Here is a 72089-nt window from a genome sequence, read left to right on the forward strand (position 1 = left end):
AAAAATATATTAATTCTGAGAGAGTAAAGGGGTATAGTTGCAAAAGCAAAGAATTGGGCCTCCAATTATGTTTTAGAAACTTTGGACACTATTATATTTAAGTGCATGGTTTCTTAGGGCAGCACATAGTCTGTCATAATAAACTTGCTAGGAAGATACTATCTGCAAAAGAGGCTCAGAAAATGGGATAAATACATTCAAAATATCTTGTGGGAATACAAGATCAAGAAAACTTAGAAAATGAGGTGTTTTGGGGCACCTGAGTGGCTCAGTTGGTGAAGCATCTCCCTTCAGCTGAGATCATGATCTCAGGGCCCTGGGATCAAGTCCCACAACAGGCTCTCTGCCCAGCTAGAATCCTCCTTCTCCCTCTTCCTCAGCCTGTTGTTCCTCCTGCTTGTGCATTTGCTCACTCTCTCTGACTCTCTCTGTGTTAAATAAATAAATAAATAAATACTTAAAAAAGGGAAAAGAAAATGAGGTGTTCAAATGGAAACATGAATGTGAACTCCCATCCTTTTAAAAGTATATAATTTCTAACTTTGCCTCTGATGTAGAGAAAGGTATTAGCCACTACTTATGCTCAAGAAAAGCCATCTGATATTTGTTTCCTCTGAAAGAAAGCTATAGCTTTCTAGGAAGGACTTTTGGCATTTTAACATAGAACATCAAGTGGAGACTGGACATCTTCTTATAGCCAGGATTAAGAGTGGCTTGAAGGACACCCAGTGTCACGCTGGAATGGCAAAGGAGCTTCTTAACTGCTCCTGTTAGCTCAGACCATGTAAGCAATACAGGGAAAACTGTCACGCCATGAAAATCACCAGCTCATCATGAGATTTTAAAAGATTAACATTTAGGACGCCTGGGTGGCTCAGTGGTTCAGAATCTTTTCAGCTCAGGGTGTGATCCTGGGGTCCTGGGATCAAGTCCTGCAGCAGGCTCCCTGCGGGGACCCTGCTTCTCCCTCTGCCTGTGACTCTGCCTCTCTATATCTCTCATGAATAAATAAATTTTAAAAATCTTAAAAAAAATCATCAGTTATCAAACACCCTAAAGAGCAGGTCCACAGAATTTCTAATTTACAGAAATACTGCACATTGATCAGCTCAAGCCATGTGTGCATTGCATTAAGTTTTTGGCCAATGCCTAGACTCATCAATGCAAACCAAGCACCCAGGGCCTAGATGAGCCCTGTCCAGAGAGTGTGTGTTAGTTGCAGGAGGCTCTCCCACAGTAAGAGAGAGTCCCCCAGCTGTCCGTGGGTTAAGATAAACTACAAGAGGCATATTTCTTTCCCACATAGCAGTGAAGCAGTTTTCAGGGACACAGGGAGGCTCTCTCCTCGAGGGTCATGCACAGAGCCAGCCCGCCCTCTGTATGGCTACATGCTGTGACCTTCCCCTTCAGCCACAGAGAAGGGAGCTGGACGTGCATACGTCAGTTCTGCACACGTCCAGGGTGGGCAGGTCTTCCCATGGCCACACCTGGCTGCAAGAGGATGAACGTCGGAAGGTGGGCTTTTGTGCAGCGAGAGCACAGGAAGCAGTTTCGGAGACCAGGCGGCCGGCCTCTGCTGCAGTGCATGCAGACAGCATCATCTTCATCAGGAAACAAAGTTAAAAAGATGTGATGATAAGACGTTTGTAAGTGCTTTCAGAAAAAATAAAGGGAAAAAAATGGAAGAAGACGGTGTGTGATGTTGTAAGAAAATACGTCAGTCTGAAACATCCCATTACAAGTAAGAAGTAAAGCAACAAAAGCCAGTTAAAGATAAATAAGTCTGGATTTTTTTCCCTCACAAGTCTCAGGGGCTGATCCTCCGCTCCAGTTGATGAACTAAATGTGTTCCCTTTGCCGGGCCTGGGCGAGTGGAATCTGTGAGCGTGGACACAGAAGCAGGGGCCTCCATCTCGCTGCAGGTAACGCGATCTACAGGGACGGCGACAGCTCATTAGTCACCACGCTCCTTTTGTGTTGCTTTGTCTTTATGACGTTCAGAGCAGTTCGTTATATTTACAAGTGTAATTTCTTAGCATTGTAAGAGCTGATTAAGAAAGGTTTTTTTTTAAAAAAATATTTTATTTATTCATGAAAGACAGAGCCAGAGAGAGATAAAGACAGAGGGAGAAGCAGGCTCCATGCAGGGAGCCTGATGTGGGATTCAATCCTGGGACACCAGGGTCATGACCTGAGCCAAAGGCAAGTGCTCAACCACTGAGCCACTTGGGCATCCCAAGGTTTTGTTTGTTAGATGTGTAAGTCGAGGTAGGTGATTTAGGTCTCAGAGGTGTTAACTTTGATTTGGTTTGACTCTTGTTTATGCTGCAGAGAAGTGAAAATTTCAACAGTGGGAGTTTTCTCCTGGATTATAAAACAGTTTGTTGAAGATTAATGTTATTTTGAACATTAAAAAGTTCTTTCCCCAATATTTAACAAATTTGGTGTTAGCTAAAACACTACTAGCAATAATCGTAATTTTCGTGAGATCAAAGTTTTCCTTAGACACGAAAAACTCTAGTTGGGATAAAATCCAAGACCGATCCCAAAGGTTCAACTTCTTCCCAAGTGTTCTCTCCGATGACCAATGTCCTCCACTCAGGAAGCCCACCGTGAAAACGCACAACCGATAATAGGGAAGGTAACATTGGTGAATATTCTGATCACAGAGTTCTAGAGTCATCTGTGAGTGCCAGAGGACAGGGTCGTGACAGCAGGTGTGCAGGATCCACACACTTCAAGTCAGGATGGAAGGAGGCAGAGCCGGCTGTGGTCAGTCTCACACTGGTTTTGCCCTAGGACCTCCTCCTTATTCACGGAAACAGGACATGCACCGGACCCTGAGACCCGGCTAGTGGTGGTCAGGGGAGAGCCGGGGATTTTTCCCTCCCTCAGTGCTGAGAGACCTTGAACAGAGATCAGGGATCACTCAGCTGCATCGTGTGTCTCGCATCAAGTAAGAAAATCCAAGTCCCGCTCTAGGCTGTGCTCCGTGCGCTCCCCCTGGACACGGGAGTGCGGCTGGTGGGCACCACGACATCCTGTGGCTGGGCGTGGGTGGAGGCGGCCCCAGCTGGGGAGGAGGTCTTGCCCACTTCACGACCCCCGAGGCCTTGGCTCCGATCTCGGAGGATGGCCGTGTCCTCGCCTGTGCTCGTAGATAATGTTGGCACTGATCCCCCAAAAGCATTTGCTGCTGATGCACCTCCAACACGGTGGATCACAATCCTGAGCACCTCCATGCCATTTAGTTGTTAAAAACATGGCACACTGGTTCACACTTGGCCTTAGGAAATACCGAAAATTAGGGAAATGTGCCAAACAGATGGGCACTTGGCTGACTCCTGCCCTGTCCTTATTATTCCAACATTCACCCCAGGACCGCTTTGATTGCTTCCCCATTCTGTTCCCGCGTCAGCTTCTTGTGGCGCCTTTGTTCCTATTTTGTTCCACTGACTGCTGACAATGGCATTTGATGTGTGAAGAGACTCAGCGGAGGGTGATAGGGACGTACCTGGGCAGAAAGTTAGTTCTGCTCTAACCTGGGTCCCAGCTAGCAGCCCCCAATGCAGGGCATCCACCTCTCCTCTAAAACGTGTGTGTATGCTGCTTTTACTTAGGAAGAGAAAGAGTTTACAGTCTCACTTTGTACTTTAAAAAATTTCTATAACATTTAGCTTGTGATTCAGAAATTATAAATAAAGCTGTTTTATCTTCCAAAAAAATAAAAATAAAATGTGTGTGAAGATACAGAAGAAATTAAGATTTACAACACTGGCAAATAAGCTGGGGGGTGGGCGCCGGCTGGGACCAAGCACGTCCATGAACTAAAATGTCAGTATTTCTCCACCCGGGGAGACAAACTGGAGTCTCACCGAGAGATGAAGGGGGCTCTTGGGAATGGTTGGGGTCTCTTGGAAGAGGTTGTCGTCTGCAGCCAACTGAGATGCACAGACCAAAATGGGTGGCCGTGAGGTGAGGATGACAAACACAGGCTGTGGTTGACGTGGAAATGAAAAATCAGAGAGGGAGACAAACCATGAGAGTCTCCTAACTCTGGGAAACAAATAGAGGGTTACAGAAGGGGAGGTGGGAGGGGGGATGGGGTGACTGGGTGATGGGCACTGACCAGGGCACTTGATAGCATATATGCTGGCAAATTGAATTTAAATTTTAAAAATATAAAAAAAAGAAAAGGAAAGGAAAGAAAAGAAAGAAAAGAAAAAAAGAAAAGAAAAAAGAAAACAAAAGAAAAGAAAAGAAAAAAGAAAAGAAAAGAAAAGAAGAAAAGAAAAAAGAAAAGAAAAGAAAAAAAGAAAAAAGAAAGAAAAGAAAAGAAAAAAGAAAAGAAAAGAAAAGAAAAGAAAGAAAAGAAAAGAAAAGAAAGAAAAGAAAACCTCACATCACCAGCCCCAACCAAGGCACTGTGGGGGCTCCTCCTCCTCGGAGGGAAGCCTGGAGGGTGGTACAGGAATGTGAGTTCCCCATCTCCACACCCACTCTCTCAGGAAGCTGAACTGCTGTTGGCCCAAAGCCACGATCCAACTGCTCCCACCAAACTCTCTCTAGTCATGGAATCTGCACCACGCAGAACCAAGGGGAGGTACAGAATCCCTGGTGGTGATTATGCCCTAGAAACAGCAGGTGCCACCAAGGAGCTCCCTAGAGACAGAACCAGGAGCACAGGAGGCTTGAGCGAGGCACACAGGGTACTGCCTGTGATCTCAAGATCAGAGCATCAGGAGCAGCCCAGCTAGTACCAAATTCCTACATTTTTTCCCCCAAAAAGTATCTGTAAATGGACACCTCCCAGACCCCAGAGAGTGGGCTGGAATGTACACCAGGCCCAAGGTATGCAGTGGAGGTGAAGAAACATGGGGGCCGACCTTACCAGGTGACACTAACAAAATGACAGCATCTGTCTGAAATGACAGCATCTCTTTTGATAAAAAAAAAAAAAAGCAGAAGTTGAGGCACATGAAGAGATGGAGAATTATTAGCTATAGAAGTTGGAAGACACTTAAGAAATATGATTAATGTATTCAAGAAAGCAGTATCTAAAATGCTGGAACAGGGGCACCTGGGTGGCTCAATGACTGAGCATCTGCCTTTGGCTCAGGGTGTGATCCTGGAGTCCCAGGATCGAGTCCCACATTGGGCTCCTTGCAGGGAGCCTGCTTCTCCCTTTGCTTGTGTCTCTGCCTCTCTCTCTGTGTGTCTCTCATGAATAAATAAATAAAATCTTTTAAAAAAAGATTCTTGCCATTATGATGAAGAAGAAAGTTTTATCTATTTTAATTTTCATTTTGCTAATTACAGATGAGTTAAAATGTATTTTCAACTGCCTTAGACGTTTGCTGTTACTCTTCTGAGAATTGTCTATTTATATTCTTTACTCACTTTTCTATCAGAAAATTAGCATTTTGTCCTTGCAGTGGCATATCTTTTCTCTTTTTATAAAACTTATTTTAAAAATAATCATAATGATTTTAAAAAATTACACACAGAACAAGAAATTTTAAAAGTACAACTATAGAAAGAATTCAGAAAGCTTCTTGTGAAAGGAAGAAAGGAAAAGGAAAAAAATAGAAAATTCAGGTTGACATCAGAATTCTAAACAGCAATATGCTATATGATTTATTATATAATTTATTATCTAGTTAAGCTACCAGCTAAATGCAGGCATAGAATAAAACATTTTCAGTTATGGAGACTGAAAGATACAGGAACCTGTGTTTGAAACTGTCATTGGAAACATCTTTGAAGGGAAATATTTCAGGAAAAGATGAATATGTTCTCAAACAATGAGATAGGAATCACATAATTAAGAAAATGATACATAAGTAACCTAGGAAGTTGACTGGGCTTTGCAAAGTGAACTGTATGCATCCTAAGGTGGCAGGAAAGAAGCCACTGAGTTTAGAAAGAAAAACATTTAATTCATAGTTATAATCTGATTTTAGTTCCACTATTTTGCAGATTTTTTTCTATACAGTGTGTATATAAAAAGCATTAACATATTCTATAAATTAATGAATGTGATTTTTAATTAATAGTTATTTATAATCAAACAGATTTGTAGGTGACTGTTCTAAAATGGCAAGATCACCTTACAACAAAAAAATACACCTAGAACTAAAATATTGAAAAATAGCAATTTCATAGTCTGGTGAGTAGTAGGAGAGAAAAGAGAGAGGTAGGAGCTTAATGAAGGAATCCTTTCATTCAGGGTGAAACTTTAGATATTTATAAGCTCTTGAAGTTATTGGAAAAATAACAAGGCACCTGTTAGAGGGAATGCATAAGGTAGAGAAATTAATCAGAAGAAAAGCTTTCCTAAATGTAGAAAATGAAATATACACAGTGTAATTTTAAAAAGAATATAAATTTATCAGAATTCATAAAATAATATAGCAAAACCAAGTCTCATTAGGAGCAGTCATAAGAAATAAAAAGGAATATAAACATTAATCAAATAAAACAGTGTAGGTTGACATCAGCAAGATGGCCGGGTAGGAAGACCCCAGCCCTCATTCTTCTGTAAAGATAGCAGCTTAAAGGCAATATATGGACTGAATGTCCTTTGTGAGAGCTTCAGGCAAGCGGCCGAGCACCCCAGGTGAGCACAAAGCAATGAATTAGGTGAGAAAGTCCATTTATTGAACTGCCCTGGTCTCTCCTTCTTCCCAGGATCATGCAGCCTGGTTGGGAGAAAGCTCTCAACGCCTGGCTCTCTCTCCGGATGAAGATAGAAAAAATTGTGCATCAGTGTTTGGGATATCTGGGCCCTGGCACAGGAACTGGTCTCCATCTCCCTGAACTTGCGGTGCCAGAGGGAACAGAGGTGTCATTCAAATGCCAGGTGGGGCATCTCTGAGGACAAAGCACCAAGGACTCTGCAGTATCACAGACAGACACCAGGTGGAGCAAGAGATAATGGGATCTTGAGGACCAGGAGAACCGCTTTCCCTGAGCTTCTGTGCCTTAACCAAGATAGGACCCCACCCCAGAACACCTTACAGAGCCCATGCTGATTGGTGGGGATCTCCCCACTGTATGGAGCCAGTCTGTAAGGACAGGGAGAGGTGGCTGTTTTTCTCAAATGCCCAAATCTCAACAGAAGATCATAAGGCATACAAACAAACACAAAAAATATGGTCCAAATAAAGGAAAAAAATAGTCTCCAGAAACTGGTTTTTAAGGAAATGGAGATATGACAATTACTTGATAAAAAAATTCAACAAATGGGGATCCCTGGGTGGCTCAGCAGTTTAGCGCCTGCCTTTGGCCCAGGGCGTGATCCCAGGGTTCCGGGATCGAGTCTCACATTGGGCTCCCAGCATGGAGCCTGCTTCTCCCTCTGTGTCTCTGCCTCTCTCTCTCTCTCTCAAATAAATAAATAAAATATTTTTAAAAAATCAGCATATGTATCTTAAGGAAGATCAATGAGCTAAGATTAAACACAGACAATAAATGCAATCAGGCAAATGATTCGTGAACCAAGTGAAGATTCCAACAAAAAGATACAGACTATTAAAAAGAACCACATAGAAACTCAAGAACTGAGAATACAGTAATTGAATTGGAAAATTCACCAGAGAGATTCATCAGCAAACTTAATCAGAAGGAAGAATCAGGGGCCCCTGTTTGGCTCAGTTGGTGAAGCATCTGCCTTCAGCTCAAGTCATGATCCCAGGGTCCTGGGATCGAGCCCCACATTGGGCTCCCTGCTCAGCAAGGAGTCTGGTTTTCCCTCTGCCCCTGCCCCTCCCCCGGCTCATGGTCTCTCTCTCTCTCTCTCTCACTCTCTCTCAAACAAATAAAATCTTTAAAAGAAGAAGAAGGAGAAGAAGAAGAAGAAGAAGAAGAAGAAGAAGAAGAAGAAGAAGAAGAAGAAAAAGAAGAAGAAGAAGAAGAAGAAGAAGAAGAAGAAGAAGAAGAAGAAGAAGAAGAAGACTTGAACACAGGTTATTTGAAATAATAAAATCTAAGGAATAAAAAATTGAATGAAGAGAGGAGACTTATGGAGCCTTCCCAAAAGGACCAGAGTGTCCATTATGGGAGTCCCAAAAGGAGAAGAGAAAGGGAAAAGATGAAGAAAGTCTGTCTGAAGAAATAATGGCCAATAGTTTCTGAAATTCAAGGAATGAAATGCACAGACAAACCAAGAAATTTGACAAACCTTAACTAAAATAAACTCAGGCCAGCATTACCGTGTACCAAAGCCAGAAAAAGACACCAAAAGAAAAAAGAACTACAGACCAATTTCCCTGATAGATTAAAATGCACAAATCCTCAACAAAATATAGCAAATTGAATTCAACAACAGATAAAAGGAATGACAGACTAGGATCAATAGGGTCTATTCCTATGATGCAAAGATGGTCCAAAATATAAAAACCAATCAATGTTATACACCAGATCAACAGAATGGAAGACAAAAACCGTAGGATCAACTGATATAGGGAAAAGCACTAGAAATATCTCAACATCCTTTCATCAAAAAACACTCAAGGAGGGATCCCTGGGTGGCGCAGCGGTTTCGCACCTGCCTTTGGCCCAGGGCGCGATCCTGGGGACCCGGGATCGAATCCCACATCGGGCTCCCGGTGCATGGAGCCTGCTTCTCCCTCTGCCTGTGTCTCTGCCTCTCTCTCTCTCTCTGTGACTATCATGAATAAATAAATAAAATCTTTTAAAAAAAAACACTCAAGGACTAGGAATAGAAACCACACATTAAAAAAGCCATATATGAAAAGCCCACAGCTATCATCTCACTCAATGGTGAAAGCCTGAGAGCTTTCCTCTAAGATCAGGAATAAGTCAAGATGCTCCCTCTCACCGCTTCAATTCAACACAGTATTAGAAGTCCTAGCCACAGCAGTTAATCAAGAAAAAGAAATAAAAAGCATCCAAGTTGGAAAGTAAGAAGCAAAATTATCCCCATTTATTGGTGACAGTCTCGTATTTGGAAAATTCTAAAATTTCAAAAGAAAAAATCTGGTAGAACCAACAAACGGATTCAGCAACATTAAAATGAAAGCAAACATCCTACCATTTATAAAGAATCTCAAGGGATCGTGAATAGCCAAACAATCTTGAAAAAGAAGAACCATATTGGAAACCTCATAGTTCTTGAATCCGGAACATACTACCAATCGGCAGTGATCAGGATAGTGTGGTTCTGGCATGAAGAATGACATGGAAATCAACAGAGCAAAAGAGAGAGTTCAAAAATAAACTCTTGTTTATACAGTAAATTATAACATCTTCCAGAAGTATAGTACAATAATATCAAATCAGATTATTGGCCTTGATATGGTCAAGATATAGAATGTTTCCATCACCACAAGGACTCTCCATGTTGCCATTTTATAGCCAAACCCACTTGCCTCCGGCCGTTGGCAACCACTAATCTGTTCTCCATTTCTGTATTTTTCTCATTTCAGAGTGTTCTACAACATTCTAGAATCACACAATATGTAACCTTTGGGGTTGGCTTTTTCCACTTAGGTAACTTACTGATGACTCACCCAGGTTGTTGTGTCTATCAGTAATCCTTTCCTTCTGGGGCACCTGGGTGGCTCAGTGGTTAAGTGTCTGCCTTTGGCTCAAGGAGTCATCCTGGAATCCCAGGATTGAGTCCCACATGGGACTCCCCACAGGGAGCCTCCTTCTCTCTCTGCTTATGTCTCTGCCTCTTTCTCTGTGTCTCTCATGAATAAATAAATAAAGTCCTTATAAAAATAATAATAATCCTTTCCTTCTGATTGCCTATTAATATTCTGTGACATGCATATATCACAGGTGCACTTCTCACCCACTAAAAGACATCCAGATTATTTCAACTTTTAGTTATTACAAATAAGGTTGGTGGGATCATGGACATCCAAGTAGAAAATACAATGGATCAACAATCAAGCTTCCAGAACTGATAACTTATTTTAGCAAGGTTGTAGGACCCCAGATCAAGATACAGAAAAAAAATTTATTTCTATAAACTGATAAGGAACAATTGGAAACTTAAATGTGTAAAAAATAACAAAAAGATACAATCACCAACAGTGGCATAAAAAATAAAATACCAAAATAACTGGGGATAAATTTGACAAAAGGAAAAAGCCTTCATCACACTATAGATGACAAATGTTTGGTGAAGGACATGATGACATGAATGAATGAGGAGATACACATGCTCACAGGTGAGAAGAGCCAATATTGTTCATGTGTTCATTCTCTCCTATTATAATCCTATATCCAACACCATCCCTAGTAAGAGCCCAGGGAGCTTTCTAGAGAAATTGGCCTCCTGGTTCTAAAATCCAGAGGAAAATGGAAAAGGCAGAGAATAAACAAAACAATTTTTGCAAAAAAATAAAGTTAGAGGGCTAACATTACCAATTTCCACATAAAGGAATCTCAGGACGTGCAGAGGGAAGGCAGTCACCAAAACAATTGGACATGGCACATGGCTCCATGTACAGGAGATCCCAGTGAATGCACGAGAGGTGAGGTGAGGTGACAACGGCCTGTGACTGGTGGCCAGAGGTTGGGTGGGGGGATTATGAAGAAGCAGCAGCAGGGAACTTTGGGGGGGGATGCATGTCTTTGTTATCTTGATTGTGATAATGTTTTCCCAGGTGCATACATATGTCAAAGCTCATCAAATTAAGCTCTTCCAACACACACACCCTATTGCATGCCAATTGTACGCCAGCGTAGCTGTTAAATAAAGTATTAGCAAATGTGATTTGTGCAGAACTCATAATGAAAGTCCCCTTTCCCAGTCCCAACCCTGGGGGGATGAGCTCGAATTAGGAAGCGAAACTTCCTGTTCATGAACCTGAGGTACAGCGAACCCATCAGATTTTACTAATTCTGAAGTGAGAAAATAGAGTAAAAATACCCAAAGTGGCAAAATCTGTCTCCTAAAGTGGCCTTGGGTTAACATACAAGGGCTCTCTGCAAATTAACTTTGTAAAATGAACTTTTCCTACTTTGAATGATGCCTGTAACTTCTTTAAGAGAAATCGGTGACTGTTGAGTGTGAGAAGTTAATAAGAACACTGATTATACTAAATATCTGAAATTGATGTAATTAGACAATACTTTTTTTTTTTCAGATTTAAAGCAGGACTGAATTATTTACAGATGTTAAATGTGTATTTCAGGGTTTTGTTTTGTTTTTAAGTAAAAGTGGTTGATAATCAGTAGCAATTTAAATTCTAAGCTCCTAACAAAAAAACACAGATCTAAGAAAGAAAGAGAAAGAAAGAAAGAAAGAAAGAAAGAAAGAAAGAAAGAAAGAAAGAAAGAAAGAAAGAAAGAAAGAAAGAAAGAAAGAAAGAAAGAAAGAAAGAAAGAAAGAAAGAAGAAAGAAAGAAAGAAAGAAAGAAAGAAAGAAAGAAAGAAAGAAAGAAAGAAAGAAAGAAAGAAAGAAAGAAAGAAAGAAAGAAAAAAGGAATCTTTTTACTAGATTTCCACTGTCTGACTATTCCATCCTTACAGCACACTCCTAAAATTCTTGGGAAAGAATTTTATGAAAAGAATGCTTCATTCTTTTCATAAACAGAGAATATTCTTCTATTCCAAAAGTAAAATAAAATAAAATAAAAACAAAGAGCTGGCAATATTGCATTGAATTTGACATGTTGTTTGCCCTTGATGTACCCCTCAGAGGTAGGGTTCATAGATGTACAGGCAGGTGTAAAGTGGTAGGAGACTGGAGAGAAATCCAGGAGATAGAAACAGGACCATGAACCAGCTACAAGGAATTAGATCAATGTCTCCAATGGAAAGAGGTGTCCATGACTATGGGGTAAGTGTGAGAGCTCGCAGCCCCTGGCGGAGAATGTGCACAGGCCGTTGGGCACCAGCAGGGAGCCCGAAATGGCTCCAGCCCAGGGCATCTGGAGGAAGAAGTTTGGGGATGAATTGCCTTGAAGGAGGAGTAGCAAGAACAGGTTGCCTGGTGGTAAATGGAGCACGGGGCCCCCCTGCTGGATCAGCATCGCCTGACACCACAGAGAGCTGTGCAAGCAACCCAGCACTCCATGCGTGCGTGTGCACCCTTGGAAAACAGCTAACCCTTGAACGTAGGCATTGGGCCTTCTGACCGGACCACACCCCTTGTGCATTAAAGAGCAAGATGTTTGAACAAAAAGGGAGGCGACAAAGGACAAGACCAGGCAGAGAGGAAGCAGGTGCAGAGAGAAGAGAAAGCAGACCTCTGATCCCTCAAACCCGAGCAGCACGGGGCCTGGGGTCTGTAATAATTTCAGGGACCCAGGAATATGTTTCCATTTTAATTCCTCCAAACATATGAAGAAGATGAAGATAAGGGTAAACATAGAATAAACATAACCAGAGAATCTCTGCCTTTATACTGACAGAGTCATGATTCTCTAATGTGTTTTCTATCCTTGTTTTTCACGGGGGAGGAGGCTTCAAAGGCAGCCGTGCCTTGGGCTCCCCGAAGTCGTGATGCAGCCCTGCACAGAGGAAGCGGCCAGCGAGGCTGCCTGTCTTAATAAATATTAGGACAGATGCCAGTGCAGGGTCAGGGGTGACCTGACTTCGGGCTTATTGCTTGGAAGGCAGTGCAGACAGTGATGTGATTTCCTGGACCAGGAAGCAGGTGCCGGGTGAGGAGTCGGGTACAGATGTTTGCTGTGAAGTCCTCAGAAGCTGCCCGGTGGAGAGGAGCCAGTGAGACTGGGCAGGATCTGCTCCCCGGTGGCCCGCAGCGTCTTTCTGACCAGGACCCACCTGCTAGAAACACATGGAAATCTCTTCGACAGCAAGATACACTTATTAGAGGGGCCATGAGAGGACTTTTATTATCTAACTCCATCTGGCCTTTCCTTCCTCATCTCCAAGGGAAAATGTTAAAGGGGAATTTTAGATATATTAGTAAAATGATACACAGCCCAAGGAAATTCTGATCAACACATACTGTTTGGGGACATCTGGGGGGCTCAGTGGTTGAGCTTCTGCCTTTGACTCAGGTTGTGACCTCCAGGTCCTGGGATCAAGTCCCACGTCGGGCTCCCTGCAGGGAGCCTGCTTCTCCCTCTGCCTGTGTCTCTGCCTCTCTGTGTCTCTCATGAAGAAATAAATAATGTCTTAAAAAAAAAAAGACACACTGTCTACCTTCAGAAGATTGCCACACACATCATAAAATAGTAATATCCCCCAACAATATTCTGATAAACAGCTTGAAGTCTTCCAGGACTTGTGATGCTAAACCATGGTGCTCGTGGCATGTTCAAACTCCCCCAGGTTTTCGTTGATGGGATTGTGTCTGTCGGGTGTGAGCATGGAGGGCAGGGTGGCTATACAAGAGCCCATTGGCTTTTGCAGAAAAAGTAAGTGATCTAAAAAGTAAGGCAAAGAAAAGCAAAGCTTGGTCTGGTAGAAGGAAAGTCCCTGTACTTCAGGGGTTCAGAGAAGCTCCAGGAAGTGATGCTCGGTGCCAGTGCCACCGTGGCAGCTGTCCCCGTTCCCAGCAGGTGGGCAAGGAGGAGGGGAGCCTGGAGGAAGCTCAGCCCTCACCTGTCTGCATCCCTGGCCCAGGACCCAGGTGGCTCTGCGAGCTGTGAGCTTGGAGGGTGCGTGACATGCATTCGCGAGGGTGGTGGATGTGCCTGTTGTTCCATGTTTACACTCCTGCCTCCTACATCCTGCTGCCTTCTTCATGATGATGTGGTCCCATTTATAAACAGATTTTCAGTCTTGGGATTTATTTTTTTTTACCACTTTTTCTTTACCACTTTTTTTGGGCTCCATTCCAGTCTTGAAATGGGGTGTCCTCTCTGTACCACCAGGGTAAAGAGCAGGTCTTTTGAAGCACCTCACAGGCCCTCTGATGCTGTTTCCATTCTCTGCTCTCGGGCAGGGCCGAGTGCCAGGAACCAGGCACAGACCGCTGGCTCAGGACAGGGCACCTGCTGGACAGCTAGGCAAAGGCTGCAGGGTGACACCCGCCCTCTCCTCGGTGGTGGTGGGCTGGTGCCCACATTAGGAGCACAGGGTTTGACATCTGATGTTCTCTGGTGTATGAAAAACATGTGAATCTTAAACCCTTCTGCATTATTCCTGGACAACAGATTTTATTTTAACTGAAAAGCTATAGATTTGATTAGTTTATCTGGTTCTGTGGAGACAACTTCCCTGTGGGGACCATGTTCCTGTTGTTCAGGTGCTCCAGATGGGGAGGAGTGAACACTTCACAAGTACCTTCTGTTTCTTTTTTCTTTCTTTTTTTCTTTTTAAGATTTTATTTTTCATGAGAGACACACAGAGAGAGTCAGAGACACAGGCAGAGGGGGAAGCAGGCTCCCTGCAGGGAACCCAATGTGGGGCTCGGTCCCAGGACCCGGGATCACGCCCTGAGCCAAAGGCAGATGCTCAGCCACTGAGCCGCCCAGGCGTCCCTACCTCCTGTCTCTTACGTACACAAGTATTTCCTAATTAAAAATGCTTTCTTTTGTTTACAAATCATTCTGCTCAGTGTATCCTGAAAAGCTTTCTCTCCATACTCATTCCACTTTATTCACCAACAGCATAAACACGGAACGTTTTGCTTGCATGGTTAGAAAATCAAAGTGAAAAAAAAAAAAAAAGAAAATCAAAGTGAAGTAATTCCCTCTTAAAGGAGTTTCCTTGGAATGTTGGTGTATCATTTCTACAATGGGCCATTTAAAAGAGTGGAAGAAAAACCAAATGTGTAAAAAGGACATCAGCTTCGGGCAAGGGTCCCACTCCAGCTGTCCTCCTACCCCCATATCCCCCCACGTCCCGGGCAGGGGACGGCCCCCATGAGCAGCCCCCAGGAGTCATACAAAGGACAATTCTTTCATTTCCGTAAGGACTGAAAAGTCCTGCCTCTCGTTCCCGTAATATAGCAGCACGCCCAGCGAGGCTTTTCTTCTTTGATTTCCAGCAGTTCTCGTTGCCGATCAGCCCTCGGATTTCATAAAGCCCCTGTTCACAAATTGCACATTTGGATGACGGGGCGCGTGGCAAGAAATGGGCGATGTGTGTGCACGCCAGCTGCTATAAAAGAAAAGGAACAGTCAACAAAGGGGAATGTTTAGTTGGACCTGAAAACGTTTTTAATAAGAGGAGCGAGGCGGGTGCCCTGAAATATGAGGAAGCCGGAGAAGCCGGGTGCACTAGCATTTTTTTGGAAAGAGGTGTAACTCTGAGCCAAACAGGAAACTGTAGCTATTCCTTGTCCCCTGTGGGCCACTTAAATATGCTACACTGTTCAGAAGACACAGGAGAAACTGGTCTGCGGGTGGATCTGCATTGCCCATCCTAGGTGGTCGGAATGCGCTTGTTTATTTTGTTTAAATATATTAGACACGGTTACGTTTCATGCTGTGTCTGGGTTAGTGAGAGCAGTTCACCGTGTCACACCAACTTCTTTGCATGAAAGCCTGTGGCTGCCTCGTTCCTTCTCTGGTTTAGCAGGACACGGCTTCCGCGTAGGTGCAAGGTGAAAGGAGGAGCTGGCCCAACGGTTCTGAAGGAGTTTCCCAGGCTGCTGTAGATGCACTGAGCTCTGGGCACCCCGGGTCTACACCGCCTGCAGCACGGCTGTGTTGCTGGCCAGCTGATTTGAGAAAAAGTCTAAAAGGACCGGAAAAGAAACAAAGCACAGCTGGTTCCACAGGAAAAAAAAAAAAAAAAAAAAGGATAAATATCAACAGAACCACACCTCCTGCTGCCCATCCTGCCCTTGGAAACTGCTACTCTTCATCTGTTCATTAGATGAAACCAACCACGCTCCTCAGGGCCTCTCTGTGCATGTCTAGTTAGAGTACCTTCCCCACCCCACTCCCACCCCCCCACCCCCGGGGACGGCGGACATGCATTTGCTTTCAGGCTTCCCCAGAGCCCAGCTTCTGCTAAGGAGCGTCCCCGGAGACCCACCGTGATCAGCGTTTCCTCTGGGTTGAGACCGTACCTTGGTCATTTACGTAACGAGCATTTCCCCAGAGGTTCTGCAAGTGCGGCTGGGCTCCAGGTTATCTGCATATCTATTTTGCCATTGTAAAGTTCCAGAAACCTGGTCAGGACAACCTGAGTCCAGAGCAGGCCCGTGTGGGGGCGGCAGGGTCGCAGGGGTTGTTGACTGCGCACAACCCGCTGTAGGCGGCTGTGTCTGCACCGGGAGGGGGCCAAGCTGGCCCTGAGGACGAATCCACGGGTCCTAGGTCTGGGTGTCTGGGGAGGCCAGTGAGGGCGGCCAGACGGGGTGGATCTAGATGCAGGGGCGGCCCGGCTCCCAACACGACAAAGTCAGGAGTCAGAAAGCGCTCGAGAGCTATGACAGGGCTGGGGAGGCAGGGGCTCTGTTTTAGGAGATGGGAGACGGAGGAAAAAACGGGGACACGGGACAACTGACAAGGTGAGCTCCAAGCTCGAACTCGGTTCAGCCCCGCCTCTCTCTGAGGACCTGTGTGCCAGTGGCTTGGTTGGGGGAGCCTGAGCGCTCCTGCCTGGGGCCTGAGGGGTGCATCGCTAGTACAAAGAACTGGCCCGGTTCTGGCCCACAGAAACCCTCCTTCCCCCAGCAGGACAGCAGCCTGTCCCAGCAGAAAGAGCCACAGGATGGAGTGGAGCCTCTCAGGGCCTGTTTCAGCTTTGACTGCCATCAGAATCCACAGAGAAACTCATTCACATGCAAATTCCCAGGATTCTAGCCCTGATGCGCCCTGAGCAGACCCCTGGGCAGGCGCCTGCAGGAGGGGCTGGTTCCAGGCTGCACTTAAGTTTGTAAACCTCTGAGCTAAGTGTCGATGCCGCTCTTGGCTTCCCTTCCAGTTCACTACAGACCTCATGACGTATGTGCTCAGCAACCCGACAAGGGTGACCGTCTAGTTTCTGGCTGTTGGGTAAAATAACAGACACTTCCGTTTTGAACTTGAGGGGCCTCCCTAGAGGTTACTAAGGTGAGCGTTCCTCCATTGCCAGCCGTCATCCCCATCCGTGTTCTCACGTTCTGTGCTACGTGGGGTGAGTACGTTGAGCAAAATGCACTTCCCCAGACCCTCTAACAGCACGAGGAACACACATCACGTATTGCAAGAAATGGGGCATGTTTGTCGATGTGAAATTGGTTTGGATGAGACCAGGCAAAGGAAGCTCCCTTCTGACAAAATAGTGAGGGAGGCTCCCCGATGAAGCAGGATGGGCTGGGACTTTCTTGGCATCCATACGTGAAGAGCACCAGGCACCGTGTGGGAAGCGTGCTTCGGGCGGCAGGCGGAGTGACCTGCGAAGCCTGTGTGAGCACCATGGGACGTGCAGGATGGCTGGCGGGATGACAGCAGGAGACACGGAGAGAGGTCCAGAGCCAGATCTGTTTTTCTCACATAAAAAAGCACGGGAAGTTCATTTTTCCGAATATCATTTACTTAACAGAAGATGAGCACACCATGTACTTGACAACCCAAAGATGTTTTACATTAAGCAGCAGCTTCGTTCACTAAGCCAAAATAAAATAACTCCAAAAACATGAACACAGAAGAGGTGTCAGGTCCTTCTTGCACATACCAGATACTCAGAGAAGTTATTTGTGGTTTAGGCCCTGTGCACAGGGGCAGCCACATTCCTGGCAGCTTCCTTCGAGGCCCCCAGGACACCCAACCCCGTCATCAACACCGTAAGCTCCATGCACATGACACGCAACTGTGCAGAGCAGACCTGGGCTCGTGCAACAACCCTGGCCAAGACCACCTGTCCCACCCGCCTCACCTGTGCCAGATGCCCATCTTCACAGGACCAGAGAAGTCCCCAGCCAACCCCAGGAAACCAAGAGCAGGGGATCTCCTTCCCCCGCCCCTGGCTACCTATTGTTTCGGGAGCTGGAATTTAAGGTAAGTTTTTCCAAAACTAGGAGTCAAGTCCAAGTCCATACTCATGGTTTATGGTCTTGTTTTTTCCTATAGGAGTATCCGCGTGGAGCAGCATACAACTGGCTTTACCTACTTTGAAAATAGTGTAGGGCTCCCTGGAGGAACCTGCTTCTCCCTCTGCTTGTGTCTCTGCCAGTCTCTCTGTCTCTCATGAATAAATAAATAAAATTTTTTAAGTGTAAAAATACAACTCACTGGGGAATTAATATTATACACGTTCTGTGTGACAGGTGCTTTGTATCCTCTTCAAAACCTGGGAAGCGATGGGAGAGGAAAGAAGGGGGTAGAAGTTCTGTAGGAGAAACGTCAGGAGAGGGAGAGGTGCAGGCCTGGGCTCCTGCCAGTGACCCAAAGCCAGAAGGATCCTGGGCCTGGGAGCGTGTTTCCCCCACTCCAGAAGTGTGCCCGCTGCAGCCTGGGCCTCTGAGCCAGGCTCTGCACCGTGTCCCCGACCTCACCCTGAGGGCAGATTGGCCTCTATAGCATTAGGAACAAAGGGTATGGGTCTAGCTCAGCCAGCGACAGGGTGCTGCCCCATAATCATGACTGTTCCTTTGGAAAGAACAGCGGCCACAGGCAGCCCGGGAGCAGGGTCCGAGGCAGGGGCAGGAGGGAGGGGGCAGCCGCCTTCAGGTGAGAGAGAGGCCACTGCACCGGCCCCACAGGACTCAGAACCTCATTACACTCTGTGTATGAGACAGTCAGGAGGCAAAGAGCTTGTGTCTGGGGCAGGGGAAACGGGATGTGTGATACCCCAAATGAGCAGAAGGCTCTCCATAGGCTGATGGGAAAGCTGGAGGGGTATTGTCTTGTGGACCACCTGCATCCAAGAAAAGAGGGGTGAGCTTTGATTGCAATTTGGGGTCTTTTAAAAATATTTTTTAAATTTATTCATGAGACACAGAGAGAGAGAGAGAGGCAGAGACATAGGCAGAGGGAGAAGGAGGTTCCCTGCAGGGGGCCGGATGTGGGATCCCAAGATCCCGGGATCATGCCTTGAGCCGAAAGCAGATGCTCAACCACTGAGACATCCAGTCACCCCTTTTGTTGCAATTATAATGGCATGGACAGGTCTAGGTGTCAGTAAGAGTAGCCGGGTACCTGCCTAGCAAAGCATTTGCCCAGGTGACATCTTACCTTGGGAAAGGTACTTCCATCTGGAACCAACACATAGCGGTGAACCTTAGCTTTGTCAGCCCAGTAAGGGTGGATTGTGTTTCGGGGTCAGGCCACACAATTCTAGGCCACAGGATAGACCCAGCAAGCTGTCTGCAGACCAGACTTGGGTACAAGGTGGAGGGAGAGGGGACCAGCAGTGTCTGGGCCCGTGGTGTGTTTTGCGGTTAGATGGAGAATTATATCCCCGCCCCCCAACCGGGGGACATACCATCACTTATTCAACAAAACCTTTGTCGATACACAGGATGCTTACTTCCGGTATCTTATTCCCGTGAACAAGGAGTACACACTCTTGCACACTGGTGCTGAGTGTGTCACATGATCATAAACGGAAATGCTGCATCAAATGACACCTGTTTCAAATTGTACATGTGCTGTCAAGTTGTCCTATGAGATGGGGGCATCGTCTTCTGCGCCCCATCGATGGCATGCGTCACTTAGCCCACATCAGCGCTACAAGTTAGATGACTTTCAAATCTTGACTGCATTTGTAAATGAAAGATCATGTCTGATAAGTGACTTAATTTGTATTTTGTGAACTATGAGTACAGTCAAGTGTCTTTCCTTGTGCCAGTTGACCATTTTTAGGTCTTTGCTTTAACTATCTGCTCACCCACATTATTTATTCTTCTATTGATTCTTCTATATTTTTTTTAGCAGTTTTTATTCTCTGTGGAAATGACACCATTGTCATTTGCCTTTGGACTTGGGCCACCTTCCAGCTGCACCCCGGCCCAGACAATGCCTCCTTAGAACAGGAAAGGATTTGGCTGGACCCATCCACGGCTTTCTGGGCGCATTGTCTATAATGTAATTTAATTTCCCTCTTCCTGAGAACTACTATTTCCTAGTCTGTGATAAGTAACAACCAGGAACATTATCGCAGCTCATGATGGGCATCACGTAGAAGGGCTTTTCTAGCATACATCTCACCAGTGTCTTCGGCTAACATCAAATATTTTACTAAATAACTTCTAGAGCATATTATTTTCTTAGCAATCATATTCAACTTTGAAAAGGCTGACATATTAGAAAACGGGGAATATACCCAAAGGCATAGTTTGTAAAAAAAAAAATTCGGGTCTTAAGTGCAGAGCAATACCTGGGAGCTGAGAGGATGAACCAAGGAAATACCGGCTGAGGTTGTTAAGGGCACAGCAGGCACACTCATGTAACGATGCATGAGAGTGTTTGAGGCAAAAAGAGTCAGACAAGGTCCTCCATCACTGGGTCTTTGGGGCTTCACGCAGACTTGACGTTGGGCATTCAAAATAAGCCAGGCAGACTCAATCCTATATGGGGGCTTGGAGTCTGGAGAAACGGAGTCTGCAAATGCAGGCACAGCCACTCTGAGGCTTCCCTCTGAGGGAGGTGAGCCTTCGTGCCCAAGGGGAAAGCCCCACACTGACCACGACATGTTCTAACAAAGCCTTAACTTTAATAAAAACAACTTTAGCTTTGAGCGTCTGGTCTGCAAGGACAGGCGACAGGAAAATAAATTAGGAGCAGGTTGTGTAGCTCATGAAGTGATTTTGCAGCAGCAGCATAATTCGGTTGCTTCCCCCTTGCCATCCGTCCATGTGGCCCTGCTACATTCAGCCAAACGCGGAGTGAGAGCCACTGCAAATCTGGGGTACGGTGCCTCTGGGCTCATGGGATCTGGGTCTGATGATGCTGAATGCAGGCTCGGTCCACTGTCTTTCACTTGTTGAGCATTCTGGGGAGAAATAAGAGACCGTGTTGCCATCTGCATCAATGTGCTTGCATCCGGAAAACAATCAGATCAGTGTCCACTAGGCAGAGGGATTCACCCCCAGGCAAACGTCCTAGTTGGTAAAACTAAAAACTGATGTGTGTAACTAAATACTGTCTCATTTCTTCTTGGAATTAAATTGTCATTGTTGTAAAAATCCCCTTAGAGGTATGTGCTTTAAAGAGTTACATAGGAAAGACATCGGAAGGCCGCCAACCCATCCTTACGTGTCCCCTGCTTGTGGAGCCAGGGACCCTGGGAGGACCACGGAGGCCAGCCACATGGCTATGTTGAATCCCCAGGTATAAATGAGTGTGCACAGACTTGTCCTCGTCCCATAGATAGTCTACATCATAATAGACATGAGCCTATCAAGGTCTGTGGAGGATGAGTTTCTTTTTTTTCTTTTCTTTTTTATTTATTTGAAAGAGAGAGTTTTAATATTTATTTATTTGAGAGAGAGAGAATCCCAAGGGGAGACCAGAGGGACAGGGAGAAGCAGGCTCCTCACCGAGCAGGGAGCCCCGCATGGGACTGGATCCCAGGACCCCGGGGTCATGATCTGAATCAAAGGCAGACACTTCACCGACAGACCCCCCAGGTGCCCAGTGGAGGGCAAGTTTCTAAGGGAATTCTAAGGTCCCTTAGTGAATATGGAAGCAAATAACAAAGAAAACCATTCGTTTGCAGAAGTGCAAACGACCTTTTCTTATCCGGATCCAATATATACAGTTTTATTAAAAATCTCTCTGTTTTTCACATTTGCCTCTGATGATCAGATTGTGGATGCTTCCCTTCCCCTCTGAAAGCATTTCTCTTACCAAAGTGTTACAGGCAATTAGCCGAGATTGGACCTTTCCAATTAGCCAACACCTGTGTGATTTATCAGCCATCTGGAATGTGCAGGTGAGGCTTCCAGAACACACCCTGCCAGCTGGAACTCAGGGCTGCGCCTCCGCTCACACATGCTGCACAGACATAGGCACGTCAGGCTGCTTCCAAAGCCTGCAGGTCTCTTGTAAAGGCTGCATCTTCTGGACAGAAATTGTCATCCAGTACGTGAGTGTATGATGTTAGGTCAAGAGATCTGGACGAAATATTTCTTCTCAGTTAAACTTTTGCCTTTTTCACCCAGAGTGGGGGAAAAGAAAAATTTAAGGCTAAAGATGGATGATCTAAGAATAATATAATTAAAATATATCTGGGTCTCTAGACTAGATATACTTGATCCATGCGATTATTTTGCCTTGGTCTAAAATCCCAGGGTCAGGCTAAAAGCAGCGCAGCGTGGACTTTCATTACCAATGTCATCTGGGTGCAGAGCCGCTGGGCATGAAGGTGCCCGGGGCATCGTTGTCTGACTGGTGGAGTTAAACGTGTCTCTGAGAGTCCGCAGCCCTGTCCTGAAGCTTGCTGTCAGGTAACCTGGAGCAAAACCTCGAACTGGAGTCACCCTCCCTTCTGTTGGGAAATTTAATTGAATGGTCCCTTGACCCAGCCCAGTAGGCTAAAGGCCACCCCAGGGTCCAGGCTGCCCTTCCCATCCTTGGGGCAACATCAGTGTATATTGCTCATTGGGTAAATCATACCATTTTACTGATTCAGAGTCATAACTTTCCAAGTGTTATTCCTTTTATTTTTAAAAAAGATTTTGTTTATTCATGAGAGACACACAGAGAGAGGTACAGACAGAGGCAGAGGGAGAAGCAGGCTCCCTGTGGGGAGCCCGATGCCGGACTTGATCCCAGGACCCCAGGATCACTCTCTGAGCCAAAGGCAGACGCTCAACGGCTGGGCCACCCAGGCGTCCCTGTGATTCCTTTTAAACATTTTTTATTTAAGAGCTAACCACTATGTTTTTAAAACTCTGCTGTTACACTTGAAGAGTATCTTAATATTTTTTATCTGCACCAGAATAAGATAAAGACCAGGGCAGCCCAGGTGGCGCAGCGGTTTAGCGCCGCCTGCAGCCCGGGCTGTGATCCTGGAGACCTGGGATCGAGTCCCACGTTAGGCTCCCTGCATGGAGCCTGCTTCTCCCTCTGCCTGTGTCTCTGCCTGCGTCTCTATGAATAAATAAATAAAATCTTTTTTTAAAAAAAAGATAAAGACCATCCCTAGTATTTCCCCAGGTCTGTTTCATCACTGAGGCAGTGGGCATCTGTGGCTCCCTCTCCTTCCAGTACAGGAATGTGTTGCAGGTTACTGGGACCCCTCCAGGCCCCGCAGGCCTGAGGAATACATCATTCTGAGACTTTTCCTTGCTGTGTCCTTGGGACATTATGTCAGTGGTGGGAGCAGAATGAGGCCTGGAAACCTGCAGCTTTGGGCCCCAGGACCAGCCATACAGCACTTGTGGGTTTCTGTCTCTCTTTTAAAAAACAGTAACACAATACACACAGTTTGGCACCTTGCATTTCTCTCCCAGAAATATATTTTGAATATCTTGCACATCATTAAATAAACAGATGCCTCGTTTTAAGGCTGGCTTCATATCCTTTTTTTCTCTCCTTCAAATTTTTATTTAAATTCTAGGTAGTTAACATTCAGTAAAATATTGGCTTCAGGAGTAGAATTTGGTGATTTGTTGCTTCCATATAGCACCCAGTGCTCATCGTAACAGGTGCCTGCTTAATGCCCACCCCCTACCCGCCTCCCCTCTGTCAACTCTCAGTTTGTTCTCTATCACTTAGAGTCTCTTATGGTTTGTTTCTCTCCCCCTTTTTCCCTCCTCCCATATGTCCATCTGTTTTTCTTCTTAAATTCCACATATGAGTGAGATCATATGGTATTTGTCTTTCTCTGACTGACTTATTTCACTCAGCATAATACCCTCCCGTTCCAACCACATCGTTGCCAGGCTGGCTTAACATTCTACTGTGTGGCCATACGGTTGTTTACTAAACCAGTGCCTCGTTGGTGTCTCCGATTTTCTCAAAGGCAAAGAACGCTGCCTTCTTAAATCTCGATTATTTTTGCACATATTCAAGTAGAGAAGTAGGATGAATTCCTCAAAATGGAAATGTTGAGTCAAGGAATGTGTGTATTTTGAACTTGACAGTCTCTTCCTACTTGCCTTTCCTGGATGGATGCCATTCCAGCTTCCCCGTCTGGAGGAAAGCTTGGCAACACCTTTCCTCCACACATCATCAACCCAATGTGTGATATACTTTCTCTCTCTTTCCAAACCAGGTAGGTTCATTGCATTCTCTTCTTAATATGAATTAGGCTGAATATCTTTTCTTATATTTAAAATTCCGTTATTTCCCTTGTCATTGATTTGCAGGAGCTCTTTATACCTGAAAGCAATCAGTTCTGTTCTTAATAGCCCTTAAAATGTTTAACCACTGACTAGTGGTTAAAATAGTAAACTTTGTTATGCATATTGTATACGCACACCCATTTGTCATATTAAAAAATGGTTTTAAAAACAGCCAACAGAAGTTAAAATACAATGAAGGGGGGAGAATCAAGGAAGATGTAATGTGTTTAGAAGTAATAAGGTAAAATGTCAAATAATCAAAAACAGTTTTCTGTGGGGAGAGGCAGTCAGGAGTGGGGAAGGAGATTATGGTTCCTATTTATAAAACTTACTGCACTTTTTAAGTTTTTAAGCCATTTTCACAGGTTAATTTTACAAAAATATGAATTTACCCTAACAGTTAAAAACTATGCCATTTCGAACGGGAAGAGAAATAATCTGGTTTATGAACATCATCGCTAGGGAAAACAAATGTCCTGGATAGTCTAGAACAAGGCCAGTTTCAAATCTGTGGTTCCATTTTCTCCAGGGATATACTTTTCCTCACGTGGATGCTACCCCACGAATCCCCTCCAGAACAGGGGCCTTCTTCCTAGAAGCACCTCTGTAGCTGGATGACAATTCATGGAAATAAACAGATGTAAGCGTGAGAGCACAATAAGCAATTCATAGGAGCAGTAGGGAGTACTTAGAAAAAAAAAAGACAGATCCTTCGTGGTGCGATACAATGCCTTTGCTGATAAATTCCAAGTTAAATCTGTTTCTCGGGGAACCTGGGTGACTCAGCGGTTGAGCGTCTGCCTTTGGCTCATGTCATGATCCTGGGGTCCTGGGATTGAGTCCCACATCAGGCTCCCTGTAGGGAGCCTGCTTCTCCCTCTGCCTGTGTCTCTGCCTCTCTCTGTGTGTGTCTCTTATGAATAAATAAATAAAATCTTAAATAAATAAATAAATAAATCTGTTTCTCAACAATGGCAGTTACAGTGGACACGTGCGTTTTGCCAAGAAGAGAGGAGAACTCTTCGTAAAGTTGCTGGAGGAGACACCGTTGCTGTGGACAGTTGCAGGCCATAAATCAATGCCCAATCTATAGTATATTCAATAAAATAGAACTTTCCTCTCATCTACTTGAATCTTACAACATATGCGTGGCTTTGTGAACTACACCCAAAAGACTTGTGGGGAGTTTTATTGCTAGGGATGTTGGGAAGTGTCACACCGAGGGAAGAGCAAATCCTTTCTAGATTGATTTACCTCATAAAAGGTAGTATCTTAAAGAGGATTGCCAAGCATAAGTTGTACTTTCATAACCACTTAGTCAAACTGAAACTTTCTCCATTCACTTAGCACCATCGTAAAATACATATTCTTGCTTTCATCTGGAGGACGTGATGCATAAGGTCCCAAATATATAAGTTTTACCCATAGCCCAGCACCATTAATTTTTATTGTCGTAAGAATATATTTCCAGGGAGACATAAACAAGGGTGTAACAGGAAGCTACATTGGCTGGCTTGAGCATCCGTGTGATCTGTTAACCAATTAACAGATTGTGAGCATTTTCAACGCCAAGGGCGATGTGGTTTTGATCAATAAGCGGAAATCCTACTTTTCTTTCATGAGTTGTGTAATCGCTAAAACCCAATGCTGTTCCCGTCCTGGCCTGGATGGGGCGAGTGCACCCCACTCCGTGTCTTTCACGGAATGCAGCTAGAAAACCAGAACAAAATACAGCGTGCAGCTTGTGGGAGACACTTAAAAGTGAATGGTGTCACATCAGGCCGTGTAAGACGGCCACTCTCGAAAGGACAGGAAACAGCCTGTGTTGGCGAGGATGTGGTGCCGTCGTTATGGAAAACAGTGTGCAGGGTCCTGAAAAAACTGTTATCGTTCAGTAATGCCACTCCTGGGCACACGTCCAGGATTTTAAAGAATTATGTGTCCATCCATGTTCATTGCAACAATATTCACAATGACCCAGAGGTGGAAGCATCCCAAATGTCTATTTATTGATTAGCAGATGGGGAAAACCTAGAGGTTTTCCCATATATCACAATTTATGATATACACATAACATAAAATATTAGGGAGCCTTCGAAATGCAAGAAATCCTGACACTGGCAACAACGTAGATGAATCTTGAGAACATGACACGACATATGTCACAAATACTATATGATTCCACTTACTTGAAATGTCTAAAGCTCATCCAGTAAGGCTCGTTGAGACAGAAATTGAAACAGAGTCTGCCGGGGGCTGGGGGAAGAAATAGCTCGTGTTTCATGGGTAAGAATTCAAGTTTCGCAAGACAGAAAGAATTCTGAAGTCGGCGGCCCCAAAATGTGAGATATACTGAGTACTATTGACCTTCATAATGAATGTAATCATGGCTAGGATGGTTAATTTAATGTCATGTATTTTTTACCATAATGCAAAATATAACTAATTAACTAACTAAATAAAGGTACTTGGCGGATTGGAGAAGACCAACATTGAGAGTACCACCAAGCTGGTGGAAGAAGAAAATGTGAGAGTTTCAATATTTCCACTAATATCCCCAGCTGGAAGCCAAGGCACCCCAAGGCCCAGAAGTGGGCACTTGGGCACAGAAGCAGATGAATGCCCCAGGATGGAGGGCTGTGACTACAGCCCCAGCTTCTGGCCCTCACACCCAGAGGTCACACATGTGGATCTGATCCTAATAGAAAAACTAAGACGTTGAGACTAAATTAAGGGACTGACCATCACACGGGTTCCAGACTGGCTTCCCTGTGGTGTGTGCACAGGACACGTCTGGATAGCAACACAGAGTCAGAACGGAACTGACATGGGAGCCAGCATGTGTGAGGGCTGGGGGGTACCCCACAGCCTGAATCCAAGAGGGTAGATCATCTGAAAAAACCCACACAGGCTGGTAGGAACCCCAGCCTGAATCCAAGGAGGTGGATCATCTGAAAAAAACAGACTGGTAGGAATCCCCCAGCTTGAATCCAAGGAGGTGGATCGTCTGAAAAAACCCACACGGGCTGGTGGGACCCCCAGCCTGAATCCAAGGAGGTGGACCCTCTTCTGGAACAAAAACAGCAGCATTCCAAGTAGAGCATCAACAAGACCCAGCTTCCTAACAGGAGACACAGAGTGTCCAGGGTTCGATGCTGGCTGAGTGTGGACGCGGTCACAGTGGCTCGGTTCACAGCACCCAGCACCCTGTGAGAATCTGTTTCTGCGCACGCAAGGTACCGACATTTAAACGCCACTGCAGTGCTTGTCTTCGCCGGTTCCGCTGCCCTCAGGACATCCCGCAGGTGGGCTGGCGCAGAAACAAAAGTTGCCTTATTGTGTCTCTGAAGGCTGAATGTCGGCGATGATCTAGAACTGCTTGTGGGGCCATGGCCAGTTTTTGCCATCACCGCTCAGGGTGGAAGGGGTGACGGAGCCCTGTAGGGCCCCTTATATGAGGATGCTAATCGGGGTGCCTGGGTGGCTCAGCGGTTGAGCATCTGCCTTCAGCTCAGTTTGTGATCCCTGGGTCCTGGGATCGAATCCCGCATCGGGCTCTCCACAGGGAACCTGCTTCTCTCTCTGCCTCTCTCTCTCTGTGTCTCTCATGAATAAATAAATAAAATCTTTTTAAAAAATTTTTAGAAAAGGGATGCTAATCCATTCACCTCCTGCACCTTCCAAGGGCTCCTCCTACCAACACCGTCACATCAGAGATCGCATTTCAACATAAGGATTTGGGAGAAACACAAACTCCAGACCCTGCATTCACCACCCTGTATTATGTTATACACTATACTGTGTGTATGCTACTCACTGATCCATCTGGACACTTTCTCTGAGCACATAACCTAAACTTGTAAATCTAAACACTCAAACACAAAAACTCATAAGCCACATTTCTTAACATACAGATTTAATTGGTTTCTTGAGATGTACCACTGCTTTGGGCTCCAACTAGTATTTTTGTTTGTGTCAATAACCACCTTTAAATGTACGTTGTCAAATGACACTGCTATCCTAGGCAAATGGTCCCTAACAGATATCTTGTGATCCATGGGTTTCCTGTCATCTGGTAGATTAGGGGCTCAGTGCATGATTTAAGGCTCAGCCCTGTTCGTCTCGCAGGCACGACCCCCACTGCTCCTAACTCTGCTCACCCTCCACTGTCCAGCCTTGTGTGCCATTCTGGTCGGGGTTTTGGGGAGGAGGTCCTGCCTTGCGGTCAGCTCGCCCTCCCACTGCTCTTTCCTCCAGGCAGGCAGGGGAGAGACCTACAGGGAGATGGCACAGTTTCCTGCACCTGCTCAGCTCTGGCCCACCTGTGGTTCCAGGTAAGACTGGAGCCTCCACTGCATGGCCGGTGACATCCACCTTGCTGCTCCTCCATGGTTAGGGCACCCACAGAGAGGCCACCACAACTCCTCGGCCTGGCCACAGGCATGCACGTCCCCATCCCCTCTCCTGGTTGGAAACCCCATGTGTGTGTTCAGTTGGGCGGGGTCAAACCTCTGAGAGTCTCTCTGCATTCCCTGCTGGTTTTATGGGATGGAGGGGGCAGCCTCTGGCCTAGCACAGACCCTTGGTCCTGCGGGAGCTCCAGCACAGGCTGCTCTGGGGGCTCGAGGTGGCCGGTGGGCCCTAGGCCCAGCCTCTGAGCCCCGGGGGATGTGTAGCAGCTCGGCCTGGGACCCCATCACCACAAAGCCCAGGCCCCACGAGGCTTAGAGGTGGCAGGATGAGGCTTCCAGCTATGCCAGCCCCTACTTGGAGTGTGGCTTCCCTCTGGGCCACTTGCATCCATTCGGGACGATGTTAACATTTCTAAAAAATGTCCACAACAACACGGTGGACATTACAACTTCCCCGGCTTTCAGCCGGATTCTCGATTTCTTGACCCAGTTAACTAGATCCTGCCATTTTGTTAGGAACAGACGCAGTCGTTTTAATGCCCGTGCTACGGAGGAGGCAGGTCTTAGACCATCTGATTTTTAACCTGGGACTCATGCAAGCCTTGGGGTCACAGGAGGATAGGGCAGTGCTTCACGAGAGAGAGGAAGACGAGGGCGCAAAGCCTTCATTTCATCGCCGTTCTTGAGGTTGTCACCAAATCTACTGAAATTTCTTGGTAGACTGGCAAACGTAACTACAGAACAGCCGATGGCTAGAATTTAGACATGATCAACTTTCTAGACCCTTGGAAATTCCTGCTAAGCCCCCGAGTGTTGCATTTTACCTTTGAGTATGTGTTTGGTTCGTCCTGGACCATCTTTCCTGATGGGATATTTGCCTCAAAACTATTCATTGCTCAGAGAGGAATCCTGGCAAGGAAGAAAAATTTCCCCTGGTTTGTTTGCCTGTATTTTAACTCTGGGGCTCCATCTGCTGACCAGACATTTCTGATTATGTTTTAAAGTTCCAGTTGATTCTATCAAGTGAATTCATAATGAAGAACAGTTAGTTGGATTATGTACCTCAGCCTCCCTCAGGGGGTTTGATTTAACTGACCCAGTTTACAATCACACCTTTGGAAGTGTAATCATGAGAATAATAGTTTTTTTGCATGAAAAGAACAGCCATCTCAATTCCGCAAGGGGACAATGCGATGCACCAGCTCAGGCACAGGTGCTCCTCTGTAACGAGGTAAGCATAAATGCAGGTAACTGTGTGTCTGCAGATCAAGAGCTTAGAAATGTCCTTTTAGCCACAGAATTTAAATTCTGCCAATACACCCCTGGGTGGACCAGAGACGTGGGCAAATACCCACGTGCATGGCTGCATACACTGGCTGAGAGGTATACACATACACACAATATGCAACCATTACGGTTTTCAATTAAAACTTAAAAATTCGGGGTGCCTGGGTGGCTCAGCGGTTGAGCGTCTGCCTTCAGCTCAGGGTGTGATCCCAGGGTCCTGGGATCGAGTCCCACATTGGACTCCCTATAGCGAGCCTGCTTCTCCCTCTGCTTGTGTCTCTGCCTCTCTCTCTCCTAATAGACACATCTCATGAATAAATAAATAAAATCTTAAAAAAATCTTAAAAGTTCAAGAACGATGTGGGAAAACGTTCATGATACAATCATAAGTGAGATAAATCTAGAAACTGAACAGAATTCACATAATAATCCCAACTAAGCACACAACAAATTCATATTATCAACTTAAAAGAAATAATGTAAAAGAAGCTGCGGACGTGGCACAAGGATTGCAGTTGAATTACAGTTTCTTGTTAAGAGGTTTTCATATTTCCAAAAATAGAGAAGTCCCTTTCACTTTTGTGATCAGAGAACGTAGGTATGCAATGTAAGCACGGGATTTTTATTTAAAAAAAAAAAAAAAAAAAAAAGTTGCAGCTGGAAAAATAAAATTGCATACTTTGCTTCCCCCTCGTGGGAGTAGGAGAAATTGCACTTAGAATCTAACTTTTCCGTAAAACCTAAACTACCTTCAAAGCAAAACCAGGGAGCGAGTGGTAGAGCAGAGGGGAGGAAGACAGCAGGACTGGACACCCCGCAGGATGCACAGAGCTCAAGTGCACCATGCCTCCGATTGCTATTTTAAGTAGAATTGTACTGCTTGGTATTTGTGCACGTTTAGAAAGCTAACCTCTGCATGGCTTCCTTGGTTTGACCCTGGACACCCTGTACTTTTTCTTCCAGGACCACTGGCTCTCCACTCGCCAGCATCTGCAGCCCTGATCCCCCCCACCCCTGACTGCCCCCAGTCGGCCCGACCTCAGCAAGATTAGCTGATCCTGGAGGACGCCCATGGTTCTCCTGCCAAAGCATCTGACCTGGTCTGTCTCCTCCCTGAAGCCCGCGTGGGTTTTCTTCTGAGCCCTCTGAGCCCCTCTGAAGATCAAATCTTCATTCCAACACTAATCTTCCCTAGTCCGTCTGTGGCTGAAACATCCTCAACATCCTTGTGTCACTGGAATAAAGCCTGTATTTCCTTCAGTTTCCTCTGTATTTGATGCATGCGTGATATGCTCCTATGTGAGGTGCGTAGCTGTTTGTAATTGTTGGGGTCAGACGACGACCCCTTTATGATGACCCCTATGTGATGACCTTCTTTGTCTCTTTTTTTTTTACCTTTTTTACCATTTTGAATTCAAAGTCTATTTTGTCTCTCATCAGTGTACCTGCACCTGTTTGCCTGTTTTGTTTATTTCTTTGGTTGGTTGGTTACCATTTGCTTAAAATATCTTTTCCTACCTCTTCCCTCCCGGTCCATGTGTATCTTTAGAACCAAAGAGAGTGTCTTATAGGCAGCGGGTGGTGAACCTTGTTTCCTTATCCATTCAAGTAACAAATTCCTTACAATGGCTAGGGGTCACATCACAACTGAGCCTTTGCCTCTTGGTGCAGAGCGGCCCCCTTCCCTCCTTATGGCCACATCACTGCTCTCTTTCAGGTTTCCACCGCTTGCCTTGGGCCATGCCCTTTTCCTGGGCTCCCTTTGCACATTAACCACCTGGAGAAATCCTACACACAGCCGGCTTCTCCTCTGTGAAAACCAGCCATCTAGAGAAATGTAGGCTTTTTTGTTTGTTTGTTTGTTTGTTAATCGTGATGGAGCCTGCAGAAATGATCTTTCCAACTACCCATACCTGGGCAAATTTACATGCAGACCCGTATGCAGATAAAGACCTCGATCTAGATCTAAAACATCCATCTCCGTCTAGAGACAAGACACGGAGGTCCAGAGAAAGGATTGGAAACCTTACCACTGAGAGTAGGCATCCGTAGGTATTTTTGGAAAGCTTTTTTCAAGTGAGTGCTTTGCATGATCTCAGAGATTCGGCATCACTTATTCCTTGAATTTTTAGAACAATTCACAAATAACACTACCTGGGTCTGAAATTTTATTATTCTCATGGGAAAAGTTTTAAGTGACCGATTCTGTTTATTTCCTAGATACGGGACTAGTCAGAGCCTTTATGGGTCTTAATTTGAGCAGTTTAGATTGGCAGCCTCCTCGCCCCCTAGTGGGAATGCCAATCGGTTCAGCCCCTGGGAAAACCATCGGAATCACCGGGTCCGTGTGCAGAGGGACACGGGGCAGCACACAGCAGTCTCACTCCTTGTGGATTTGTCCTTGCACTGATTGATGCCTGCCCTAGGTTAGGGACTCTGCCGGGAGTTTCAGGAATCTTAACTCCTTAACACTTCCAGAGAACCATGTGAGTATTATTTTTCCCATTTATGGAACCATGAAAGAGCACGTGACTCATGATGCATGGGAGAAACAACAGTCATCTTCGAAGTTAGTGTCCTTCCTTCTTCAAATGCATCCCCTAGAAGTTTGCCAACATGCCTCCTATTTCCACTACTGAAATTTATTAATTTGACCTCAGAGGAGTACTTTTTAAAGTCTCAAGCAGTGATTTTTTCTTTTTTTTTTTTTTTTTTAATTTTTTTTTTTAATTTATTTATGATAGTCACAGAGAGAGAGAGAGAGGCAGAGACACAGGCAGAGGGAGAAGCAGGCTCCATGCACCGGGAGCCCGACGTGGGATTCGATCCCGGGTCTCCAGGATCGCGCCCTGGGCCAAAGGCAGGCGCCAAACCGCTGCGCCACCCAGGGATCCCTCAAGCAGTGATTTTTAAAAATCACAAATGTAAGGTTTTTTTTTTTAAGAAATAAATGTTTAATCTAGAAAACCCAATGTTTAATCTAAAAAAAAAAAAAAAAAAAAAAAAGCAGAGATTCTCTCTTGGGGAAGGAGATGGAAGCTCAAGGTTTTGTGTGCCAGACATTCACTCCCCTCGTATTTCTCTAGAAAACCCATCAGCTCCAGGGTGCAAAGTCAGAACAGCTCTCAGTTCCAGAATTTAATTCCCAAGAAACATTCTTTTTTTTCTTTTTTTTCTTAATGTGATAAGGCTGGGAGAGGAAATACCTTCATTTGTTAAATATCAAACTCCAAAGGACAGGGATAGAAATTTGGCCACTGCCCTGGTGGGGTTATAACCAGGAGCCTGGTTTCCCTCTGCCCCTGGCAGGCCTGCAGGGCCAGCGTCACCATACGCAGTTACAGATAAGACACCAAGGCCAGGAGGGCAAAGAAGCAAACACGGGTCTTAACCGGGGAACTGAGATCTGGGTCTCTTCTTTGCAGTTTCAAAGCTCGTATACTTTATATAATCCACTTCCAGAAAGCCAACCCTCAGTGAAAGCAAGCAGTGGAAGGCCTTTGGAGTTGATTTCCATTAGACTGATGGAGCAGAGATGGTACAAAGACAGAGCCAGAGTGTTTCAGCCAATGAGGACAGTTCCAACCAAGAGCGACAGTGATCCTGGGGAGCCCTCCTCCTTCGCTCCTTCCTAGCCTTTCAAGCCAGGGCGCAGAAGACAGCTCAGAAAAGCGAGAGGCCCATGAGCTCCGTGTTTCCTTTTCTACCTGTTTGCATATGGCTGGCCTATGCACACCCCGTCTGCACCAAGCAGCTGATCCCGGGCATCCCCGCCCTTGCTGTACAGCGCTTTGAATGGAAGAGTGAATAGCAGCAGAGATGGCAGGGGGACAACCGGGGACAGTAGGTGGGAGGGTCCAGGCAGGAAGCGTGGGGCTGGCTGTGGACACGGGTCTGTGGTGGTGGAGCTGAGGACACCTGTTGCTGAGCTGAACCCAGGAACCAAGGGTGGCGTCGCGTCAGGGTTCTGGTGGGTCCGAGGAGCTGCCCAGCGGTGCCGATGGTGATGTTGGGAGGGAAATGGGTGGTGGGAGGCAGGTGAAGACTGAGCTCTGTCTCTGTGGTTTGCAGACACCCTGTCTGCACGGTTTGCGTGCAGGTAGAGACATGAGGGGGGCAGCTGGCAGAGTGGCTGCAGAGAAGGAAGGTGGAGAGAGCTTGTCCTTGAGATGAGTGGGGAGGGGGGAGGACGGGGAGTGGATGATGTAGGCAAAGAGGAGGCAATACTTCGAGCCAAGTCCCTCGAGAGACACTGAGAGTTTAGAGCACCCAAAGCGCAGGTGCCCCAGGGCAGCAGGAGGGGGGTGCACGGAGTATAGCTCAGCCTTGGGGGGACCAGGGGCTCATCGCCACTGTAGCCAGTAGGTGAGAAGCAGGAGCAGGATGTTTAGTGTGCCCACTGATAGAGGGCTCTGCCCTGAGCCCGGGATGGGGGGGACCGGGCGGTGTGCAGTGTGTGCTGGATGGCACAGAGCGAGCACGCTGGGGTCCACGGGGCCCTGGCCCGGCCGTCGGAGCACACGGAGAGAGGCTGTCAGGAATGGAGGGGAGATGTGATTCCCCTGGCAAGTCCAGGGAATTGGAGGCAGATTTGGAAATGAGGACCAACCAGCCAGTCACTTGGTGGAGAGTGGAAAGAGGGGGCTCAAGGTGATTTCGGGGGGACTTTAAGATAGCATCAGGGTCTCGTCTGAGTAAGGAAGGGGTGAGTGCACAGGTGGGGAGGGCGTGAATGGAATCAAGGGGGGACCCAGGGACCGCAAGTCCCAAGGAGCTTTAGGGACTGCTGGTGTGGTGGGTAGGACAGGTGGGCAGGAAGACAGGCTCAGGGGCGGGAGAGGGGCCAGCGCTCTGGCCTCAAGACAGGCAGACGGGCCAGGGGGCCTGGGTGCCCGCAGCAGGAGTCAGGGAGGAGGAGGTGCTGCACCCCTGCAGCACGGCCATCCCCACCGAGGCTGCGGGAGCCGCGAGGAACGGTGCCGGGGCTGTGCCGGGAGGGGGAGATCCCTCCATCCCTTGGTGCTTACTGGTCCACCTCCTTCTCAGGCCTGTCTTGCTGCCTGGACCCCATGCCTCTTACCTTCTGGAGCCACATCCAGACTATCCTTATGAATGGAATCCTGGCGCTGCCTCGGTTTCCCCCTGAGCACTGGCCAGGCCTCTCCTCCTGGCTGCATCACACACACACACACACACACACACACACACACTCACACACCGTCCTCCCGCAGTTCCTACCGGTGCCCAAAGTGGGCTGTAGGACAGCAACACGCCCTCCCTGTGCTTCCCACATGTGACCTCCCTTCCTCAGCTTCCAGAACTTGATCCATCTTTCCTGGAGCTCCGGCAGCTTGAAGACAGCGTCCGTTCCCACAGCTCAGAGCTGTGCCTGGAAAATACCCGAGGTAGGGACAGGTTACGTGCAGGGTAAACCCGTGGGGCTGAGACGAGTGGCCTCTGTGGTCTTTGCTCCAAGTCTGCCAGGCACCTGAAGTAGCACGTGTGCAAACAAAGATCACATCAGCTTGCACACAGTGCTCTTCTCCATGACAGACACTGGTAACTGCAGAGAGAACTCAGCCCGGGTCCTCTCCACCGTGTGAGTGCAAGTCTGAAAGGCCTTGGTACTTCCAGATGATCGATCCCGAGGAATGAGCAAAGGCAGGCACCCCGGGGCCTGCTGGGGCCCCTGCTGCAGGAGAAGGCCGCACGGGTCAAGGCGCTGCGTGGTCACTGGGGATGGGCATATGTGAGCTGACTTTTGGCATTAGGTCAGGGAGGGAACAGCTAGACTGTGGGTGGTCAGGCAATCAGGAATGGAAAGGAGCAGATTTCTAACCTAACATAAATAGCAGCTGATAACTGATGAATGATGTCAACTTTGACTTCCTGGGAATCAAAATCCTTTTTATGTGTTGTTTATTGTGTGCTCCAAAATGCCCACCTGAAGACATTTCAAAGGGGGATGTTTTTAGAGTATTCGGAACAATTTAAAACTGAATGCGTTCTATTTTTGAAACCCTACATCTTTCTGCAACCGGAAAAAAGCTTTCACGTTAAGCAGCAGGAGCTGCTTGCACATTCAACAAGAAAAGCAGCTGCTTTTTACGTGAATTGTTTTTTTTATAGATCTCAGCCCACTGGTTCCGTGGACGATGAGAATAGTGATCTACACCAGGGAGAAAGCACTCTGTCACTGGCAGCAAACACCCTCATATCCCACTTTCGTCTTCACCTGTGTGGCAGGACAGTGATTGGGACTGTTTCTCAATTTGTGGAGATGTGTCACACCAAACCATGTGCATCGTCTTGCCCTTCCCAGCTCTGTACCTGAGGCACTGGCCAGATTATGCTGTTTATCGAACCCCAACCCTTGGTATTAACACCCAAGGAACACCCTGAGCTCCTCCTCTCCTTAGTGGGGCTCCTCACTTGTGCAGAATAGAGGGACCATTACCCACCCTGGATGGCAGGGTACAATCAAGCTTCAAACCCATTCCTTCCATAGAAATAAGAGGTAACACAAAAACCAAAATAAGACAAAACCATGCATGCAAGCTTCATGGATCTGAAATGGGTCAGAAATGCAGCCAGAAGTTTGGGGTGAGCCTGGAAGTTACAGCCGTGACAGCCTCTAGGCTTCAGAAGTGGAAACAGATGTCCTCTTACACTCCCGTGAGGTCACTGCTCCGAAAGTGTTCTATGTGTATGGGAGGACAAGAGTGTTAGCTGCACAAACACAGCTCTGAGGTCACACGCAACCTTCCAGGGCCTGGTCTCGCATGCTGCCTCAAGAACTCAGTGTTAATTGAAGCTATGATGTCACTGCCGAGAAGGAACACCAAACTGGTCCTGCAGAATGATGACCCCTGTGAAGCCATAGTCGTCAAGAAGGGAGAAGGATAGCAAAACTGCTAAAAATGGCCAGGAGAACAGAAACACTAAAACTTGCTATTCAAGATACATTTGCAAACTGGAATCCTGAGCCCACAGAAGAAACGGAGACTAACCAAGAGAACCCAGCAATTAAGTGTTCCCTCCTGACTGATGAAGTAGGACAACAAGCCAGAATAGCTATAATATAAATATATGTTTATATCTCTGGAGAGAAAAAGGAAGGGTGAGTCTGCACTAAAAAATAAATAGTTATGAAGGAAAGCACTGGGAACACATGTACATAAAAAAATAACCACTTTGAAAAAGGAGAAATAGCCAATACAGCCATTGAAATTTTAAAAAGCTCTTGAAGGATAGGATCAACCTTATCCTTCTCTTTCTGTCCTTGAAAGAAAGAAAATGGGACAAATCAGAAGAGAAAACTGGTAGATCCCTACCTAGGATACAATATGGAAAGAAAACATTAGAAATGACAAATACCCACCATTTGCTTCAACGTGGATGGAACTGGAGGGTATTATGCTGAGTGAAGTAAGTCAATCGGAGAAGGACAAACATTATATGGTCTCATTCATTTGGGGAATATAAATAATAGTGAAAGGGAATAGAAGGGAAGGGAGAAGAAATGGGTAGGAAATATCGGAAAGGGAGACAGAACATGAAGACTCCTAACTCTGGGAAACGAACGGGGGGTGGGGGGTGAATGGGTGATGGGCACTGAGGGGGGCACTTGACGGGATGAGCACTGGGTGTTATTATGTATGTTGGCAAATTGAACACCAATAAAAAACAAATTTATTATTAAAAAAATAAAATAAAATTTCAAAAAAAAAGAAAACATAAATGAAGATATTGCTTGCAGTTCAAAAAAATTCACTGCACTGTTTCTAGATCATAGGAAGAACTGAATAAGCCAAAATTAGCCTAGTCATATTGGGTTGAAACTGAAGAACAACAAAGAAAATTGTAAAAGTTAGTGGAAAAGACAGAGCCACCAAGGACTGATCACGTGGTGGAAGATTTCTCATTAGAAGCAGTAGAGCGGGGGGTTGGAGTGACTGAGTGACAGGCACTGAGGGGGGCATTTGATGGGATGAGCACTGGGTGTTATGCTACATGTTGGCAAATTGAACTCCAATAAAAAAAAAAAAGCAGTAGATGCCAGCAGACAATGAAATAATGATAGTTTGAAAATCACAACTCCCAATCTAGGATTCTGGATCTTGAGGAGGAGCATAACCAGAAGGGGACCGTTGAGCACAAGAAAAGACAATGCTTCACAAAAGACAGGAAAAGTTGGTGATGTGTTACACACATTAGAGGAAGAAACTAATCTTGCAAAGGAGGGAGGGAGAAGACGAGGAGAGAAGTTGCAAAACTGGGGAGTGGTCTGAATTCTTTTAAGCAGAACAACGATGCCTCTTCCCCCCCCAACAGAGCTGTACCTGACAAAGCTTCCTTACATCCTCGCTCCTCCGTGTTGACATTGAACTGGTTATCGGACCTCCCACTAGTGGTAAAGGCAACGTAGTAAGTAAATCTACACGCAAATGAGCCAGTGCTAATTAGGAGTTAGCTCCACGCTGGAGAAAGATCTACAGTGAAAATTGGAAGGATTTTATAGTATAGACCCCAGAATGGAATCAGAAAGAAATGACAGAATTTATGTGGCCAAAGGGTTAATTTGATTTCCAGTGCTTGCAAAAGACAGACTTGCTTACCAGCTCCATGACAGGAAAAAACTCTCAGGGCTCAAGCCTTGGAAAATCCTCCTCCCTCACTGGGAGCTCTGTGCAGTGTTTCTCTCCCAGGGACAGGGGTCACCCTGAAATGCAGCACAAAGTGTCGACCCTATACCCAGCTAAAATATCACTCAGGGATGCAAGTGAAGCACAGATGTTTTCCAACATAGAAAGGCAAAGTGGGTTACTGTTGAAAAACCTTTCCTTAAGATATGGTGAGAAGGATCCAGAGAAATGGGTAGAATGTAAAAAAAATACCAGAAAGCAAAGAATTTGTAAACCTGCTTATAAAATCTAATTAGCTCATTACAATTAAAAAGTTATCATTTTATTTGCTTTAATTAAAATAGTATGCAATAATAAGGAACAGGAGATTCAGAGGGTGGCAAAAGCACTTAATATTCCCTGTTTCATTTAGGGATTCACAGTATGGGGATTGGTTTGTTTGTGAACTTAACAGGTACAATTCTTATGCCAAGGTGATTTTTTTTTATTTATTTTATTTATTTTATTTTTTTCCAAGGTGATTTTTAAATAAAGATTTTATATATTTATTTGAGAGAGATTGAGAGACAGAGGGAGAGAGCATGAGCAGTGTGAGGGGCAGAGGAGAAAGAGATACCTCACTGAGCCAGGATCCAGACATGGGGCTCCATCCCAGGACCCCAAGATCACGAGCTGAGCTGAAGGCAGATGCTTAACTGACTGAACCACTCAAGCACCCTGTCATGGTGACTTTTTTTTTTAAGTTGTAGTGAATACAAGAAAGGATATATTTTTCCATAATCATATGTTGGTAAATGCAGAAGTAGCTGGAGGAGTAGAGAGACCACCAGGTCTCCAGGGTCTATGTTATTAACTTATTTGATGGGATATATATTATAGCATGTTCTTGTGCTCAAAGGGAAATACAATTGCACTTAGTTTCTTAGAGGTAAAAGAAACAAGCTTTGAGAAAGCAGGGAGGTAGGTTGGGGGGATTTGAGGAGCAAGAAGACTAAGTTGTCGCAGAGAGAGAGTAAAGATTGATGACGAGTTGCTGGCAGCCTGGCCAGGCAAACTGTCCATTCAGTCAAGGATGGCTAAATGTCATAGCTGTGTGTTTTGTGTGCTTGGGTCCCATCTCAGAATGAGCAGATTGTTTGACTAAAGCTGGGGTTTTCAAGAACAAGGAGCAAGAACATTGGGATTATCTACAAGGGGGTGCTTACCATGTGGGATCAAGATATCTAAGTCAGAAAGGAGGGAAGTGGGTATATATGACCAGGAAAATGGAGGTGTGGTGGCAAATGGCTTGGGGAGCTCCATGGAGTAAGATATTTTGCAGAGACGCCTGGGTGGCTCAGTGGCTGAGCGTCTGCCTTCAGCTCAGGTCGCAATCCAGGGGTCCTAGGATCAAGTCCCACATTGGGCCTCCCACAGGGAGCCTGCTTCTCCCTCTGCCTGTGTCTCTCTGGGTCTCTCATGAATAAATAAATGAAATCTTAAAAAAAAAAAAAAAAAGACGTTTTCCAGTGGTTGAACTAGACAAAGTGGCCTGGAACACCAACAGTTTGTAGTCAGAGAATAAGAGGCTCACAGTCGAGATTTTGAAGGAAACACTGCTGTTGATAAAGATCAGGTCCAGAATTTAATGCTGGCAGTGGGATTCTGAGGTGACGTGATGGGAAAGAGTATTGTCAGGGGAAAAGAAGGGACCAGGCTCATGAAGCTATGTGGTCCTCCAGAGTGCTGACGCCACCAAATCTGGTGACAGAGGGATGGGCGGAAGACAGAAAACCAAACGCACAACTGGAAGGAATAATGAGGCACGCTCTGGATCATTATGTCAAGAGGAGCAGGAAGGGATTACAGTCTTAGGCACAGGCTTCAAAAGTGGGGGTTAGTGAGGAAGACGGGTGGTGGTCATGAAGTAATGATGAGGAACAAGGAGACACACCGTCTACATGTAGGCCAGGGTAAAAGAGTCTGGGGAAACGGCCACCACACAAGATGGCCAAAGGGAAAGCAGTATCCTCAAGGAAGAAGCTGCTTTCATTTGGAAAGTGAGTACAGGGCCCACCGACAAGACAGGTTGAGGATGTGATGCTGACCGTGGCATCTACAGGGCACAGTTGGGAGTATGTGGAGTTGCTGAGGCCTCCAACCACCAGAAGATTGGGCTGGGTGATGCCTGGGGTCACAGGGCTGCAGAGCACCTGCAATGCACACCACTACTCTACTAGGGGTAGGTGTGGTCAGCATTCTGATGATGGCTTCTATTTAGAAACCAAGCCGTGTGTGGACAGAGGAGGAGCAAGAATGGGAATGTGGGAATGTGGGGGGAGCCCACATGGGAGGCAAAGGCCGAGTGCATGGTACTGCTTCCAGACTGAGTCTTCAGGTCCTCCATCGGAGGCCTCCCTGAGATCCCAGAATGCCACCCAGCTATAGGGTGAGCAGAGATGATCTGCTCATGCCACATGGCATGCCTTTTTCCTGGTGTGTTCTCTGTGATGCCAACTCCTCAGAATCCAGTGCAGCATTAAGTATTAGGTCCGATGTTCGGTGTTTGTGATGTGGCAATCTTCCTTTCCACTGGGAGGCATAGCTAGCCTTGTCTTCTGTCCCTGGTTTTTCCTTAAAGTACATCACCAGGCTAGGAGTCATGCCCAGCACCAAGTCCCCTTTACCCCAGTGGCTCTCACTCAAGCTATGGCCCCTCACCTGCCCTTACTGCTGGGATATGACAGATGGACAGAGGAATGAGAACCCCAGGAGAGCCCGGGCTGGACCAATGGGCAGGAAGTATCCCAAGGCCAACAAATGGCCAATTCGTGGGATAAATAGGGAATAGATTTCACCATGTTTCAAATATCCAAGCTGTAAGGAACTCATTTCTAGAATACTCTGGACCACCATTATATCTCAGATCACATCTGGCACCACTGATTTGAGCTACCCTGGTGCAAGAAACCATGCATGCACATTCTGTTCTAGGAAACTGGTAGGTTAAAGAATGTGATAGGCTTGGGTCACAACTTCAAGGAGCCTCAGTAGCCAACCAGGGGACCAGTTGTCCCATCCCCTTTGCAATGTGGCAAAGAACGTGGGCTGGAGGCTTTGCAGCATGTTCAGAAACAAGGTGCTAATGTCCAGGCCTGGTTGGCTGCAGACCACAAACCAATGTGGAGTGTCCATTGCAAAGGCTCTTTCCCCATTTCTAGTTGAATCAGTTAACAGGGACCATGTCGAGTATTTTCTTATTTTCTCTGCGCCCACTAAGTGATGTGAAAAAAAGATTTAGAACCTGGGCTCCCTGCACCCTCACGCTGCACACCCAGACCTCCCAAATGCTACAAGACATCCACCAGTCTCCTGCAGAGCTCAGGATTCTCTCCACAGGAAGCAAAATCATGCTCAGTGATTTCCAGCTTTTGCTCATTCCCTAGAGAAACGATGAATGTTTATCGAAATCGAAGGAGGTGCTTAAGATGTGCTGGATTTGTTCTTCCTACAGCAACATCTGTATCCAAAGAGACTCATGTCACTTTCTCGTTCTGAGCCTTCCCACCACTGCCTTACATTTCCTTGTCGAGCATTTTCACTGGGTTGAGGGAGGTGTCACTGTCTTGGTGGAAATGCTGGTAATGATCTCGGATGTTGCAGATTTAGTGATGTGTTAAATTTTCTCTTTGATCTGTCAACATCTCTCCACCTATTTTGACATCCGTTGCAGTGATGGGGGGGGGGGGTTACACGATGCCTGTGGACACAGAAATTTCTCTCTGTCTCTGTCTCTCTTTGCCCTTCTCTTCTTCTCTCTCACAAACACACATGATGCACGCAAGCCTCCGAACTCACAGAAGCACAGGTGTACTCTTGACGACACATGGTCACACTGGAAACTACGCACACCTCTCTCTGCACCAGGAGGCAAATGAAGCAATAGAGAGAGTGTCAGAGAAAAGGTGTTCACTCTTTGTGTCCATTAGAGTGCAGGCAGGAAAGGATGACATTCCCAAGCAGTAATTAAGGGAAGTTTTCTAAAGTGCTTTCAGCAACACAGAGGAGTGGGTGCACTGGGGATGGCGGCTCCAGCCTGACAAGGCAGCAAGAGGAAGTAGCTAATGTTAGTGGGCCCCCCGGTGAGGGTGGTTGTTTGGAGCACACTGTCTGATCAGCTCTGGGCCCTCAGGAGTGGGACCCGGGCAGCAGCTAGGAACTCAGATCCAGCCATCAGAGCTCCTCACAGTGCCTCCCCTCAGCCTAACCTGGTGGGATGCTAGGGGCCATGGGAGCCCTCTAATATCCAGAAAGGGAAAAGGCTCCACAGGGGCAGGTGGTATCCAGCACCTTTTCTTTGCTCAGGGCTCGGTTCGCCTGTCTGGGTTAGTCACGTGCCGCCCCACTCTGATCTACCTCCAAGCATTTTACACCGCCCTCGTGCGTTCAGATGAAACAACACTCAAGGGCACTGTCACCTGCAGAAATGAAGTTTGGAGAAGAGAACTCTTGTGTTTCTGCTCTACTCAGGAGGCCAGACCTGTCCGTGCAGTTTATCACAGGAGCACCAACCTCCTGACAGCCACACACGGAGAGCATTCGTCTCTTGGTCTCCCGTTTGGCATGTTCACACTTGGGTAGAATTGTTCCAAGTTCTCATGCTGAGTTGTCAATATTTTAATCGAGTTCTCCTGTTTCCAGCTGCATGACTTAGCACAAAGGCCTTCCATCTGGCTGCTCACATGCTCACTCAGGGCCTGGTCACTGACATCATTTCCGTGGGTTCTACGACACAGGGCACTGGACACTCTATGGTGGCCAGAAAAATGGTGAGTAAATATTGAAAATCTATCTCACCTTCATAAAGAATACAAATTCCCAAAGATAAGTTTCCCTGCATTTGAACATTAGTCCAAATCCTGAGAAGACCCTGAAAAAGATTTCTGGGGTTACTAAGAAGTTATGCGTTGGGACGCCTGGGTGGCTCGGCAGTTGAGCATCTGCCTTCGGCTCAGGGCGTGGTCCCGGGTCCTGGGATCGAGTCCTGCATCGGGCTCCTCCCAGGGAGCCTGCTTCTCCCTCTGCCTGTGTCTCTGCCTCTCTCTCTGTGTCTCTCATGAATAAATAAATAAAATCTTAAAAAAAAAAGAAGTTACGCGTTCCCTAGCAAGGAAGTTGCACTAAGTCAGCAACATGTTAAGAAATGATAGATACGAGGCTGGCTTACTTGTTTGTTTGCCCTTTTACTCACCTGCCAATAAATGCGTTTGTTTTTAAGGCATGCCACATCTCACTATGGACCACAATAGCCAAAACCCCAGAGGACAGATGTGTCACGGCTGCACCCAGTCCCGGGAGCAGAATGAAGGGAAGGAGAGCCTTCGTGGAGGGAATCTGCACACCTGAGACAGTTTTGCTGTGACCTCTGCCCAAGGACAGGGAGGAGATAGAAATCCATGAGGGTCCTTCTGGTGAAGGAGGTCTGGATGGGCAGTTCTCAGAGCAGGATTCCCTGTTGTCAGTGATGTACAAGGAAGGCACGTGAGAAAAGGAGCCATGGTCAGGCAGTGTGCAAAACACCACTTTCCACAAACTTAGAATAAGTTTACTTATCTCCAGCTCCAAAACGCTACCTCGGTGCACGCAAAATTACCCAGCTCCATTTAGTGATGGAGCCCTTTTAAAATTTTTTTCGATAAAGCATCTAGAAGAGAATGATATTACCCAAAACCTACTTAGGAAAATAATCATCTGCATTTTTTTTCAGATCCCAGATAAGGGTGCTACAAGCCTGCCTTGCAGAAACACAAAAGATAAAGAAACCAGCACTGTTTGTGGAGCTACAGATAGTTTTTACCAGAATCAACTTCTCAGACTATCCAAGACGCGAGCGTTTTGAAAGATGTTACTCACGAAACGAGGCCAAGAATATGGGCAATGTGTGCAAGCTTTATAAACGAATGGATTAAAATATTGGCAACAGGACAGTTTCCCTCTAAAGCGAATGCACATCGGCCTCTGAGTTGTCAGGGGCGCCTCTGTGCAAGCAGACGGGAGTGTGTGGCTCTGGGAGGGGTCCCCCCAAGCTCTCCTCAGGCATAGCTGGGACCCTTGCACCTGCCTCCAAAGACAGGATCCTCAGACTGGAGCCTGCACCCCTGGGGAGCCCTGCCCCCCCCAAGCCAAACAAGTGGCCTAGAGCAGCAGCCCTCGTGAGCATGGGCACTGTGTCACCAGCTTCCCGTCTCACAGCCTCTTAAACCCATAGGCCACACAGGTGCAAGGAGTAAGTTAAGGACATTACCTTGCATTCTTAATTTCAGAAAAAGGGAAAATGTAGAGAGAGTTTTAATTTTCATTGTTTATAAAGAACTGGAAGTTGGTAGTAAACAGCATGATGAAAATATCTTCAGGATTCTCTTCCCTAAAACTTGGAGCCTTTCTGAGTTTGCTCGAAATTATGCCTATTTGCTTGCCTTATGTATTCCTGTAAAGTCTCTGCAGAGGGTCCTGAGCACAGCTGGTGCGTGAGGCCGTTCACAGAGACACTCATCCACCCCTGTAACGGTGAAGAGGACCAGCTCGGGCCGGCACCACGGACCACTAAGGACACTCAACTCTCGCAACAGCTGTCACAACCATGTATCATTTGGCAACTCTTCTGTAAGAAATAAGGGCACAAAAGAAAGGAAATCTATAACTTGGGTGATTCCCACCTCTTGCTGTCCAAATTTATATCTTATCACAATAAAAATAACCAGAGTAAGATAGAGACAGGATGTGACAAATATTTGTAGGTCCTGGGGGCACCTGGGTGGCTCAGTGGCCGAGCATCTGCCTATCTGCCTTCTGCTCAGGGTGTGATCCCCGGGTCCCAGGATCGAGTCCCACATCAGGCTCCCTGCAGGGAGCCTGCTTCACCCTCTGCCTGTGTCTCTGCCTCTCTCTCTGGGTCTCTCATGAATAAATAAACAAAAACTTTTTTTTAAAAAAAGCATTCACAGATCCTAAGACAGATATGAATCTCTGCAAATTACAAAAAATATTCAATGGGTATTGGTTTTAGAGATGTGGTCATTCATCCAGGATTTATATGTCACTTATCACATGCCAGTTTCTATTGGGTCCAAAGGACAATGATCAAAGTGTTGGCCCTCACGGAACTTCCAGTCTAGAAGGGGAGGAGAATGCACATCTGAAGTCAGAAATGTGTTAAGTACAGGTGACTGCCCAAGAAGACAGATGAAGGAGAGAGAAGCTGAGTGATGGGTGAGGCTTCCTAAATCTGTGGGCTATAGAGGTCACACGTAGAGTGAGGCTGAGGGAAGGGAAGGCTGTGCAGAGAACACAGGGCAGGGGCTGGAGATGTTGAAGAGAAGGGGAGGAAGGCAGCTGGGGAAGGGGCAGGTGGTAAGGCCAGTGCCCACAGGAGCAAAGGCAGGCTGGGAACAAGGAAGAGCACACACTCACTCAAGGAAGAGCCCAGTGTTCACATCATCCAAGATGCTTCTGCTACAACGTGGTCATGGGCGAAAGATTCCAAGCCCTGGGCTGGTGGTCTCGCTGGGAGAGTGCAACTGCTGTGTGAGTGTGGACGAACAGAGAAGGACGATGATGAAAACCCAGAGCAAGAGGGCAGTGCTGGGACTCGCAGAGCAAGGAGCAAGGAGCTGGGTCCAGAACATGGAAGACGAGTTGACTTAGGTATTTGTGCCCAAACTCAGTGGCTGTGGCTCATCAGCAACTTGGATTATCAAGTGCTCCTAAAGCTCAGATTTGAGCTGGAGATTATATTTGGAAATATCTCAGGGCAGCGCAGTCTTGCACAAAGTCACAGAAGCTATGGGGCACCTTGCTGGCTCAAGGTTAAGGGTCTGACTCTTGATTTTGGCTCAGGTCATGATCTCAGGATCATGAGATCGAGCCCCAAGTTGGGCTCTGCACTCAATGTGGAGTCTGCTTGTCCCTCTCTCTGCCCTTCACCAACCCCCCAAAAAATAAATAAATAAAATATTCAAAATCACAGAAGCTGAAATGAGGAAAAAACATATGATAAAAGGCAGCGGGGGGCATCCTGACGGCCACAGCCACCGTCATCCGCAGTGCTCAGCCCCAGCTCCATGGGCATGTGCTAACTAGAGAACGAGACTAATCATGGTGCCCTCAGCGCTTGTCTGGGTCAGGGTTGTGTTTGTTGTGTTGACTGGGAGCAAAGCTATTCTGACTGCAGGAGAGAGAGGGGCCTGAAGAGGGCTGCTCTAAAATTTGTTTTCTAGGAGACCCATGTTGTGTTGCTAAACAACTGCTGTGCATTGACGGCTTTCATTTCCTATAAATATAGATCCCAACGGGAGTGTCCGGTGTTTCCTGACTCAGCTCCAGAAGGAGCAGGTGTGCTTGCTGGGTGAGTCACAGCCTCTAGCAGCCAAGCTGGGACAAGGCTGCAGAGCCCTCATGGGACAAGAGCAAAGCTAAGGAGGAGGCCCCAGCTTCCAGGACGGCACTTACTTGGAATTTGGGATTCTTGTTTTTTCATTTCTGCTAAAAGCAGTAGCACCCCCAGGCTTCCAAGGAATATTTCTTCATTAATGAGTATATTTTTATCCATTCATCTGTGGATGCAACATATAGGTCATTTCTACATCTTGATTATGGATTAAAAAGACAGACAGACAGACAGGCAGACAAAGAAAGAGATACAGTGGAATGTTATTTGGCTTTAAGGAAAGAAATCTTACCCCATGTAACAGCTCGGATGATCCCAGAGGATGCCAGGCTCAGCACCACGAGGCAGATACAGGATGAAGGACACATGGTTCCCCTGCCAGGAGGGCCCTTGTGGTTGGCACAGGGAACCAGAGCGGGAAGGTAGGAGCCACGGCAGGAGGAGGAGAGGAGATCTCTATTCAAGGGAGAAAGTTCCAGTTTTGCACGATGAACGAATCTAGAAACCTGACACCCCCCCTGTGCCTGCCGCCAATGATGTGAAAGTCTATGAGCAGGGTCAACCTCATGTTGATGCTTTTACCATAATAACATAAAGACCATAGGTGACTATCTGGTTGGTCCCAAGACTTTTCTTCTTCCCTTTTGTATCCACAAGGCATCAGCACACGGGCCCGAGGACGTGGCCCGCAGCAGCCTTCCAAGTCAAAACTCACCCGTTTGGTCAAAAGCACCTCAGAAGAAGCTCTGACATAAAGAAGCAACATACAAATGTGACCATGTTAAGGATGCTTTGCTTCATTCACAATTAAATCAGTTATCAAAATGATGTAACTGGATCCAAAGGTCTCTGTCTGAAAACAGCGATGTAAGGGAGTCTTAAGACACACATGGGGATGACAGTACTTTCTGGGACAAGGTCCACTGTTCAGCCATCTTATGAATCACAAAGAGTTGTTTGGACACAGTATTTAGGAATTAAAACAGGTGCGACAGTGGCTAGCCTAGAAATGGAAGGAAGAATTTGGGATCCTTTCTAAAATTATTAATTTTTTAAGATTTTATGTATTTATTCATGAGAGACACACACAGAGAAAGGCAGAGACACAGGCAGAGGGAGAAGCAGGCTCCCTGCAGGGAGCTGGGTGCAGGACTCGATCCCAGGACCCCGGGATCATGCCCTGAGCCGAAGCCAGACGCTCAACTGCTGAGCCCTCCCATGCACCCCCAAATTATTTTTTCTCGTGAGTGAAAGCATACTCACATGGCAGGACAACAGGCTGTGCGTTCTGACGCGGGAGGGACAGTGTTCTACGGCTGCATTCTGTGGTTAACCGAGCTTTCGCCCTCACTGCACTCTGAGTAGAGGGCTGCACAGAAGCAGGGGAAATTGTTCTAAATGGCTGTGAGGGAAACAGTAAAGCTGAGCTGGAGGCAGCTGCAGGGGAAGGAGCCCTGCTGGATGACGCGCTGACTCACATTTGTGGGAAGTACACATGGGGGCCCCACTCGGAGGCTGTCAGCCCCACTCCTCTGCACTCTGTCCTGTGCGCTCTGCTATTCTGGGGATCCCCGGACAGGCGGCAGGTGCTCTGGGCTGGAAGTGCATGCACAGCCGACAGCACCTGCCCAGGAGCCCCGCAAAAGGGGCCCCCAGAGCTGACAGGAGCTCCTGAGGGCCAAGAGGACAGGCGGCTTGCCTTGAGCATGTGTTCCCATCATAAATTAGTAAGCACACATGTTCACCCCGATGAGCCAAGGGTATGGGAAAGTGTGATGACTCATCCTGTTTGTCCTCAGGTCTCCTTTCGCTCATTACCCTACAGACAGAATTTCTGAAAACAAAGAGATCTTAGTGAACTCCTGGAAACAGTGTTGGTTTGATATGAATATTATTGTTATTCTCATGTCATGTTTACAGTAATGTATTATTTACAGTCATCAAACTGCTCATGAAAAAGTTACCAAATCCACAGCTGTGTGATTTTGGGAGGGGAGGACTGTATTGTACTATGGCCCAGGATATACAGAATCCTTCCCCACACCCCAACCTCCCCAGGCAGATGCACAGCCTCGTCTGACAAGTAACGGGCCCAGAGACTTACTTTAGCTTTTTGCAGTGTGAGGGGATGTGGATCCGCCTGAACCATGACCTAAACGCACTTGCTTACTTTGGCTCACTCTATACATCTTCCTGTCTGCATGGGAGCCATGTGGCCCTGTTAACAGTTCTTTTTCCACCTGGAAAGGTGTGGTAATCAGCTCTCTGCCCACCTGCAGCCTGCAGGAGAACACCATGGTCTACCTGCAGACCCAGAGGGAAATAATGAAATGTTGACTGTTCTACGTCACCTAAAAGGGGGAATTGTTTGTTACCCACAGCAAAAGTTGACTTGCCTGTTTGCTCATTGACTTATGATATCATTCCAGATTACATTTAATTTTGCTGATCTCCAATTGTCAGTTGTATCAGCTCACTATTGCCACAATAATGCTGCATAACAACCAACCACAAGGTTTCAGTAACGAACAATAATATGTGTTGGTTTCTTATGTTTCTTTACTGGAGTAAACTAACATAGGCTGGGCTTAACTGGGGTGCACTGGCTGGAGTAGCTCTGTGCCATGTGTCTGACACCCAATTCCAGGCCCGGCAGGTTATCTGAGACACCAGAGCCCAACTGCGCAAGCAATCTTCAAGCTTCTTCTGTGTCATAAATGTTAACATCCCAGCCAGCATGGCCAAGGCAGCATCGATGGACCAGGAAGGTAAACTTCTCCTAGGTGTTCACCTAGAGGTCAAGAAGAAGGACTGAATATTTCTGAAAAAATCTAATTTACTGCACTAATTCGTCCTAATATTTTACTGGGAGTAATTTTATTTTTGTTATTGTTTGTGTTTGTTTGCTTATGTTCTGCTTTCTCTTTCCATTTCCAGGTAAAGAAAGTAATAAGAAGAAACATGCTTCCCTACCTACATACAGGCTGCCTTCAAAGGATTTCTGCCATTGAGTGCTTATGTAATGTGACCGCTGTAACCTAATTAACTGGCCATTCTCTACATTATCAAACATCTACATTGTTTGTCTACAATCAAGACAAAAATTGTTAATGATACGTTTTACATTTTTATATTATCAAGGATTTAATATTGATCAAGGATAATGGAACATATTGAACACACTTAGAGCTATGACATAAATCCCTTTTGTTCAATATGGTACCATAGCCATGTGGGCCTATGAAGCATTTGAAATGTGGCTAGTCTAAGTGAAAATGCTTTGTTAGTATAAAATATACACTGGATTTTGGAGTGTCATATAAAACTGTAAAACGTATCATTAACAATTCTTGTCTTGATTATATGTTCAAATAAAAAATTTGGGGTGTATTGGGTTAAGGAAAATGCAAGACTAAAATTAACTTTACCTAGTGGGATTGAGGAATAAGTAAGGAACTCTGAAAGCCTTCTCTTTCATAAAAGCAATGAGACCACTGGCAAAAATGGTCAGAATCAGCTTTTTCAGTACTCTGGAAATAATGAAAGGCTTACAACAATTTAGGAAGTCACGTCAAGAAAAAATGGCCAAATCCTGGCAAGAACAACAAGTTTTGCAATATTTCAACTTACATTCTCCCATCTCTCCTCTTCCCTGCTCCACAGTGCCTTTGAATGGCATCTGCATGTGATTGTGCTGAAAATCAGTAGCCCTGGAGAAGGCAAAATGGAGGCCTGTCCAGGGTTCCCTGGGAGACTCCACTCCCAAGCCTCTCTTTGTTTTGCTTGATTCAGAGCCTGTTCCTACCAGTAGCTTTTTCTCCAGGGGTGTTTGTCTAAATCAATCAGAGGCAATTGCTAAGCGCTGCAGCTGCCTAAGGCAGTGGGAAAAAGTTGGACAATTAATTAGAATAAGATAAAATAAAAACTGGAAAATGGCACATCCATCCACAGGATACTTTTAAAAGCTTTAAGACATTTTGGGGACTCCAGAAGGTCATGCATGTACACATGGTTGTGTGCAGGCCCAGAAAAGCCCTTAAAAATATGGAAGCTCTAGGGGTGCCCAGGTAGCACAGTCGATTAGGACTCCAGCTGCTGGTTTTGGCTTAGGTCTGGTCTGAGGATTGTGAGATCAAGCCCTATGTTGGGGCTCTGCACCCAGCACAGAGTCTGCTTAGGACTCTTCTCCTCTCCCTCTGCCCCTTCCTGGACAGGGGCACACATTCTCAATGTCTCTCCCTCTCTCTCAAATATTCAGTCAATCTGTTTTTAAAAATCTCGAAGTTCTTACCTCTGGATGACCTTGGGACTCTATGCCGGTAGGAAGTGCAGGTTAAGGCAGGATTGCCAACTGCCTGGCTGAGTTTTAAAACATTCCCCAACTTGCACACAGAACTTCTCTTGGTGAAGATTGGGAGACTTACTGCTTCCAGGCAGGTAAGGAAATCTTTGTCCAAACATTTGTTGTTCATCAAATTAATGGAGTAGAGACATCAGTGACTAAATAGAGGGAATATAATTTAGTCAGAAAAGCAACTAAACAAACAACAACAAAGTAATAGCACAACAGCAAACCAGGGGTAGAGGGAAGAATCTGATTTCTAGAGTTGCCACCTATTATTATCTAGAATGTTCAGTTTTCAACCACCACAACAACACTGTAAACCAGAGTAGGAAACAAAGAGATGGGGCTTATCCATAGGAAGAAACGAAGTTGCTGGTAGAGATGGTCCATGAGGAAGCCCCGACACAGAACCTACGGGCCAGAAACTTCAAATCATCTATTGTAATATGTGGAAAGAACTAAAGGAAACTGGGTTCAAGGAACAAAGACAAAGTATGAGAATGCTGTCTCATCTAGCAGAGAACGTTAATAAAGATAAATAATTTAAAAGAACCCAGTGGAAATTCTGGAGTTGAAAAGTGAAGTGAGAAGTTTCCCTAGGGAAGTTCAACGATGGATTTCCAGAGTCGGGATTTCTGCAGGTGGCGCAGGAGTCTGTCCTTTGTTCAAGTCCCTACACAAGTCCCCACATGAGCTGGCTCCTCCAACAACCCCTGGGACTGCATGCTGCATCCTGGAAAAGACCTCTGAAATCCCTGGGATTCTTGGTAGCATTCAGAGGCCACAGTCCCAGCCGGAACTATACACATGGACTCCCCTGGGCATTTGTCCTTTGGATAGATGTCACAAGTAATCTTGATGTGCACGGCAGAATGATCTCAATGCCCTGTGGGGCCTGGGGGTGGGACAGAGCAGTCACTTCTGGGGAGAGCTGACCAATGGTCCAAGAAGCCAGGGGCTTCAATGTACATATGGAGAAGGTGACAGTTCAGTCTACAAACAGGAGGGCAACAAAGATTTGACCCTTGGGAAGAGATATGGGGCCTTCAAAATGGACACACGCCCTCAGGACTGCATTGTTGAAGGATCCCCAAGATTGCCTCCCTTGGGTTCCCTCTGGTGTGAAATGATAACAGCCTGCATGCCTATAGTTAGTACTATTAAAGGCAAAGTGACACAAAAGAGACTAAACCTCGCCATTACAGTAATGTCATGTAAGGGCCAAAGTTTCAATTCTCTTTTTTTTTTTTTTAAGAGAATTCAGTACCATATTCAGAGAATTGTGAAATTTTAAAATAGTAGAGACTGAAGGGCTGCAGAGGTCTTCTGATATAAAATCATAGCCAAACCCACCTGCTACATGGTAGCTCCTCACACGTTCCCTGGTCTACCTGAAAATGGAATTGCGACTCCTTGTCCCATGCGTTCATATGGCCATGCAGCGAAGTTGATGAATACGTACAAATTAACCAAGCAGAGTATTACAAGCAAAGGGACATGAAGCGTGCTGTTAGTTAAGCAGACTAATGAACAAACAAAAGAGTTGATCAGAGATAGATAGAGACAATTTTTTTAAAGATTTAATTATTTATTCAGAGACAGAGAGAGGCAGAGACACAGGCAGAGGGAGAAGCAGGCTCCATGAGGGGAGCCTGACATGGGACTGGATCCCAGGTCTCCAGGATCACACCCCAGGCTGCAGGTGGCACTAAACCGCTGTGCCACTGGGGCTGCCCTAGATAGAGACAATTATGTTTTTGAACCTATCCACTTTTCCCCCACATTTTTGAGTTGGTTGTATGCAAGGTGCAATTAATTATCATTGTTAAAAGTTGACTGAACTCCTCAAAACAGCTTTGATCTGATGGTACCAGAGAAAGTTTCAAAGAACACAATTCTCCATCCCTTGCAGCTGCGTGTAGATACCTGTACACGCAATTCCCCACTCCCCGCAGACCTCCTTCAGAAGCAGAGAGCAGAGCAGATATGCTGACAACTGTCTTGTTCTGGGGTCTTCAAAGCAACAGTCCTAGAAATGAGAAGACCACAAATCGCCATCCCCAGGTTGCTTCTCTGATCCCTTCTCGGAGCCTGAGATTAGAGGATGGGGCCATCCAGATAGTCTATGGCTTCAGGCTGCGGGTGAGGCCACCAATAAAGCTTAAACTGGAATTTTGCTTCACTATTCCCCTGGGTGGAAAGAGAGAGCTGCCTATCAGATTTGCAGTCAAGGACGAGATGAAATACCAGTAACCTTGTCGATAATATTACCGGGTGCTGGTAGCCTATGGTGGTTCAAAACCCAGTGTAACTTGGCAGTAGATGTAGAGCTTTGGGCCAGAGGTGGTGACAGAAACCGGGGCTGGCAAGTGGCTGCCCCCGGGGCCAAATCCACCATAGCCTGTTTGTGCACAGCTGGTGAGCCAGGAATGGTTTCTGGGGTTTTTGAATGAGTAAACAGTATTAGAGGAAAAAGACTATTTCATGACAAATGAAAAGTATATGAAATCTGAATTTCAGTGTCCTTAAATGAGGTATTCCTGGAGCTCTGTGTGAATGGATGTTGGCTCACTGTGGGTGGTTGGGGGCTTTTCCAGGTGACTCGTCATCACAGAGACCGTATGGCCCTTTATAGAGAATACCTTGCTCCTCCCAAACTCCCCACATGACTCTGGAGGTCCTCTGGCTCCGCTCCCCACCACGGGAACACCTTCCCAGGAGCCACACACGTGCATGCGTGAACACCCATGCATGCACACCGCACACATGACTCCCACGTGCACACGTGTGCACACACATACATACATGCTTCCTGGTGACTTTCTGAGCTCAAGGGAGAGGAAGTAGACTACTAAATCGCAGGGGTAGACCACTTATCTAAGTAACACACATGTCCTTTTCCTAACAGAAGCCTCTCTGGGCCTTGAATTTGAGAAATAAGCAGTGGCCCCTGGACACAGGAATCCTCCTGTAAGATCTCAAGGTGGCTCCATTCTCTGATCTACTTCTGCCACAGCTGAACCTGTAGGTGGCAGCAGAAACTCACAGATGACACGCTTCATGGCAAGTGTGCTTCTGTCTGTGTATATGTATGTATGGTGTGTGTGTGTGTGTGTGTGTGTATGACTCAGTGTGTGTGACTGTGTGTACGTATGGTGTGTCTGTTTACATAGTGTGTGTATGTATGATGTGTGTATGTGAGTGTGTGTGTGGTATGTGTGTATGGGTGTCTGTCTCTCTGTGTACGTGTGTTGTGCGTGAATATGAGTGTGTGAATATGAGTACGTGTGTTTGTATGAGTGTGTGAATATGCATATATGTGTGTGGAGGTGTGTACATATATGCTATGTGCATATGGGTGTGTGTGTGCATGTGTGTGTATGAGTGTGAATATGAGTGTGTGAATATGCATATGGTACGTGTGTGTGGAGGTGTGTAGATATGTACTGTGTGTGTGTGTGTGTGTGTGTGTGAAGCACACCCGCTGCATGTGCCCAGCACCTCAGAGAGACCACTTTGGGGAGGCCAGCCTGGGGACCCGTGTCCGCTCCGTGCAGCCCGCAGGAGGAGGGACAGGGGGAGGCCTCGCACCTGGCGGCCAGAACATCACCCCCGGTGCCGCCCCCACAGCTCACCGCTCAAGGGTTCCCACTAGGGGTCGGCAGAGGGGATGGAGGGGACAGGTGCCCCTCCCTGAGGACACCCCCTCTGGGCGGAGAGGTGGAGGGCTGTCTTTCTGGCTCCTTTGCCGTCTGCCACCTGCCCCGGAGCCACACATCCTGCCTTTAGGGCTCCTCGTCTCCATCGCACGGTCTGGGGAAGAGGGGGCCGCACACCTGCAGCCGGCCCCGCTCCCTGGGCTGCGAACGGCCGGGAGCTTCCATCCGCTGCAGCCCCCGGGGTGTGCAGCCTCGGCGCCCCTGCGAGCAGCCGGTGTCCTAACCGCGTCTGAGTTGACAGGGGCAGCTTCGGCTCTCCTCGGGCTTGCCTGGGGCTTGTCAGAACACTTACATTCTTTCAGATCAAAGTGTTATTTGATTTGCAGACCAGAAAAGGCATAGAAAGAAAAGAGGAAGCCTGTGGACATGCTGGGCTGCCGTGGAGGAAAAAGGCCCCGTGTTCCAGAGTGTTCCAGAGTGTTCCAGACCACCTCGGCCCTGCTTCCGTTACCGTCCTGAGCCCCACCTTCCGTATCTGAGAAACGGGCCACGTCGCCCCATCGACCCTCCAGCACCGGGAGGCTGAACCAGGCACCGTGCCCTGGGGTGGCCTCGGCCATTGTCCTGCGGCCTTCGCTTCCGAGCCTGGGAGATGAGCGCTGGGCCCGCTCAGCCACCTTCTGGGCCACCAGGGCCACTGCTCCCGCGCAGAGCAGACCTTCTGGAGCCAGTGCTCCTTCCCCGATGAAACGTGCCGGCTCCTCACCCTGGCGACTCAGCTTGTCCCCGTCCCGCTGAACAGGGAGCCACCGTGGCTCTGAAATGCCCCACGCTGCTCCACTGGATCTGACCTTGGTCCTTCACCGCTTGTGTCCCAGTCTGCACAGTGCGGTTTTCTTTGTCAGGGCTCGGGCTGCGGGCAAGGCCTCCACCTTAGACACATGGACACATCCCCTGAAGAACTCCTGGAGACACCAGACACCCTTCCTAGTGGAACGGGAATGCGTTCTCGGACTTCTTGCGGCCCCCCCGGGGGCTGCCAAGTGGGCCAAGATGTGTCTGGCTCCGTGCGAGGCTTCTCTTTACAGACGAACACCCATCTGCAGCCACTACCTGTGTAACTCCTCCACTCTGTTCAAGTGCCAGGGAGGCAGGTGTGCAACAGCTCCGTGCTCAGGGATCTGCGCTGGATTTACTTCCCGAGAAGCCACCGGGCCTTGCATCACTCTGGGGAGTCCCATCTCCGGCCGTCCCCTGCCGTCTTCAACCATAAGATAACTGAACAAAGCCTGTTCTGTGGCATCTACTCAGTCCGAGGAAAGTACTGGCCAGGCATTGGACCTGTGAGGTTTCAGGGTAACAGCTGGTATAAGGACTGGGGTCTTCCATTGCTGTGGGGTGTCTCGTCTGTGTGTGCTCAAGGGCGCAGAGAACACAGGCCAGCTTACAGAGGTCTTTCAGACAAGACACCATGATCTTGTTGGAAAACTGAACAGAGGAAGAAATCGTGTCCTTTCCTGTTGTGACTATTTTTTTCTGGGGCACTAGGATGGCTCAGTCAGTTAAGCATCTGACTCTTGGTTTCGGCTAAGGTTGTGATCTTAGGGTTGCAAGATCGAGCCCCACGTCAGGCTCCATGCTCAGCACTGAGCCTGCTTGAGACTTTCTTCCTCTGCTCCTCCACCCTGATCTCTCTCTCTCAAATAAATAAATAAACCTTAAAAAAGAAAAATAGAAAGCCGTTCAATATTTTTTCTGCCTATTCAAATAATAACATGTTAATGATAATAGTATTCATGTGACCGAACTCCAGTAAATCAATCAAAGCAAAGGTGAGAAAAGGCATCGGCAGGGCGCCCCAAGCACAGCAGTCTCCAGGCACCCCTGTCATTCTGCATCAATGCGCTGGGCACTTCCTGAATCAGGAAGCGCCCAGGGCCCTGCGTCACCCCCCATGGGTGTCTGCAGGCATCCCAATGTGCTAGGAAGGCACCTGCGGATTTGGCTTCACTTGAAGATGTTTCTGTCCCCTCTTCGCCCCCGGAAGACGAAGCTGACTTTGCAAGGGCTGTGGTCCTCCCCATTACCAGCAGTTGCCCTAAAAACAGAGGGTGCAAAATTTGCCAAGCATTTCTCAAGCCCCAGAGAGCCTTTCTGCACAGAAATCTCAGAGAGGGTCTACAGGTGTGGGGCAGAGCCAGGGAGGAGAAGCATCTCAGCAGGTGCTCAGTGGCACCTGTCAGACTCACATTGTTCGAGGAGACGGAGCGGCGGCCAAGGGAAGATGCTCGAGGCTGCCGGCTTAGTGATTGGTAAATAATGAGCTCCTGGAGGGAGGCCTCTGGTTTTCAGAGCATATGCTCTAACAGATGGAACTGCATCGGCGGTGTGCAGCGCACTCCGGGGACCTGCCAATCACTGGCATCTAGCTCCTGGGTGGGAGCAAGCCTTTGGAAAAGGACAGAGGTGTTAGAAGGCAGCTTCAAACCCATTTCAGCAAGGGCTGACCTCAACCATAAGGGCCTGTCTCTCCCCAGGAGCCCAGGGAGTCCCGGCGAGGCTTCAGTTCAGCCTGGAGATATTTCATGCGGGCCACACTGCTACTAAATCTGTGGTTCTCAAAGTAGGGTCCCGGGATCAGCAGCAGTGGTGGGACCTGGGACACTGTTGGAAAGGAGAGTTCTGGCCCAGTCCACACCTGCTGGGGAAGCTCAGGATCCGTGGTGCAGCAAGCCCCCGAGGGGTCCCCAGGTGAGCTAAAGTTTGCAAACGTCTGCAATAGCTCTTTGCCTACGTAAGAACCAGGGTTGTATGATTTGCCCCTTCCCACCCTTCTCTCTGAGGCCTAGCACATTCCAGGACATGCGGGTGAGTCCAGAAGATAGCTTTGGAGGGAACAGAGGAGGGAAGGAGGGACACTGATGTAATTCCAGCTTCCCTCCTGAAGCGTGGTTTCAGATTGAAAAGCTGAAACCCGAGGGAGAGAGAGCCTCTGTATGGGTTTGTTTCACACGCATCTCAGGAACAGGATGCCCTGGAGAGACAAGTGCCGCCTCCTGCCGGGCCCCCTGGAGAAGCAAATTTCATGGAGACATGAAGGGCTGCTGTAAGCCCAATCTTGAGTTTGGGATTAACCCTGCAGAGTTGCGGACTGTCCAGTTCAGAAGCAAAGAAAGCAGGAAAGCCTGGGTGGCTCAGTGGTTGAGCATCTGCTTTTGGCTCAGGTCGTGATCCTGGGGTCCTGGGATCGAGTCCTGCATCGGGCTCCCCACAGGGAGCCTGCTTCTCCCTCTGCCTGTGTCTCTGCCTCTCTCTCTCTCTGTGTCTCTCATAAATAAATAAGTAAATAAATAAACAAACAAATAAATAAAATCTTAAAAAAAAAAGAAAAAGGGAAGAAGCTGCCAAGAAAGCAAAATGCAAAGCAAAGCCACGAGGGGAGAAGCTCATGCAGAGCTTTTGCTCCTGGGTATCTATGGGCCACGCTCCTGGTGGCAGCGACGTGGACGGGTGGCGGCTGAGCGAGTGGTGTTCCTGGAGCCAGACTCTGGAAGAGCCACTCTGGTCCCCAGAGACCATGTGGACACCTGTCTCCACAGAGCTCCCACCGACCCAGGAGGGCCAGTGTCCACTCCTGTCCCTAATGCCAAAGGTGTGGAACAAGAAAGGGCTTTTATTAAAGCAAAGGATTTCTCCAAGTCACTGAATGCTGCCCGGGCTTTGAGTTTCTCCGTAGGCAACACGGAGCTATTAATATCTTCCTCAAATACATTTTGTGGATGTTAAATGAGCTGTGCCCAGCATCTAGCATCTGGTAGGTGATGGTGCCAGGGGTTTGGAAATGTGGGTTGCCACCCATTACTGGGAAAGAAAATCAATTCTGTAAGCCATGATTCCAAATGATTCAGGTCGTTGTCGATTCTAAACGCTTTATTGGAGTTTCCAGCTTGAATCATCTTGTTAGGAACTCCACCCCGTTTTGTCCTTTATCACACACAGTGTGAGTGAGCTTTTTCACGAAACCTTTGTTTCATTTGTGTTGATCATACACCGTGAGTGGTTCGCAGCACGTAATCTATTTCTCACCCAGAATTATAGACAGAAAAAATGAAAACTTTGCATCGAGTGATCAATATGTATTAGCTTTGCTTAATATCTATTTAGCAAAGATATAAGCTTTGCTTATTTCTCCATCTGGCCCTCAGGAGAGGAGGTGGCCACCTGTATCCATCTGGTACTGATGAGGGTTCTGTGCCCCGTGACAATTCAGGTGGGAGGGAGTGTAGGGGGGCTTCCCACACTGCCAAGCACCTCAGTTGTGACCCACTCTCCCCGAGGAGGGTGTCAGATTCCCCTGGTTATGGGTTCATTCCCATAGGTCCCACAGGGCCGCCCCCATGCCCTGCAGATGCCAGCCACCAAAATCAGGGTGTCACCTGAGCTCTTGGACTCCAGACTGCAGGTTGCAACAAGCCCCTACCTTGGATTGGATTAATTTTTGAGTGGGGCTCGCAGAACTCAGGGAAATATTTTATTTACCAGATCATAGATTTTATTATAGAAGGACACAACCCAGGAGCAGCCAGATGAAGAGACGCACAGGGCCAGGTATAGGGAAGGGCTCGAAGCTTCCACACTCTCTCTGGGTGTGCACCACTCTCCCCAGATGTCTGTGAGTTCACCAACCCAGTAGCCCTCCAGACCCTGTCCTTAGGGAGGTTTACGGAGGCTTCACTGCACAGGTGTTATTGATCAAAACACTTGCCTTTGGTGATTGATCCAACCTCCAACCCTTCACGGCTCCTCTCCCTGAGGTCAGAGGTGTGATTGACAGTCCAGCCCCCTAATCAACCCCAGGGTTCACCCCCACCCCCGTGCCTACTTTAGATGTGGCCAGAATCACCCCATCAACACCACAAAAAACACTGTCCTTATTCTCCTTCCTCAGGAAAACCCAGAGTTTCAGGAGCTCCTGTGCCAGAAGGAGGGACAAGGACCCAATACTTCCTTCTTATTATGGATGACAATATTCCAGTGGTAATATTGGTGGTTGCCTCAGCTGAAGCAGGGGGTACAGGGGACAGATCATGGCTTCAGCATGTGATACGGCCCCTCCACTCCCTAGGAAACCCTGGGCCAGCAGGATTTGTTGGGGGGCAGGACTCCCCACATACCCCAGCAGGCCCCACCAGAGCCAGTGGGACCACAGGGGCCAGGGAGATGGAGAGACACAGAGACGGAGGCATGTGCCTGTGTATGGGGCAGGGGGCAGTTCCCTACCAGAGCTGTACCTACCCTGGTGTTAGGAGGGAAGGCAAAGGAACATGAGTGACCCCCCGCCCCTGCCTGGGCCAAGACGTCCACTCTGTGCAGCCAGTTGCTATGAGGACAGAAGCCACCATTCCACCGGACAGTGATCTTGACCCCTGGGAACATGAGCCTCCTAGATTTAGCACGTGGTGCACCCCTCTGTCACTGCGCAGGCAAAGACAGACATCCAGCATGAAGCCTGGCCCCTCCGAGCTCCAGCTACAGGACAGGATGCGCGTTCCCAGCTCCTGCCCCACTGGCCCAGGGTCCACACCCCCAGGCCCTCCTTCCAGCCTCAGATGTTAGGAGGGAGGTCTGCCTCCTGGCAGCGGGCAGCTCCTACTCTGGGTTCCTGCCGAGGAGCAAGACGGTGATGGAGGGAGCAGCTGGGCCAGAGCCTCGGAAGTCTGGAGCAGACCCCTGACCTCAGGGTAAGCCATGGTTTGGGACTGCAGCCACATGTTTTCTTGAAGGCATGGTGGGAATCCTGCTGAGAAGTCCCCACCATCCCCACTGGGTTGAGAAGCATTGAGAGGCTTTGTGTCACCCCTTATGATAGCCACCAGAACCCAGGAGAAACAGGATGTCTCAGCAGGTGGGGGAAAAATACTATTCCTTTCTGTCTTTTTGTTTTGCCATTTTTATCCAGTGGGCCTTCAGCAGATACACATTGCTGTTCATCTGAGGACTAAGCTCTTCCTCAATACTTTTTTTTTTTTTTTTGCAAAGGCATTCTGAGAAATATCTTTGGCAAGCTGGGGGGCATCCCACCAAGATGTGATACATTTACACTAAGAAACTGAAAAAAGAAATGATCTGAATGAGTTAGATTCACAGTTTCCGAACTGCATTTCCGCATTCCTCACCCCCATCAGAGTGTGTGTTAACTGAATTGGCAGCAAGCTGATTTAGGCTTTAGGGTGGAAGACAAAGCTGGAAGGGACTTTGCTTTTTGGGCTGTGAGTGGCACTTGACACTATGTCTGCTTCTGGAAACCCATTGTCAAAATGCCTCCAGCTTGGGACGCCTGGGTGGCTCCATGGTTGAGCGTCTGCCTTCGGCTCAGGCCATGATCCCAGGGACGTGGGATCAAGTCCCACACCGGGCTCCCCACAGGAAGCCTGCTTCTCCATCTGCCTGTGTCTTTGCCTCTCTGTGTGTCTCTCATGAATAAATAAATAAAATCTAAAATTAAAAAAAAGAAAGAAATGCCTTCAGCTTTCATTCCAGCACCATCTTTCCAGAAACATACATTTGTGTGTGTGGTATCCAAGTACTCTTTATTATGAACTCATCCATTCATTCAACAAATTTGAATGGAGTGCCTCTGACCACCGGCATCCAGCCAGCCTCTTCTCGGAGCTCGGTGTGTGATGACGAAGCCTGCAGCACGTGGCTGCACATCCAAAATGGAAAGACACACAGCAGTGTCAGTATGTAAGCAATCTCACTTTCCAAAATAATTGAAAGCAGGGACTCTTACAGTTATTGGTAGACCCATGTTTGTAGCAGAATTATTCACAATAAGCAAAAGGCAGAAACAACCCACACCTCCACTGACAGATAAATGGAGAAACAAGATAGGGGGTACATACACAAGGGGATATTATTCAGCTTTAAACAGGCAAGGAATTCTGACACCTGCTACATCAGGGAGAAACCTTGAAGACATTATGCTGAGTGAATAAGCCAGCCACACATACACACACACCCCAAATACTATAGGATTCCATTTAGATGAGGCCCCTAGAAGAATTGGAGTCACAGACAAAATAGATGGTGAGTGCAAGGGAAGAGGAGGGGATAAGGAGGTGTTTAGGGGGATGCAGTTTCAGGTTTTTTTAAATTTTTTTTTTATTTATTTATGGTAGTCACAGAGAGAGAGAGAGAGAGGCAGAGACACAGGCAGAGGGAGAAGCAGGCTCCATGCACCGGGAGCCCGATGTGGGATTCGATCCTGGGTCTCCAGGATCGCGCCCTGGGCCAAAGGCAAGTGCCAAACTGCTGCGCCACCCAGGGATCCCCAGTTTCAGGTTTTTAAGATGAAAATGTGCTGTTTGATGGAGGGTGTTGATGGTGGCACAACAATGTAAATGCATTTAGTGCATTGGACCATACACTTATACATAATTAAAATGGTAACTTTTAAGCTGGTGTCCTGAAAACATGGCCAATCAAGAAATTCTGATCACTTCTCCAGATGGCTTACAGAAGTACCAAGGTTCTCTCTGGGGTCCGCTTAGAGCAAATAGACGTCTGAATTCACATGGATGTCTAAGCTCAGGTACTGGTGCTCACGTCACGTGTTGCATGCATGTTGACAACATCATGTGCCAGGGGCTCTGCTGGGTGCAGAGCCAAAGCATCAAAGAAAACCTCTACCAAGTCCTCACCCTTTGAGGAGCTTCCAGCCTGGTCAGAGAGACATGTGCAATTTAATACACATGGAAACTTTATTTTATTTAAGTGGGAACTGCCAGGGAGAAAAACTGAGCAGAGTTGTGGGAGGTTAGGAGGGAGGGTGGGAGTGGGGTGGTGTAAGCAGCAGGTTACCATTTTTCAAAAGACCTATCTCGAGGCACCTGGGTGGCTCAGTGAGCATCTGCCTTTGGCTCAGGGTGTGATTCCAGGTCCTGGGATCGAATCCCACATAGGGCTCCTCATAGGGAGCCTGCTTCTCCCTCTGCCTATGTCTCTGCCTCTCTCTCTGTGTCTCTCATGAACACATAAATAAAATCTTAAAAAAAAAAACAAAACAAGGACCTATCTCACTGGGTACTATAATACTAAAGACAAAAAACACACATTACCTGCCTTACAGGTAATTTGTCAGTGGTAGTTTAGAGCAGTGGTTGGCCACTCAGGAACTACTTTACCTTATATTAGCATTAAAAAAAAAATAAGCAAATACTTTGTAGATAATGAGACTCAGGTTTCTCCCCAGAGAGAAAGAAGTTACAGATAAGCAAGGGGCTGGATGCTAGAATGAACCTTGTCCTTTGGATTGGAGTCAGAGATGTCAACATGACCTCTTGTTTATTTTAATACGTGCACAAATGAGTAGACACAGAAGTAACTGTGTGTTTGCACATATGGGTTAATATGCACACGCATTTTTTTTTCTATTTCTGCCTGCTAAGGGGGCCTAGCAATAGGCACACCCAGCACCTTAGCAAGTGTGCTTTCACTCTTTTCTCCAGTAAGAGAAATCAGGGCTCCTTGGAGGAATGGTTGATTTCAGGACTGAGACAGGGAAGGTATAAAATGAGCTTCGAGCATGTTGGGGCTAGAAAGGAAGGAAAAGATTTTTTTAAAAATTAGGGGTGGCGTGGGGTGGGGCAGGGTTGGAAGCATGTCGACAGGAGCCAACCCAAAGAGCACCCAGCAGATGAAGCTGGACCAGTTTCAGCCACACAGATAGACAATGGTATTGTTGAGTCTGCCCCGAAGGACAAGACGAATAGCCACACGTCCAACCTGACACAAGGAAATGTTGCATGTGGGAATGGAATGGGACAGGCGGTGCTCACCTCCCTCCACTGAGTAATTCCAGCCAAGCACTGCACAGAAATCTCCATGGTAACACCCTGGCGGGAACCGCCACAACAAGGTGGGAGCTTCGAGGGGAAGCAGAGCCTCCAAGCACCCACCACCCTCTCCCCGCCGCCAATGCTCCTAGTCACGGTGTTAGCTTTAACATCCACACACAAATTATTCCCGGTTCCTCCCCTGAGGGAGCCAAGCTGAGTTGTCCTCCTCTGAGGAAGGAAAAGGTAGTGACTTCACAATGGAGGGACCCAACAGATGACCTGAACCAGGTGATGGGGAAACATCACAGGCGACGAGTGACAATGACATCACATACACTTGATATGATGAGATGATGCAAACACATCACCTCCATGGCCTTCTCCCCAAACTCATCACTTTCAGGTAATCATGAGAAAGCACCTGACACACCCAATTGGGGGGAAAATCCTCCAAAATACTTGGCTAGTGTTATTCAAAAGTGTCAAGCATCAAGTGGCACGGCGTGGAGACTTAAACAGACATGACGCCTAATGCAGCCCTGTGTCTAGTGGGACAGGAGCCTGACATTAGTTTATAGTGTGGTACTGTGTGTCTACACATGTACCCAGGAGAGATGCACTGTGCTTTTGTGAGATCCTGACTTTAGTGGAAGCTGGGTGAAGGATCAGGAACTCCTGGGACCATCTTTGCAATTACTCTGTAAATTTAAAGGCTTTCCAAAATAAAAAGTTAAATTTTTCAAAAGGAGTCAGTGACCTTCTAAACCCTCAGATGCTATGTTTAACAATAGTAGGCAATTGTCTCGATGAGGTCCAGACCTTCCACGTAGGAAAGCACAAAGGCTTGATTCTGGGAGGCTTTCAGTGAGATGAGGCCAGCTGACCAACCCTTGGTGGCTCCTAGTGACAAAGGCAGACCACCATCTCTCCAGGGTGTTGGTGACAGTAAAGGAGGTTGAGGAGCAGGGCTTTGTACCTCAAGGCTGAATGATGACAGACTGAGCATAATGCATAGATTTTTTCCTTCATCTGGAGAAGAATCTGCTCAGATGGAGACACCTGTTAGCTCAAGCTCATCACAGTTCATCACTGGCTGGTTCTGGACTCTTAAAACTGCAGCTGGGGATCCATTGGATCACCATCTGAGCTTTGTGTCTTCATCTGTGTTTCCCCCTGACACAGCGTCCATACAGGAGCTAGAGCAGATCTTTCATACCATCTGCCGGTAGAGATGCCCTTGCCTATCAAGTTGGAGAATGGAGGACGTCTGCTACATTACCCCCATGTGGTTGGCATGATCACTTTTAAGACACACCATCGGGTTTATCTACAAAAATCTCTTGTAGACACAACTTTGTAGAAGGCTATGAAGGGAGGGAGGGAGGGAGGAGTTAGGTTGGGGAAGGGGCTTCAAACCTTCAAAGAAATCCATTGGTCGTGCTAGGACTCTGCAAGATTCCCTCTTTCTTCCTTCTAAAGACATTTCTAATGTATTTGTGAGTGTGTGTGTGACTGTGTGTGTGTGTGTGTGTGTAGTGTAGTGTAGCCATAGACCCTCGATTCAGTGCCTTGAATGTGGAAGGGACCCAAGACAGTAACCAGGAGACCCAGTTCTTCCCCCAGCTTCACTACAAGCTGTGACTCTGCATAAACACCTGACCCTGTCTAGGTCCCATTTCCTAACCCATTAACCACAATAGCAATTTCTAGAACTTTCATCCTGTTGTCCCAGCGGCAGGACTCGGCCAAATGGAAAATGGAAGATCCTGAGTGTATGAAGTCTATCAGCACCATGCCACCCAAGCTAGCTCAGCACAAACCCGAAACAGAAGTGGGGTTACTGCAGAGGGTTCTCCAGTCTTAGTGAGCCCCATGAATGTTGACAGAACATTTATAAAACGTTTCCAGATGATGTCAACAGCCATCTCTCTCATTTTTTTAAAAGATTGTATTTATTTATTTATTTGTTTGTTTATTTATTTATTTATTTATGAGAGACACAGAAAGGCAGAGACACAGGCTCCCCTGCAGGGAGCCTGACGTGGGACTCAATTCCAGGACCCCAGGATCATGACCTGAGCCAAAGGCAGACACTCAACCACCGAGCCCCCCACGTGCCCCAACAGCCGTCTCTTTCATAAGTGGTATTGTGTGTGTGTGCATTCTGACCCAGTGGGCCAGCCAGCTGCTTGCTGTGTGACCATAGCACCTGAGTAATGCCAGGCCCTCAGGTTTCAAAGAATTTGAGTCCAAATCTGAATGATCAGCTGAGGCCCCCTTTCATTTCCAAGACAAGGGACAGTCCTCTAATTATAGCAGACCACAACGGAGAAGCTATATAATTAATTCACTTGAAAACGAACTACCTCTCTCTTCACAGGACACACAGTGAGAAGCTTTGCTCCTTGGTAACCATCCCATTCCCGCCCTGATGAGCAAGGCTCCAGAGGGATGGATGAGCCCTGTAGCCACGTCCTGCTGGGTCATGCTGCCACCCAACACCACATGGGCTGGAAAGACCCATATGGGTGAACAGATGTGAGGCACGGGGACCTGGCTGGGAAAGCAAGGAGGGGCCACCCTGGCCGTTGAGCTGAGAGGTGCTGGATGAAAAAGAAGCAGAACCAAAGACACTTCCTCATGACCTGGTCCACCTTCATCGCAACGTGGTTTCTTGCTCTTCTAAAGGGGCTCAAGGCCGTTGTCTGACCTCAAACACTGCTCAGATGGCAAAACCGCATTTGGACAAATGCAAAGGAGAAACAAATCAAAACCACTCTTGGGTTTAATTGCTCATAAAACACAGAGGGATTGAAAAGATTAAAAGGGAAAAATGAGCAAAACAAACTTGGAGCTTGTACACACAGTCCATGTGAAACTGTTTGAGATACTGGAAACAAAAATGTGAGGGTCAGATCACCCAGTCCTGCTGTTAGGTCCCTTATCTCAGCCACAGGGAGCCAAGGCACTGGACACTGACCGTCTGACACAGGGCAGCCCCAGCCCAGGCCCGGAGGACAGAAAGGCCCTCCAGAAGCGCAGTGCATTGCTCACAAGAGCACTTCCAAATGCTCCGGGGACAGCTTTGTACAGCCCCCGACACCTGCAAATCATTTGTGTTGGCCACGTTCCTACTGGCTTGTGGCCTTTCTAACCAGACAACAGAGGATCCCATCAACTTCAGCCTGAAACAGGACTTATGTAAAAAAGTTAGGAGAATTTCTGGATTTGGAGCTCACCCCTCAAATTGCTTCTTTTGAAATAGTGGCAGCCTTCGTAGGCATCGTCCGATATGTCTAACATTTGAATTTCTAATGTAAGCCTCACATGTCCGGGCTTCCTAGCCTTCATCAATATTTTACCCATTCTGAAAGTGGAATTGGAAGGCATTTCCCCCAAATCCTTCAAGATATACTATTTTATCAATTCTTTACTCAGAGAAATGACACCAAGAAATCGTTGCTTTTGCTTTTTGCTTTTTCTTTCCAGTTCAACCCTGTTCGATGGCAAATGCACAGATTCATTCTGGATGGTGCCTCAAACTGCGTAATGGAAAGACTTGAACATGCTGTCATCAGGGACCTTAACATTTACCCTCAGAAAATCCTATCGCCCCCTTGACACCCCGAGTTAGCTAATATTATGGTGGTTTACATTTGCAAATGACTTATTTTATCAATGTTTTTCTGCAACCAAGACAAACCTAGACACCCAACAACAAAGATGTTCAATAGAATTGCCCAAAACGATTCTGCAAGTGAGGTAAAAACAAGTACAGCCACAGTCTCCGTCAGCAATGCCCTCACCTGTCACTTCCTGGGGAATCTGCACTGCCCTGTTAGCATCTGTCCACAGGGAGGTAGCTTGTTGAGGCTATGAACCCCCAGCAGGGCGAGAGGGTGTTTGAGGTCCTCAGAACCTCCCCCAGAGCAACACACTCACATTATTCCATTATTATTTTTTTTTTTTGCCCTAGCAAATCTCAGATATTTACTCTACTGTGTGGATTAAAATTATTGTATTTTTAATTCAGGACTGCCCATCTCCTCCCAGAAGTAGTCTAAGGATAGATTGGGGTTCCAGTTGGAATTGCATTTGATCATTAAACAACAACCCATGAAAAAGGATGCTAAAACCCAGCATACAGATGTAGGTGGTTGACCGTTTGTCAGTGTCCCCTTACAAATGTCACCTCTCACTGTGTGCCTCCTTCCACTTTTTAATAACTGTTTCTTAGATATGAAGAAGCAGCTCAGTATTTACCCTTTCTAGGAACATTTTTGTTTGTTTATTTTTTATATTTACTTATCTTTTTATTTCAAGTTCTTACTTGAATTCTAGTTTGTTAACATCTATGGTAAAATTGCTTTCGAGTATAGAATTTAATGATTCATCACCTACATATAACACCCAGTGCTCATCACAAGTGCCCTCCTTCAGGCCCCTTCCCCCATCCAGCCCCTCCTGCACCCACCTCCCCCCTCCAGCAGCCCTCAGTTTGTTTTCTATGAAGAGTCTTTTGGTTTGCTTTCCTTTCTTTTTTTTTTCCCCTTCCCCTATGTTTCTCTGTTTTGTTTCTTAAATTCCACGTATGAATAAAATCATATGGTATTTGTCTTTCTCGGACTTACTCTGCTTAGCATAACACCCTCTAGCTCCATCCACGTCACTGCAAATGGCAAGACTTCATTCTTTTTAATGGATGAGTAATATCCCATTGTATGTATAGACTACATCTCTTTATCCATTCATCAGTTGATGGTCACTTGGGCTCTTCCCATAATTTGGCTAATGTAGATAGTGCTGCTGTAAACACTGGGGTGCAGGTGGCCCCTCAGAACACAATGTTTGTATCCTTTGGGTAAATACCTACAAGTACAATTGCTGGATCCTAGGGCAGCTCTATTTTAACCTTTTGAGGAACCTCCACACTGTTCTCCACAGTGGCTGCACCAGTTTGCATTCTCACCAACAGGGCAAGAGGGCTCCCCTTTCTCCTCATCCTCATCAACACCTGTTGTTTCTAGGGCTATTGATGTTAGGCATTCGGACTTACTTGAGGTAATATCTCATCGTGGTTTTGATTTGTATTTCCTTGATGCCGAGTGATGTTAAGCATCTTTCTATGTGTCTGTTGGCCATCTGTATGTCTTCTTTGGAGAACTGTGCGTTCATGTCTTCTGCCCATTTCTTGACTAGATTTTTTTAAAGATTTTATTTATTTATTCATGAGAGACACAGAGAGAGGCAGAGACATAGGCAGAGGGAGAGGAAGACTCCCTGCAGGGTGCTCAGTGCAGGACTCAATCCCAGGACCCTGAGATCATGCCCTGAGCCAAAGGCAGATGCTCAATCAATGAGCCACCCAGGCGTCCCTCTTGTCTAGTTTATTTTGGGGTGGGGGGGAGAGTTGTTGAGTTTGACAAGATCTTTATGCATTTTGGATACTAAACCTTTATCAGATGTCATTTATGAATATTGTCTCCCATTTCCATAGGCTGCCTCTTAGTTTTGTTGATTGTTTCCTTTACTGCACAGAAGCTTTTTATCTTGATAAAGTCCCGATAGTTCCTTTTTGCTTTTGTTCCTCTTGCTTCTGGAGATGTGTCAAGTAAGAAGCTACGATAGCCAATGTCAAAGAGATTGCTGCCTGTGTCCTCTTCTAGGATTTTGATGGTTTCCTGTCTCACATTTAGGTCTTTCATCCATTTCGAGTTTGGTTTTGTGTGTGGTGTAAGAAAGTAGTCCAGTTTCACGTGGCTGTCCAGTTTTCTCAACACCATTGTTGAAGAGACTGTCTTTTTTTCCATTGGATATTCTTTCTTGCTTTGTCAAAGACTAGCTGAAGATAGAGTGAGGGCCCATTTCTGGGTTTTCTACTCTGTTCCATTGATCTATGTGTCTGTTTTTGTGCCAATACCACAATGTCTTGATGACTACAGCTTTGTAATACAGCTTGAAGTCTGGAATTGTGATGCCCCATTTTTATGATCCTTGTACCTCCCTAATAGTCTCTCAAATGCTCCTTTACGATCTAATACTTACCTGTATCCCACTTCTTAACATCATTTTGTAATTGGCAATTTACTTGTCTATCTTGGCTGCTATTTTAGTGGAAGTCCAAAGATAGATCACCTGTTTCTGGGAAGTTCCCACATAAATGCCTCCGAGCAGTGGACGGAAAGCCCCACAACGGCAGCTATCTTCTCTGTCATACTCATTGAGCTACCTCTGGACACGTGACAGACAAGCAACAGACTTTTGCCAATGAATTTAGCAGAATAAGTGTAATTCTACAGATCTCTGGAAGGAAAAGCTATCCCTCTACAGCAGACTTGGCGGACTGCAGCCCACTGTCTGCTTTTGCACTCCTGCCAGTCAAGAATGGCTTTTACATTTCCAAATGTTTTTTTAAAACCCAAAATGAGAATAACATTTCATAATGTGAAAATTCTGTGACATTCAAACTTCCGTGTGCATAAATAAAGTGTGCAGCATGCAACCATGCTCTCCCCTGCGTGTGCTCTCCCCTGCGTGTGCTCTCTGCGGCTACTCTCACAGCTAGACTGCACCAGCGGCTCTGCTCCAGCTGTGTGCTCGGCTGGCCCAACACTGTGGTGCACTGCTAATCGTAGCAATGCCCTTGCGACTCCACAGCATTCCCAGTGCCACTGCCACACTGCCACATTGTAATATAATGTCAATGCACTTCATTACATCAACCTAGAGATGGGGGAGAGAGACATGGACACCGAGTGTCATGCTTCCCAGGCATGGGGGAGTGCAGGTTATTTGTTAGTCAATGACACCATGGCAGGGCTAAGGAGGCCATGATCCATCAATACCAGATAAAGCACTCATCACCATATTCCCAGCTACCGGCAGAAAATTGGAAAATTTAGAATGGAATATCAGCAGAATTTCTCAAAAAATTATCATTTCTCTCTCTCTTTCTCTTTTCATAGGTAGATAGACAGATATAGATATGGCTACCACCAAACTAAATTTCCAAGTGGCTCATTTAACTCAGCAAACAAAGCCATTTATTGATGTTCACTTAATTGCAGCATGGGTTTGTTTTTTTTTTTTTTGGCATAGTTTGAAGAAATATGTCCAGAAAACATGAACTTGCTTAAAATATTAAATTTCAGCAAGAACACTTGTTCAAAGATTTGAGGACATTGAAAGAAACCTCAGTAATCAATTTAAAAGCAAGGCAAAATTATAAAACTATTATAAATGATTACACGAGGCAAAATTATAAACTATTAGATGATGATATAAGACAGTATCTTTAAAAAAATAATTTTAAAAAAAAGTTGTCCTTATCACTGTGGGGATGCAAAAATTTTTTCAACCCATCTCAACTATCGCAAGCCCATACAGGAAAAGATGTGAAGTTCTGCATTAAATTAAAAACTTAGATCATTCAAAATACATTATAATTTCATAATTAAAGAATGCAATTTAAAATTACACCTGTTAGATTGACAAAAATCCCAAATTTCATATCTCACCAAGATGGCAAGATTGGGCAGAAATGAGCCTCACGCTTTCACTACTGGTAGGAAAATAAATCAGTCTGGCCAAGTCCTGTTACAAAGTGAATTTTGCCGCATCTATAAAAATCTCATAGCATTTCCATTTCTGGGATTTTAGCCCTCTGCTATTTGTACAAAATTTTTACTAAAACTTTTTTAACAATGGTAGAAAATTTAAACAACCTAGATACCCATCTAAAGGGGCTTTGTCAGGTAAATTAGAATACACACATAATATGGAATGACCGACTTATACAATTATAAAAAGTTGTTAAATTTCTTACATGCTGTAATGGGTAAAGCTTCACAATATATAGTTAAATAAAAAATGAGCAAGGATGAGGATCATTCATACAGTGTTTCCACAAAGTGCAAGGGGGATGCATGAAAAATAAAGTAATAAAGTAATCTGTGTTCATATGTATTAAAGTATCTAAAAAGACACATAAGAAACTGACAGGGATTACTCTTCTGCTTGCCTGCTTGCTTGCTTTCTCCTTCCTTCCTTCCTTCCTTCCTTCCTTCCTTCCTTCCTTCCTTCTTTCTCTCAAGTTATCTTATCTAGCTGACAACAGTGGAGAGCAGTCTTATTGTGTAATTTGTATCATTATTGATATTTGAATTACATAAATATGTTGCCTGTGTAAAATGTACAATTTTAAAAATAGGCCTTTATGTTGAAATCTGCAATGATTTTAAAAGATTTTATCTATTTATTCATGAGAGACACGGAAAAAGAGGCAGAGACACAGGCAGAGACAGAAGCAGGCTCCCTGTAGGGAGCCTGATGTGGGACTTGATCCCAGGACCCCGG

The 72089-nt window shown here is 46.6% G+C and overlaps 2 long non-coding RNA genes across 3 annotated transcripts; both read right to left on the bottom strand.

Moving 5' to 3' along the window:
• Nucleotides 1–19011: 19011 nt before the first annotated feature.
• LOC140622471 (uncharacterized) lies at nucleotides 19012–48577 on the bottom strand. 2 transcript variants are annotated; one of them, XR_012022282.1, is made up of 4 exons: nucleotides 48154–48577; nucleotides 47183–47346; nucleotides 46953–47056; nucleotides 19012–20823 (listed from the first exon to the last, which is right to left on the bottom strand). It is a non-coding gene; the product is annotated as an uncharacterized lncRNA (long non-coding RNA). The 2 variants fall into 2 exon arrangements; XR_012022276.1 differs by lacking the exon at nucleotides 19012–20823 and adding an exon at nucleotides 44500–45105.
• Nucleotides 48578–61467: 12890 nt separating this feature from the next.
• On the bottom strand, nucleotides 61468–63957 carry LOC140622568 (uncharacterized). The gene is made up of 2 exons (XR_012022290.1): nucleotides 63735–63957; nucleotides 61468–61600 (listed from the first exon to the last, which is right to left on the bottom strand). It is a non-coding gene; the product is annotated as an uncharacterized lncRNA (long non-coding RNA).
• Between the last annotated feature and the right edge of the window lie 8132 nt (nucleotides 63958–72089).

Source organism: Canis lupus, chromosome 1 (assembly GCF_048164855.1).
Source record: "Canis lupus baileyi chromosome 1, mCanLup2.hap1, whole genome shotgun sequence".
NCBI lineage: Eukaryota > Metazoa > Chordata > Mammalia > Carnivora > Canidae > Canis > Canis lupus.